Source organism: Ipomoea nil, unplaced genomic scaffold (assembly GCF_001879475.1).
Source record: "Ipomoea nil cultivar Tokyo-kokei standard unplaced genomic scaffold, Asagao_1.1 scaffold2826, whole genome shotgun sequence".
Lineage (NCBI taxonomy): Eukaryota > Viridiplantae > Streptophyta > Magnoliopsida > Solanales > Convolvulaceae > Ipomoea > Ipomoea nil.
The window spans coordinates 2,101,829-2,162,382 of record NW_017619254.1 but is presented as its reverse complement, the minus strand read 5'-3'; the positions used below and the strand labels follow the sequence as shown (position 1 = coordinate 2,162,382).

The 60,554-nt window shown below is 34.0% G+C and overlaps 5 protein-coding genes and 4 non-coding genes across 15 annotated transcripts; 5 read left to right on the top strand and 4 right to left on the bottom strand.

Moving 5' to 3' along the window:
* The first annotated feature begins 2,014 nt into the window (after positions 1-2,014).
* On the top strand, positions 2,015-3,882 carry LOC109159018 (expansin-A3). Its single transcript, XM_019306996.1, has 3 exons — positions 2,015-2,280; positions 2,359-2,674; positions 3,095-3,882. The coding sequence occupies exons 1-3, from the start codon at positions 2,133-2,135 to the stop codon at positions 3,402-3,404; spliced, it is 774 nt and encodes a 257-aa protein (XP_019162541.1). The 5' UTR covers positions 2,015-2,132; the 3' UTR covers positions 3,405-3,882.
* Positions 3,883-7,859: 3,977 nt separating this feature from the next.
* Positions 7,860-10,319, bottom strand: LOC109158858 (elicitor-responsive protein 1-like). Its single transcript, XM_019306749.1, has 5 exons — positions 10,199-10,319; positions 10,018-10,116; positions 9,727-9,883; positions 8,190-8,322; positions 7,860-8,076 (listed from the first exon to the last, which is right to left on the bottom strand). The coding sequence occupies exons 1-5, from the start codon at positions 10,269-10,271 to the stop codon at positions 8,008-8,010; spliced, it is 531 nt and encodes a 176-aa protein (XP_019162294.1). The 5' UTR covers positions 10,272-10,319; the 3' UTR covers positions 7,860-8,007.
* A 7,945-nt stretch (positions 10,320-18,264) lies between these two features.
* On the top strand, positions 18,265-21,288 carry LOC109159292 (transcription factor AS1). 4 transcript variants are annotated; one of them, XM_019307395.1, is made up of 2 exons: positions 18,265-18,553; positions 19,876-21,288. In XM_019307395.1, exon 2 carries the CDS (start codon positions 19,929-19,931, stop codon positions 21,006-21,008), a length of 1,080 nt encoding a protein of 359 aa, XP_019162940.1. In that variant the 5' UTR covers positions 18,265-18,553; positions 19,876-19,928; the 3' UTR covers positions 21,009-21,288. The 4 variants fall into 4 exon arrangements, with proteins under 4 accessions (XP_019162940.1, XP_019162943.1, XP_019162941.1 ...); XM_019307398.1 differs by having other exon boundaries at positions 18,265-18,571; XM_019307396.1 differs by having other exon boundaries at positions 18,265-18,607.
* A 12,384-nt stretch (positions 21,289-33,672) lies between these two features.
* LOC109159202 (myb-related protein B-like) lies at positions 33,673-39,002 on the bottom strand. Of its 4 annotated transcripts, none has more exons than XM_019307275.1 (9): positions 38,789-39,002; positions 38,227-38,436; positions 37,619-37,670; positions 37,224-37,281; positions 37,044-37,138; positions 36,812-36,915; positions 36,547-36,675; positions 34,540-35,548; positions 33,673-34,097 (listed from the first exon to the last, which is right to left on the bottom strand). In XM_019307275.1, exons 2-8 carry the CDS (start codon positions 38,370-38,372, stop codon positions 34,561-34,563), a joined length of 1,572 nt encoding a protein of 523 aa, XP_019162820.1. In that variant the 5' UTR covers positions 38,373-38,436; positions 38,789-39,002; the 3' UTR covers positions 33,673-34,097; positions 34,540-34,560. The 4 variants fall into 4 exon arrangements, with proteins under 4 accessions (XP_019162820.1, XP_019162822.1, XP_019162823.1 ...); XM_019307277.1 differs by having other exon boundaries at positions 33,673-34,085; XM_019307278.1 differs by having other exon boundaries at positions 38,227-38,388; positions 38,789-38,982.
* A 7,672-nt stretch (positions 39,003-46,674) lies between these two features.
* On the bottom strand, positions 46,675-46,747 carry TRNAF-GAA. Its single transcript has one exon. It is a non-coding gene; the product is annotated as a tRNA-Phe (tRNA).
* Positions 46,748-46,944: 197 nt separating this feature from the next.
* Positions 46,945-47,779, bottom strand: LOC109159203 (metallothionein-like protein type 2). The gene is made up of 3 exons (XM_019307279.1): positions 47,625-47,779; positions 47,365-47,448; positions 46,945-47,272 (listed from the first exon to the last, which is right to left on the bottom strand). Exons 1-3 carry the CDS (start codon positions 47,687-47,689, stop codon positions 47,179-47,181), a joined length of 243 nt encoding a protein of 80 aa, XP_019162824.1. The 5' UTR covers positions 47,690-47,779; the 3' UTR covers positions 46,945-47,178.
* A 4,366-nt stretch (positions 47,780-52,145) lies between these two features.
* TRNAF-GAA lies at positions 52,146-52,218 on the top strand. Its single transcript has one exon. It is a non-coding gene; the product is annotated as a tRNA-Phe (tRNA).
* Positions 52,219-53,735: 1,517 nt separating this feature from the next.
* On the top strand, positions 53,736-53,808 carry TRNAF-GAA. The gene has a single exon. It is a non-coding gene; the product is annotated as a tRNA-Phe (tRNA).
* A 73-nt stretch (positions 53,809-53,881) lies between these two features.
* Positions 53,882-53,953, top strand: TRNAE-UUC. Its single transcript has one exon. It is a non-coding gene; the product is annotated as a tRNA-Glu (tRNA).
* The last annotated feature ends 6,601 nt before the right edge of the window (positions 53,954-60,554 follow it).

Below are 60,554 nucleotides of genomic sequence, written 5' to 3'. Positions count from 1 at the left end.
TGCTGATGAGTCTTGAATTTACTAATAAGAATCCAAAGATCATTACCGTATACATACATATATATATATATATATATATATATATATATATATATATATATATATATATATATATATAAAGATTACATTAGTTTATTTATAAATTTTGCAATTCAAAAATAAAATGAGGTAGAAGGATTGATGCCTATTGCATGCATATTTGTCAACTTACGACAACGGTGAATTGAACTATGATTCTATCTCATATAGGTAAGCACCAAAGTTGTATGGAACAAATTCTCTATTTATTTATTTATTATTTTGTTGTAATAATCTGTAAGGAACAAATTCAATCCGTGATTGAATAACATCTTTAGTATATTGCGATGAATTTGACATAAAAACCAACTACTAGTGGCTTCATTTCATTATTCCATTGCCATGTGCAGGCTAGGAAGGAAGGGAGAGGCAAAATGGCGGAATATATATATATATATATCAACGCCTCCTCCCACTAGCATGTTTACACTTCAATTTATGCATATCAATCGATCCACACTTGTCCATCCATTCATATTGCATATTCATATTCATATTGATGGGTTAGTTGAGTGCTAGTGGTTGTGCATTTGGTCTCAGTTCGAATGGATGGTCAGTCTTATTTCAGATCTATTTTAGTATGAGATTGCATGATAATCGTTATATTGTGGACGGACTCTAATCCTAAACGATGTAGTTCTGAATTTTAATTTTGACAGTGACTGTTTGTTGTTCAATTCAGGTTACAGTTCTTCTTTTTCCCCTTTTTTACAGCAAAGCATGTATATGTGTATTGTGTTATGCGTTTTTGTATCTCATGTGATACAATTCTATATTTTAAGCGTATTGATTTTGCACCTGAAATAAAGTAAATATAACATGCACTTTTGCGTATTGTGCTATGCATTTTTGTGTCTTATGTTATACAATTCTGTACCAAAATCCTCACTATTGAGGATGTCTTTAAGATTTAGAGGATTACTTTCTTTAAATTCTTCGATACTTAATTTGTAATTAATGTGTGTGATTTATGAAATTTATTTTCTTAATTTAGGTTGGAAACCTAAAGTAGTTTCAGAGCTATATAAATAGTCTAAAAAGGACTTATAAAGGGTTACATTAGAGATCTTTTATACAAAAAGCAATAATATTTTACAACAATTATTATGTTGTAATTTGGCCTATTAATTAATTCAATTTATCGAGATTGTTGTACGGTAACGTGTGGATTGTACAGATGAATAAGATTGCAATATAGAATGGAAGAGTAGAGGGAAAAATAGAACACAAGATATATCAATCTCAAAAGCACCTTTCTCATTAATCTATGAAGATGTATATATATATATATATATATATATATATATATACACACACAAATACAACTCTTCATTTTCTCAACATAATGAAGGAGTTAGAGAAAGGGCAAATGAAAAGACTAAATGATAATGGCCATTCAATAATATATTTATAACATATTATACTTTTTCATAACAATTCTTTTGAATTTTGATCGGTCGTATTAACCAACCGTCCATTGCCTAAATTGAAAACTCAACATACACACATATATTATGAATTTCAACTCATATAATTACTACAATGACAAATATACTAATATCGTAATTCTAAATTAGTAAGAATAATGCTACTAAATTAATTTAGGAAATGATAGTATTCAAATTATTTTAATGTTATGGAGTAGTTTTTATGTAATAGTACAATTGTAATTTGTAAATAGTTTAATTTAGGAAAAACAAATACAGAGTATACTATACTACTATACTACTCCGTATAACGACTTTCCAATTTTAAAAATAATAAATGTATTTAATTTTCTTCGTGTATTTGTATAACTATATTCCACTTGATGTAAAAATAAAATGAAGAAAGCATTAATTAATTACCGAGCTTGCCCTTGTTAGATGTGAAGCCCACGCCACCCTTATTCACCACTCCCCAAACACTCCCTTAAACCTCTCTGCTTCCATAAGTACCCTTCCTTCCTCGCGCTTTCCATTCGCCTCCCAAACCCACATTCCTATACTTTCTTCCAAAACCCCTTTCGCTCTCTCATACGCGCAGAATTTGAATACTTTTGTGATTCTGGGAAAATGGCAGCGGTTCGAGTCCTCTGCATTGCTCTTCTCCTCTGTTCTCTCACTGCTGTTCATGCTAGAATCCCCGGCGTTTACTCCGGCGGCGCCTGGCAGACCGCCCACGCTACCTTTTACGGCGGCGCTGACGCTTCTGGCACTATGGGTACGATACTCGTACTTGGCCACAATTTTTTTTTGCTCTGTCTCAGAACGCGGCCACTTATTTTAAAATTTTTTGCAGGCGGCGCGTGTGGTTACGGGAATCTGTATAGCCAGGGCTACGGAGTTAACAATGCCGCACTGAGCACTGCGCTGTTCAACAATGGGCTGAGCTGCGGAGCCTGCTTTGAGATCAAGTGCAGCAACGACAGATCGTGCAGCCCGGGAAACCCTTCCATCTTCGTCACCGCTACAAACTTCTGCCCGCCAAATTTCGCCCTTCCCAACGACAATGGTGGGTGGTGCAACCCCCCTCGCCCCCACTTCGACCTCGCAATGCCCATGTTCCTCAAGATCGCCGCCTACCGTGCCGGGATCGTCCCGGTTAATTTCCGCCGGTAAGTCCCCCCGCCATTACTGCTTTATTTTCTTTCCCAAAAATGGCAAAAACCAATTGCAGCTTTCGCTTTAGCGTCGGAGGGGTTAATTTGTCCTTTCCACTTCTCCAGTTCTCTTCACACTAACCTTTATTAATGTTCCGAAACGGCGCTGTCGAGGGCACTATGGTAATCCAAACGGCGTAACAGTACCCGGAAAACCCGTGCTTCGGTTTCCGTTACTCTGCTCACAGTGCTCCACTCCACTGGCCAGTGGCGCCGTTTTGGTGGGCCCCTACTTACCCGAAATACCTACCTAGTCGCCGTTGTGTTTCGTAACCGTCTAAAAGTGCTCCGATTTTGTTTCTAATTTAAAGATGAATAAATAAAGAAATTAAATAAGACTGAATTTTCTAATTTACGTTTGCTTTTATTTTTCAGGATTCCATGCAGAAAGCAAGGTGGGATTAGGTTCACCGTTAACGGTTTCCGTTACTTTAATTTGGTGTTAGTGACCAACGTGGCGGGTGCGGGTGATATCCAGAAGGTCTTGGTTAAGGGATCCAGAACCCCATGGATCACTTTGTCCAGGAATTGGGGGCAAAATTGGGAAACCAGCGCCTTCCTTGTGGGCCAGTCCCTCTCCTTCAGGGTCCGAGCCAGCGACCGTCGCCAAGTCACCTCGTGGAACGTGGCGCCCGCCAATTGGCAGTTCGGACAAACCTTCCAGGGCAAGAATTTCCGAGCCTAGGCACCCCCAAACCAAAAAAAAAAAAAAACCAAAAATACTAAACTGACCCCTGAAGAATTCCTCACCTCAAAACTCCACACAATATTTTTGTTTGTCATCATGCATTTATATAAGTTTACTCTTTCCCGGGAAAAATTTGAAGTCTGGGAAATTAGATAATAGGATAGGAAAAGTAATATGCTTTGTTACTTTTTTTTTTTTTGGGTTCTTCAGTGTTTGCTTACTTTAATTAATTAGCCCATGGGATTGGGTTTGCTCTGTTTTATGGTGTCTGTAAGTGGTCGCCGGCGAAATGTTAAGAAAAGCCGGCGACGGTGAAAAAGTGTGGTGAGCCGTGGAGGCTGAGGCGGCTGCAGGGATAGCAAAATAGTAATGCAATGTAGCCCGCAGCTCTCTTTACTGTTTACACCAATTATTATATGTAATGAAACTATTACATACATATATTATTATACCAGTCCGCTTTTGGTTGTTTTTATATATTATTATTATTATACACAATACACCATATGGTTAGTTGTGTGTATTTATTGCGTTGCAGTGATTATGTAGTACACGTTATGATGGTCCAAAGGGGATTTTGTTGGGGGTTTTATTGTGGTAGGGATGATGAGTTGATGTTTTGGACATTAAGTTATTATCATGTGTTTTGGACATTAAATAGGTTCTGGTTTATTAATGAGTCACTACAGATAATTAAATCATATCTTTGATTAACGAGGAGACTAATGTCATCTCATTTATTCTTTCATAAGTAGGAAAAAAATTGTTCTTTCATACCATTTTGAGTAAAGAAATCATAGGTATTGACTTTTACGTGTATACTATTGAAAAAAGCATCATTTCAAGACCCTAAATGTGAAAATGAATTGGGGGTTAGGCAGTAACGATCCAGAATTGCTTAGCATGTCACGATGTGCGGATTGGGTAATTGCTAACTTAATGCTTTGTTTTGGTGATAGTTGAGAAATGCATGTGGCGGCCTTGCTTTAAAAAGCCTTTGTTGCCTTTTGGAAAAGCCAATAGGTTGTACCTTAGGGAGCTTCCTACTGCGCCTATATATGTTTACTCGAAGACTTGTCATGGTAGAGAAGTCAAGAGTTTTGTTTTGTTTTTTTTTTTTTTTTCAACTCTTTTGCATTTGTCTGTTTGTTTCAAAATTGGATTGCCGGGTAACTATAAGGTTCCAAGTTCAACTTACAGCGATTTTTTTCTATTTGAACAGATTTACTATGGACAAATTAGACTGATTTACCTTTTTATGATCCTTTGGCGACAAGGATCATAAGATGACCCAAAGCGCACATTCGAGTAGCAACTGTAAACTTTTCTGTAGATCAAAAAATGCACCTAATGTAGGGGTTTATTTTATCTGCTTCTCAATTTTTAAGTACAGTTGAAAAAAAAGAAAAAAAAAAAGAAAAGGAGGGAAGCTAATGGGGATGGCCCCAAATGTAGTTTGAATGCGCTGCACCTTGACTCATTTTTTTGGTTGTCTCGGATATATTCCTCTACATTTATCAAAAGAATTACCAAAGTTGGATTCTGCCAAGATATTTCGAAACTTGGAAGAACAAAATCTTAGGTCCTATTTGGAAACTTATTGACTAAAATTTTGTAATTTCACATAAATTTATATTATAATCTTATATATTTTTGTATAATATATATGTTTTTTTTTTAATTTATTAAACTAACATAGACTATTATATTTTGATGTTCAAATATATTTTCACATTGAATGGTTCTGAATTCATGTTTAGTATAATGAATTAAAGATTATAATGACATTTCTAACCATTCTCCTCTCTCCTCCTTACACATTAGTAACAAAATAAAATATAAAATAAATAAGTTACAACAAAGTGACACAATTTATTATGCCCGCAACCCATTATGGCCTGTTTGGTTGGGCGTAATTTGGTTGTAGTTGAATTGCAATTCAGTGGAAGCTACAATTACGCCGTTTGGTTGGAGGGAATTGCAATTCCACAAAATTGCAATTCCTTCCTTTTGCTGAATTGCAATTCATGGGCACCCCCCTATGAATTGTAATTCGGTGGTTGTGGGAAAAGGAAAAAGGGATGAAATGACAAAAGTATCCTTAATTATTACTATTATTATTATTATTACACAATGACATTTTAGTCTTTATATCACTTCTTTCATTCCCTACCCAATAGTTCTATTCATCCCTACCAAACAATGTAATTTGAATTCTTACTTAATTCCCACCTTATTCTTTTCCCACCGAATTGCAATTCCTTTCCACACTAATTCCTTACTCCCAACCAAACGCCCTGTTAGGGCGGTTCAATGTAGTTTAGCTGTAGTTGAATTGTAATTCAGTGGATGCCTCAATTACATTGTTTGGTTGGAGGGAATTGCAATTCTCTCATTTTGTTGAATTGCAATTCAATGAATTTGAGAAAGGAAAAACATATGAAATGACATTACTACCCTTGGTTGTTATTACTATTATTATTACACAAAGGTGTTTTAGTCTTATTTCCTTCTCAATTTCAATAATTCTATTTCTCCCTACCAAACAACGTAATTTGAATTCCTACTTTATTCTCACCTTATTCTTTTCCCACTGAATTACAATTCTCTCCTTCCAACCAAACGCCCCGTTAGGACTTAGCGTGCTTGTAGTTTCTTATGCCCATAGCCTATTAGCACTCACTTTGTCTCTCTCCACATCAGCTTTTTGTTTACATGAATGGCTTTTCTCCTTTCAAAAAGTACATTGAAGATGTCTTAAATAATTTTAGATTTTTAAAATTTATATATAAACATGATGCATAACTTATATGTTCCTAAAAGTTAAGGAAAATATGTTGTTTGGTTTATGGAATTCATTTTTCATTCCTCAAAGTTAAAGAAAATAAATTCTTTGAAAAGTGGTGAGATTTTGTTTTCCGCAAAGGCTTGAAAAAAAAAAACATGACTAGACCATTTTACCTTTATAAAAATTTCTTAATTACGTACATAGGTGCCTATTTATTCTTTAATTTTATCTTTTAGCGGCATATTGATTTTTATATTCATTATTCCTTACTTTTCTAAACCGAACCAAATAATAGAATCCATATTTCTGTAATTTCTTTTTCATCAACCAAACAATGGAATCTATTTTGTTGCAATTTCAATTTCATTTCTTTTTAAATGTTTTCCAGCGAATCAAACGGCTGTAAAAGAATTAAGAAAATATGCTTAAATTATAGAAAATATTTAAAAGTGTTGATTACCTCGGGTACAACTAAAAATGAATATTAAAAAAAAAAACTTTTGATTCAACTTTTAAAATTATAAAGATAAAGTGATTGGGTTGGTCCAACAATATCCAAGATTGCAAGGTAGTGCCACCAAGTTGAGGTAGTATGCCTCAAAATCCTCCATAGAAACAAGAAATTAAAGTTGGCGGCCATATCTGTGATGATGCCAAGAATTACGTTAAAGGTTATGAAACAAACAACATATACATATACATATATATATACTTCTCTCATTCTAGATTTGATGAAAAGCTAGCTTTGGGTTGAAAACAATGGTAGAGCGAGCGCAGCAGAGCCACTGTACTTGACATTCTGCATTATATTATCTATCACCTTTCTTTCATGCCCTAAAAATCTTCTGGTCTTTAATTTGCATGTTGGGTCAAACCCCACGGATCGGATAGATATATATTCTCATCCCACAATACCAACTTTCTGCAAATACATACTCAACAGCTTGCGCAAATTGCATTATTGAATCAATACCAAAGCCTTTTTACCATCTTCTATCTTTTCTAGACTAGACTAGTCTAGAGTTTGGAGCTTCTTGAAGAAAACGTACACTGCAACTACTCGACCTGAATCGATGCTCATAACTTTATTACCTCTTTAGAAATGTCTTCAAGTTGAAGAAATTTTCAAATATTTAGGAGGAAAGCCGATGTTTAACGTAACCTTGTACTATATATACGTGTTTGTTGGATGTTATGTTTGACATAGGATTCTTAGTCGGAGGTGTGCAAACGAAAGAAAGAAAGAAAGGATAACAAATTAAGATTCGAAAAGGAGCATCATATCATATTTTATGTGTTTCTTTTTCGGAAATGCAATACCAAAAGCAAAAGCATATTACATTGCCGCATAAGCATTCACCGCCTCTCTTTGGTGAATTCCCTCCAATCTCAACTAAACTAGTAGCCTCTTCCACCACCACAAAAACAACAAACTTATAAAAAAAAAAAAAAATTATCTTTAGTTTCTTGATTTTTTTATTATATTCTTGGGCCACATTTTATCACAACTACCCCATGAACTTGCAATAGATCATTGCCTAGTAGCAAGCAAGGCCTATCTCAAAAGATACATAATTTTTTTATCTTAGTGCTAGCCGGGGGAATTACAATCGACCTCCAGTAACTCAACAAGTGACTTATAGTTTGATGTTAGAGTTATATCGTTTAGATTAATACTGACAATTAGATACATAGAATTTTACCATTTAGTTGAGAAAAATAACAAAATACAATTTGACAATCGAACAAATAAATATATCAGTTAATTAATGTTAAGAGGATAATCTTTTAGCTAATGTTGCTAACCCAACTTCAAATCACAATCTTATTAGCTTGTATATCACTGCTTTTGCAGCTTGCAATGTCTTCTCCCTTTCCAATCTGTATTTACAATAACAGTGAAAATTTAACGCAATAATTTAAAGTGATCGATGATATAATCATTAAAAAGTACTCCATCCCCGTAGTTAAGAAAAATGAGGAGAAAACCAAACCTTAATGAATGTAATGACAGCAGAGATATCACCAGAGTATGTCTTGTCTAACTCCACCACTCTGTATTTCTGATGTCTTACTTCGTACCTTCCTTTCTCCATACCCAGTGATAGGATGTCCTTCACATGAATCCTGCATTTGCAATAGTGATACAAGATTACAACTAACATAAATACACTACATGCAATGTTCTAGCTCTACATAACGTAATAATTATAGTTAATTTGGTCTGAAACATTTTTATAAACAAATGTGACACAATTAATCAAACCAAGGTTATTTACTTTGTTTGAGTGACGAGAGAAATTCATAGTTACTATCTGATTATGCGCATTGGGTAAACCTTACATGACAAATTAAAAGACCACAATGAGCTAAACCAGCTTAGTATCGCACATGGTTTGCTTGACCGTGTTAGACCCAATGAATGAACGAGTCAACTGGCTAGCTTGTCATAAAATGGGTAGGGGTGATAATAGTGCCAAGGGTTGTTCTGTCTTGGATATATACTAGGGTTTAACCGAGTCAGACATGTCAACCCGATTAAGTTTAGGGAGCGCGTCGTTACTCTTGGACTTGACTATGAAGGGATTGAGGCAATTTGAAGGGCACAACTTGTCGGAAACTATTGTTGTTCCCCTAATGAAATCATGGTGGGACGAAACCATTTTAGCACCTATGAGGGGTAAGACTGGTCCGCGTGTTAGGTAAGAGGGTTCCAGGACGTCATACAGCGCTACGCTGGACTCTAAGCCCATGACAAGTTGTATCAGAGCGGGACATATTTATATTACTTTGCACTATAGTGTGGTTCTCAGGAGAGGACTATGTGGGCATAGATGGCGCATAAGGGGCGGGCACACGTGTTGATGACGACTTCATCCAAGTGGTCCGCAGGGGCGGATGGGTCCTAGAGAGTGAAGGGACTCGGGTGGCCACTATCTTAGCCTGACTGCTTTGCGAGATATGGCGATCATTGGGCAGAGTCCTTCCCCCTAGCACGAGGGCGTGCTAGATTTTGGGTGGGGAGAATGTCATGCACTGCTTACGTGACGACGTGTTAGACCAAATGAATGAACAATCCAACTAGCTAGCTTGCCATAAAATGGGTAGGGGCGACAATAGCGTCATGGGTTGTTATGCCTTAGACGCTAAGATCTAACCGAGTCAGACATGCCGGTCCTATTAAGTTTGGGGGGCTTGTTGCTAATATTTTACTTGACTATGAAGGGGACTGAGGCAATTCAAAGGGCATAACTGTTCGGGAGCTATTGTCGTTCTCCAGATGAGCTCATAGTAAGACGAAACCAGTTTAGCACATATAAAGGATAGGGCTTGTCCGCGGGTAAGAGGGACCCCAAAATGCCACACGGGCGTTGGGCTCTACGCAGACTCTAGGCCCGTGAGTCCGTGACAAGGTTGCCCATAGCTAACTTTGTGTATATAATTCTACTTTTGATGATACAACATCATATGATTCATAATTTCATAACCTAGTATATATGAATATATGTATGTATTTATTTATTCCCTAACCTTGCTTCTCCAAGAAATTCATCTTTGGAGAATTTATGCTTGTTCATGACACGGAAAATGAGTTTATATTGGGGTTGTTCTTCATCTCCCAGGCCCAAGTCTGGATACTCCACCTCAAATGTGAATTTCTCATTCCATATTCTTTTCCTGTCTGATCCTGCATTATATTATATTATATTATATTGCATGCATTAATATTTTAATTCCCAAAGCATACATATATTACTAACCTATATATATTTACAGTAAAATGTTTGGTTGTACGTTACTCGAATAAGGAACAACACTGACCTCTCTTAGCCACGCAGCTTAAGCGTTGTTGATTCCCATATTGAACACAAACATATGGCTTTCTTGCATTCTTACAAGGATTCAGCCAGTTTAAACAACCTAAATCACACCACCTTAATACGTTACAACTTAATTGCCTGAGATTTAAAGAAGATAAAACGAACATTCATTGAACACATACCAAGAATACATTTGTGGTTGTCTTTAATGCCTTCTTCATCCACTAGCAGTACTTCTAGTATTCCTCTTCCCATGCCGCCTCTGTGTAAAAGATCGAGATGACCCAATATGTCCAAATTTAAAGGAAAAACAGGCTAAGGCAATTACCTAATAACCAGGGAACATACGAGGAAGATGGTAATCTACGTTAAGGATTAATATTACAAGTTTCTTGCCCCTCATATTACAAGTTTCTTCATTGACCAATTAGCTGTTTAATTCCGTATCTTAAGTAAACGGAACTAATTAATGTTTATTTAATTTGCAGGGAGTAATATGCGTGATTTTCGTGTACCCAAGTTTACGTTAGTTTACGTCAATTCATTAATCTAATTAATATGATGGAAAATGTTATTTAAAAGTCAGCTTTGTCTTTCTGCAAAATGTCACAAATACCTTATTACCGACTCCGCCCAACAATCTTCTTAATTAGCTTGCTGAACTTGGCCTTTTGCCAATCTTCGCCTTACAATCCCCTAGCCACCAATTGTTAGATTTATCCTATACCGACCTTTGCCCAACAGATGAGGACTGAAAGTATGAATAACATTAACAAAGGATTATACAGAGATAATATAAGAATGCAAATTAAGATAGTCCTAACAATGTTTTAGCCACCATTTACTAGACTTGACCTTTTACCGGTCTTCACTTAATAATCACAAATACTTTATTATTATTATTATTATTATTATTATTATTATTATTATTATTATTAAAATGAAATGGTTACATGTGAATAATATAAACATTAACTATTTTAATGCATGTTGTTGCATTAAAGAACAATGTAGCTTTTAATAAGGGCAATAAGCACATTGTTAAGTGCAATATGATGCAAAGTGGTTGTGTTGTCTGAAAGATAATTATCCCAAAACTCCAAAAGTCATAGCCATACCTCAATCACAGCTAATTTTGCAATACCCTAAAACTAAATTTGCAATATATTAAAAATGAGTGGTCAATCCTGCTACATTAGCCCTGTCCAAGCAACTCCACCATGAGATTTCGTTACACTCACTCCACGTAAAAATGGATACATTTAGCCCTTTAAAGTTTAAAGGCCCATATCCATTTCCAAGTCTAATCCACTGACCCAAAGAACCCAGTTTCATCACAATCCATACATCAAGAGTTATACCATGCATCAGGGTCCACTTGTAAGGTGAATCCAGGTTCAAAATACGCAATTTATATATTGAATGTTCACAATTTTTTATATACTTAATGTTCACAATTTATATTTTACAAAATTGTGAATATTCAGTATGTAAATTGTGTATTTTTTACCCAGATCCACCTTGCAAGTAATGTACTACACTAGTATGTGTATATATAGGAAAATATTATATGTATTCTCATTCTCTACTTCTAAATTTTACTCCCACACTTAAAATATTGACGTAGACACTTTTACATGAACCCACATAAAGAAAATAACCTATCAAAGCCCGCCGTATTAAGAAATAAGATTTATAAGTACATGTAGTAGAATTCGCGCATATATATATATATATATATATATATATATATATATATATATATATATATATATATCATGTAATGAAATAAGAAAAATCATTAGGTAGTGATTACAAATTTAGTGACAATCCTTTCCAACGAATTGTTATTATTATTGTTACTTACACAAGTTAGAACTAGTTATTTTATTTTTTTTTTATTTTTATTTGAACCAATACCTTTTTATTATATATTATATACATGTTAAACATATAAAACTTTGGGCACTGAAGGTTTAAATTCTGAAAATGTACATAATAATTTCTCCATCATAAATGAGTTGTAGATAGGTGTACAAATAATTTCTGATACATTAACAATTCAGAGATGCTTGCAGATCTTGTGGACCATACCATTTGCGAAGTACGATGTTTATTGCCATAATTTTGGGTTGTTAATTTAAAAATGTATTTTGTAATTACGATAAATTGTTTACATACAACTCTTATAATTTGTTTTCAGATTATATTACACATTAATATTACTTCTTCCTCGTATCATAATTTAAATGAATTCAACTTATCACGTCTTACACTTTATCGTATTATATTTATTGTTATGTGTCAATGACTCGATTCCCACTCTTCGTATATCTAGAACAGAATTTGAGCTTACACCTTTAAAAAAAAAATAGATATGTTAATTTTCTCGTTAATTTAGGACAAATAAGTGATTAGAAAATGACAGTGAAGCATTTTGACCTGGTGATTTGAAAAACCCTTAAACTCTACTGGAAGTCTTTTTTTAATTCTTGATTATGCAAGAAAAAAATATGAATATATTTCAATTTTCATCAACTTAACTAATTAAATTTAAATAAATTTAGTTCATCGTAATTTGAAATTTTAATTATGAATTTTTTTAAAGTAAAAAAAATACTCCGTATTAATTTAAGTTCGAAAACAACACATTACAAAAATAGGGTTAAGGAATAAAAAATCATTTCGAACTATCAGACGCATAAATGGACTGCTTAGCAGTTGTATAAGTTACCCGGTTTACTTATCGTTTTGTAAAAGATAATTTGAAGTTTTAATTATGAATTTGTAACCAAAAACCTAAAAATTCATTAAAATGTAGGGATTACTAACCAAATCGCATCCCAATCAGGTGCTAAGGTATGTGGGGTGGATAGAGGGAGCAGATCTTTTCATTCATTCAATCACTCACAGATCCCTATAACATATTTGCAGGCTTTAGCTTTTCCTTGTATTGTATTTTCAACAATAATCATTCCGACTCTTTATTATTATTATTTTTTTTCCTCCCTTCCCAGTTCCCATGCCTATCATATCACTGTACTATACTTAAATATATATTATTTGTATTTTCTACAATTTTTAAAAAAATTATATATATTCTTATGCTCCGCAATATTTTTTTTTACATTAGAATAGCGTGTCTGTGTTGGTGTAGAGAATGCAGTGCAGATGCAGGCGTTACTGTGTTCTTTATCATCATCCACCGCAGTTGAAAGGCGAAGAAAGGGCTCCTTCATGATTTACTACCACAGATTTGTTTTTTTTTTTTTTTAAATAAGGTTTAAATTGACCAATAAATGCAATCTGAAAATACAATTAGGTCACTGAACAAAAAAAATGCAATTAAGTCAGTGAACACTCCAAATGCAATTAATTTCACCTGATAGCAGGTTATCATTAACGGTGTTCAGTGGTCTAATTGTATTTTTTTTTCATTCAGTGACCTAATTACATTTTCAAGTTACGTTCAGTGGTCAATTTGAATTTTTTTTTGAAAGAAATTGTTTTTTATATTAAAAATAGAAAATGGGTCGCCCCAATCTGCAGAGGGCTTTTCCTTTATTCAGAGGATTGTGGGCTCAGACTCGGAGCAAAGAGATTAGGGAGGATCTCCCTCAATTTTACAATACGTTTGACAAGTCCTTTTCATCCTTTCTCTTTTCCCCTTTTACCCCTCTCCACTCCTCTCCCTTTTTCTTTTCTCTTTTTTTAAACTCAAATAATAATATGGAATGCAGTGAATAGTTTAGAAGATGGAGGGTAAAAACCGGAAAAATGGTCTGTAAAAGGTGGTATTGTGGTACTGGGAAGCCCGACAGCAGTGATGTAGAGAGAGAAAGAAGAGAGAGAAGGAGAAGGGGGTGGTGAGGGGCGGGGGGGGGGAAACGGACGTAACGTATCACTGACAATGAAACAGAGGAGAGAGAAGGTAGCAGTAAGGTAGAGTCGCCATCAACGTCGTCTGGTTGTGCCGTGAATCCCGGACTACAGTCCCCCTTTTACCCACACCCCCCACCCCTCCCCTACCTAACTGTACCCATTTCCTCTTTCACATTTCATCCCACTCATTTTTTTTTTTTTTAATTATATTCCAAAATTTTCACCCCACCATATAAACCTACAATTGATGTTGTTATTGTTACTTTTTAAAAAAGTGAATGAATTTGGTATGGAATATACATTTTATATTGTACTTAGTTGTACATTTTGCTTGTATTAAATTTTTTATATTGTACTTAGTTGTACAATATACATTTTATATTGTACTAATCTATTACCTTTCATTATTTACTTTTTTATTTTTTATTATAAAGGAATAACTCACCACCTCATAGGGGAGCAATTTGGTACCATTAGACCACACGGTCCTTGGTACCTTTCATTATTTATTTATGAGTTAATTGTCGAAATGGTCTTTTAACTATAATGAGATTATCGATTTAGTCATTGACTATTTCTTTGATCAATTAAGTCCATTAACTTTTTAAATCTTAACTAATTTGATTTTCCGATTGTCTTGCCGTTAGCTATCAGTTAATTCGGGATCAAATTAGTAATTTTGCTAGTGAAAGGAACCATTTCAGTCATCACATGCACAATTTTTAAAAAAATTTAATTACTAAAATGATCTATAGCAAAATTATCAATTTGAGTTAATCCATGTCTAACATCAAAACAAAAGAAAGACAAAATTGGTAAAAAGAAATTAAAATTGAGAGACTTAATTCATAAAGAAATAGTCAAAGCTCAAATTAATAATTTCACAAGATGACCTTATCAACTCTTTATTTATTTATTTTTGTGTTTGCTAAGCGATTCTAAGAGCAACTTTATCAATAAAATTAAATACTCCATATTAGGTTTATAGTTAGATTTGCTTTTTTTTTTTTTTTTTTTTTAAATTTTAAAAGCTTTATAGTTAGATTTGTTGGTGGAGAGAATATAAATATTTTAAAAATAAAATTTAAAAATAATTGTTAGTTGATGATTACTTTTAGAGCATCCACACTAGTAGTTATTTAGGAGTTATTTCTATATGAATTATCTCCACTCAAAGTTAATAGCTGATGTGGGGAGGAGTTATTTCAAAAATATTTCTTATGCAAAGTATGGTATATTTGTGGTCCCAATAAGTAAGAGAAATAATTAAAATATAGTGAGTTAAATGGTGGGTGCATAAAAAACTGAGAAATAATTCAAAATTGATGTGGAGAAGGGTTTTTTTTGTAATTGAATGAGATGATAGAGGATGAGGTGGATGCTGGGACCCACAAATAACTTAGAAATAACCTCAACTGATAAGGATGCTCTTAAGAGCATCCACATTGGTTGGGGATAATGTAAGAGTGATTAGGAAAGAGAATGTGGGATGGGAGAAAAAAAAAAAAAGAAAAAACAAAACAAAACAAAATTAAAAAAAAAAAAAAGTAATCAGACGCGTCAAGCGCGCCAGTCGGGGCGCCTAACGCGCCACCGGGCGCATGCACGGCTTTTGCCCAGGCTGTGCGCGAAACGCGCACAGCCTTGCTTCTTTTTTTTTTTTTTTTTTTTTTTTTTTTTTTTTTAAATTCTAACATTATGCCTACACTTGCAGGACAACTATTTCTAAATTATCTCCCCCTCACATTAGTTATTATCTCTACATAGGAAGAAAGCAAACTGAAATAACTCCACATTATCCACTAGTGTGGATGCTCTAATGCATTCAGTGAGCGTGTATAATACATCCAATCCAATAAAAAAAATTAGTGCGCACAACATATACTAACGCCTTTTCATTTCTTTTTTAATGCCACTAACTCTATTACACTATTATAACATTAAAATTTGAATTTTTTTCTCAGTCATTTAATCTCTTTTTTACCTCACCTTATTTGACTAATTTTTTTTTAAATTAACTCCAAAAATTTGATTTTTCTCTTACTTGCTGTCCTCCTACAGCCATACCCGTTTGATTGGACCAACTTGCCACGTGGCAGACGATGCATTGGGAATCCCCCAGCTAATCATGACCAGAGGGAGATAATACAAAGATCCCGTTGTCCCATTTCCCACTGCTCCCCCTGGCCCCATCTATCTTTCAACCAAATTCAATTCAAACTCCCCTCCCAATCTTCCCATTCCATACATCCAATATATACATAGTACATATATACATCATACATACATTCATTATTTCTATATAAATGGACCCAATCTTCTTACAAAGGAAAATACTACTTGTGCAGTTGTGATCTCAAATTTTACCCCTATCTTTTATTGTATCTCACAAATTTAGGATGTAGATAATTTTTTCTGAACACACAAGATGAAAATGTCATATCTATGCTTCCCACATCAAGAAATATATTTGATGAAGTAGAATTTAGAGTCCTCATAGTAAAACTCCTCTACAAATTATTGGCAAAACAAAAAAAAAAAAAAAACCATTTTGCCCAAAAAGGAATACGCGACTAGGCAGAACATCATTATCGTATTTAAAGATCATAAATTTCATACTTAACTGTATCTTCTTAGTTTAACTTATCGCATAAAATTAAGATTTATCAAGTGCACACTATTAGATGGTGATCGTGGATTGTTGTTATCACACACACACAAAAAAAAAAAAAGTTATATTGTCTTCTTAAATTTATTAACAATCAAAATATATCATATTAGCAAATGGTGAAAAATAAAGTGAAAAGATGAATGATTAAATGGTACATAAATAGTTGTAGAAGTTAATGTAATGTTATTTGTGAGGGTTGATACTCAAGAAGTCAAAATAGCTAATTCTTCTTTACATAATCTTTTTAAAGTTTAATTCCATCCAAAGGTCACAACTTTATGAAAATAATAGAGGAAAGATGTGCCATAATTTAACTCAAAACCTCATACCCAAAGTTTCCAAAAGGGTAAAAGTAAAATTTCCCATAATCTCCAAATTTTGGGGTGAGAAAAAATGCTACAACTGAGATCTATACCCTCTTCCCCTCTAGTCTCTAGTGGCAGTACCATAGTAGTAGTGGTGGCAGCAGTATAGTCACGTCTAGTGGTTGCAGTTTTTTTGCAGAAAAATGGTTAAAAACAGCAGAGGGACATTAAAATATAAAAAAAATAAATCAAAGGGGGTGAGAAAAAGCAGTGAAACATCAAACTTCAAGAACCCTTTCTTCTAATTAAGAGGGTTTGAAGAAGATAGTTTACAAAGATCAAGGCAGATGCTTTTCCCCTTATTGCCTTTTTCTCTTGTTTCTTTCCATCTCCTTCCTCGTTTGCTCTGCTTTGACCTACTTCCACTATTTAAATTCTTCTTCTTTTGCTCATCTCATTTCACAATTCACTTGCCTTTGTGGTAGGACAAGTATTAATTGCATTCCATATTTTATGCATGCAATTTCATTTGCTTCTTTCATTTTCATTATAACAACTCTTACATTCCACTAAATAATTATGAATTATTGTCTGATAAATTGTAATGTGATACTTAAATTTGAAGTATTCTTTTTTCGTATTAAAATGAATATCTACATCACTTAAGTTGTCATTCCACAATCCATGAGAGAGAAATAATTTTGTAAAGTGTAAAATGAATACTAGCGGTAATGTAGGGTTAGAATCTTACTAGGAATCTATGAGTCATTGAAAAATCTTGACTGATCAAAGAATATGAAGATTCATTGTACACCGAGTGTATATACAATAGTGGAAACATGGAGATTGACGGGGCTCCTCCTACAGCTCTTAGGCAAGGGACTCTAAGCACTTAAAATTAGTCTAATGTTTAAAAAAGAAAATGAATACTTAGTTTAGTTTTGTCCTCCGTTCACCTTGTTCTAAATGACATTAAAAACTTAATGAGTTATTTTACTAATGTTAATTTAAGTTTTGTTAGGTGATTTGCGAACTAAGCTGTGCACTTGTTGGTTAAAAAGTCTATTTATTTATCTGATTGCTCAGAGTGGTTTACAAATTCTCCTCTATTATTTGTAATATTTTATCTTCGGATGTCTTAATATAATTCGTGTTTTCTTTAAAAAAAAGTTTAGTTTTGTACTATCATAGTTTTACTAGTAAGCTATAACAGTAAAAACAGGTTGGCCCTTTTATTGTTTTCACCTCAAAGTAAACATATGGTGTGTGTACACATTATAACCTTTCTGGAGTAGAGACACCAATCTGGGTCTGCGTCATCACATTCCCTTACACGTCAGCCTCCAAGAAGAAAAAGAGAAATATAGAAGCAAGCCCCATTCCCTCCTAGAGCCCTCATTTCATTTTCACTCCACCATTCGCGTGCTCTCTCTCTCTCTCTACAATACTTATTGCTCTAGCTGTAATACACTTCCCTGTTACAAAGAAACAAGAAATGGATTGTGGCGAAAATGGCATTTTCTGAACTTTTATAAGAAAAGCTTATATATTTCTCTTGCTACACATCTCTCTCTCTCTCTCTCTCTCTCTCTCTCTCGCTACAGTTGTTCAAGCTCTAATATATCTACCCTCGACAGAGTAACAAGAGATGGGGTGTCGCAGAAACTGCAGTTTTTGAGGTTCTTTGTAATCTGCTTGTATTTCTCTTGCTTCAGAATTACATACCCATGTTTGTAAGCAATACTTGCTAGATTTTGTCTTGTACTGTATCACTTGTTAAATGCATGTTTTGGTACTTAAGTATGGATTTATGTATGCATTGACAACTACATGACTGCATATACAAAGATTGGTCTGTCAAGAATTGGGCTTAAGCCATTTACAGGATATGGTTGTGAGAAATCTTGTTCCTCCTGGCTTGGGATTTTCCAAAAACTTCTCATATTGTATGTATACCTCTAGAATGGGCATAAAGAAACAATTTTTAGGTTCTACCTTTTTTGCTTTAGTACTGGGCTTGCTTGTTGCTTTATGGTTTGAAAATGCAGGTCATATAGGCATGAAAAGAAAAGATAAAACTTTATATAAAGATAAAAACTTTCTAAAGTCTGCTTTTAACTGAGGGCTTTTTATTAATTTCAGATTTTTTTTTTTGGGTTCTCCTATTGAGATTATCTTCTCTAGGGTAGTTGTCTATTTGCATTTGCATAGGGCTGTTGTGTTTCCTGATCTGGACTCCTAGCATACTATCTCTTGCAAACCAAGATCTGCTGAAAGAATAATCTTTGATTCAGGGTTGCCAAAGTTGATATGTTGAATGTAATTTCAGGTTTGCTACTTGTCTGATCAATTGAATCTGGTATATTTAAAATCTTAGATGTGACATTAAATACTGTTCTCCATGCATAAATTGCTTTATAGATGTTGTGCTGGAGGAACCATTGCAGCCCTGTATTGTCCTCTCCTGTAGCCACCCTCTCAATTGTGTCTAAATGATCAATTATAAGAGGTTGAGTTCTAATTTAGTAAAAATTGGACCTTTATTATGATCCCTTTCTGCTTAGTAAAGTGTGAACTTCTTGTGTATCTGCTGTGTGGAAGAATCTTCCATTTTCCTTATCCACTGAATATCTTTTATATATGGATTTGATGGATCATTCTGGGATGCTAAGGTTTATTTGATATCACTTTCTTCAGTGTCTCTGGTAAACACTGATTTGGAATTGCAGTTTGTTTCCTTTATTAGTAAAATTTTTAGAAATTCAGTTTCTATTTCACATAGGTTTTCCCCTATATCCCTCCCTAATCAATCTCAGATTTCATCCAAGATACCTTATTAGTCTTTTTTGGCACTACATAATGTAACCTTTGGTATATGGAAAGCGTACCTAATGGTTTAGATTCTGTTTTTTCATGAACTTGCATGCTTATTATTACCTAATGGTTGTTGATTATTATTTATTCATACACATGAAATTTAGGACTTTTTTGTGTGCAATAGGTACATTATGATGATTTGGGGACGATGGGCAGTGATAATGTTTGCACCTGGAAATGAAGGAGAGGCAACGGTGGCGAGCTGAAGAGGATGCGTTATTGCGTGCATATGTGAAACAGTATGGGCCGAAAGAATGGCACCTTGTGTCACAGCGCATGAACACACCCCTCAACCGAGATGCTAAGTCCTGCTTGGAAAGGTGGAAGAACTACCTAAAACCGGGAATTAAAAAGGGATCCCTTACTGAAGAGGAGCAGCGACTCGTTATCCATCTTCAGGCGAAACACGGCAACAAATGGAAAAAAATCGCAGCTGAAGTTCCGGGTAGAACTGCGAAGAGATTGGGGAAGTGGTGGGAAGTGTTCAAAGAGAAACAGCAAAGGGAACAAAAAGAGAACAATAAGATAGTAGAGCCAGTGGAGGAGGGAAAATACGACCATATTTTAGAAACGTTTGCTGAGAAGATAGTGAAAGAGCGGAGTGTCCCCGGGTTGCTTATGGCTAGTTCGAAAGGAGGATTTCTCCACGCTGATCCCCCTGCTCCAACCCCGCCAAATCTTCTTCCTCCATGGCTGTCTAATACCACCACCTCATCTGCTGTTAGACCTCCATCCCCATCAGTTACCTTAAGTCTTTCCCCGTCTACTGTCCCACCCTCACCTGTAATTCCATGGCTACAGTCTGATAGAGGGCCCGATAAAACCCCCCTTACCTTGAGTGGCTTTCCACCCCATCACGGGATTAGCCCTCCCTGTGGAGAGAACCCCATGGTTACTGAACTCGTGGATTGCTGTAAAGACTTGGAAGAAGGGCACCGTGCTTGGGCAGCCCATAAAAAAGAAGCAGCTTGGAGGTTGAGGCGGGTGGAGTTGCAACTTGAATCAGAGAAGTCATGCAAAATCAGAGAGAAAAGGGAGGAATTTGAGTCAAAGATGAAAGCTTTAATGGAAGAACAAAAGACTAGCCTGGACAGAATTGAATCAGATTACAAAGAACAGTTAGCGGGATTGAGGAGGGATGCAGAAGCTAAGGAGCAAAAACTGGCAGAACAGTGGGCATCAAAGCACTTGCGCCTCACCAAGTTTCTCGAGCAGATGGGATGCCCACCACGCCTTGCAGAGCCCAACGGCCAGTAACTCCGATCCATTGCAGCATGGAAACCAGCCAGTCTTTCACAGTAAAATTCTTATCTTGGCTTTTGGTTAAATGATGATGTTTCCAGTAATGGTGATGTTCCTGTAACAGGAATCTACTTGAACTTGAATTTATAGCTTTTCCAAGGATTGTTTTTCCACTTTTTTCCCCTGCTTATCCAACCAAAGTTGCAATGCTATTTAAAATAATTGGAGAATGAACTGTGCTGCTCATCCTGTATCATCTTTTATAATATATATCCTTGTACTTCTTCTGCTATAATTTCAAGATTGTTGTTCCTAGTTCTGAAATACATATGACAACATTAAAGTCATGGGTGCCCAAGACTTGAGTCAAAGACAAATCTTTGATGTTATCAAAACCAAAAAATTCAATCATTAAAATGATGTCCTCTGTGATACATGACAAATTAGTTGTTAATATCCACCAACCTTATTAGGTTGACCAGCTCCTAATGCAAAAAGCTAGTTCTTCTAGATAAAGCTAGGGTGTGATTGGTTCTGGAATCGGAATGGAATGGGAATAAGTACTTGGTAATGGTAATGGATTTTGGTGAAATTATTTTACATGTTTGGTTGCAGGGTGGAATTAGAATGATTACAAATATTGCTATTTGGTTAGTATGATCTTATAATGGGAATAAAGGTTTTAAAAATACAAGAACAAAAAATCAAGACAATTTATTATAATATAAAGACATCTAAGGCACTAATATGAACAAAATATATATATATAACCATTAATCCAAACTTAAAAATTAAATTATCAATTAGGAGGGAGAATAATGGAATGGAACCTTTTTTTTATTAGGGAATGAATTTTCTAATTAAGGGGGTAATCAAATCCCATAGTAGTACTCCAGAATCCTGTCAACCAAACAATAACAATGACTTTGATTTTCATTTCTGATAGCTAAACCCATGAACCAAACACACCTAGGGGTGGGCGTAATTCGGATTATCCGAACCAACACCTGAAACCCGAACCGAATTTTATATTTTGGGTGAACCCAAATAGTTATGGGTTCAGATATTTTAAATTTTGGTATATCCGAATATAAATTCGATTCGAATATGGGGTGTTAAAAATTTATCCACACCCGACTCGAAACCTGAATTAACCGAAATTTTATTATAAATATAATACTATAATTTATATATTTAGTTTTAAATGTATTTCATAATTAATAACACATTAATTTTTAAAAGTCTATTAATTAATTATTAGTATTTGTCTTATTTTTAGTTTGATAGTATATGAAAAAATATAAATAATAAAATAATAAATTCATTAAAAAAAAAAAAACTCAAAATTGATAAAACAATATTTTGGGTATATCCAAACTAACCCAAAGTAAATCCAAAATAATTTCACCCGAACCGAACATATCCGAATTAAATTTGGTTCGGATATCGGGTGTTAAAAACATCACTCGAAATTTTCAAATATCCAAAATAAAATTCGGGTATCACCTAAACCGAACCGACGCCCACCCCTAAACACACCCTTAATTCTTTCTCTAGGGCAGTTGATCTCTCCAGTATCTGTCATAGAAAGAATCTACAATGGGTATATCATCAATAATATCTTCAAAAGTTTTATTCAAAGCGGTCTCATTGTTCTGCACCGCATCAATCTCTTCTTCTGGTGCATCAGTCTCTTCTTCTTTTTCCTCTGCAAGTTAACATTTAAAGTCAAACTTTAAAATAGAATATATTTTAACTGTTAAAATAATTAAAAAGACTAAAATTTGACCTTCTAAATCACTATAGATAAAACCCATGAGCTCGGCCATTTCGGCCTCACTAGGCATGACATCATCAAACAATGACCCTGCCATGCACAAGAAAAATTGATATTAAAAAGACATTAAAAGATAAAATATATTAAAAAAAAAAAAAAGATAATGAATTAAGATACCATGGTCCATGTCCATATTGACAGGGTTCTCAGAAGTGTTCTTTTCTCCATTGTTAGCAACCACCATGTTTGCATGCTCATTAGTTTCAAAACTTTCCATGCCAGAAATTTTGCAGGGATGATGATCTATGGTGCTTTGAGGCAAGACACCATCTGGAGCTGGAACTTGGTTATCGCTGTGGAGATTAGCAATAAGATGATTGGGGTTTGGAGTTCCATTCATGCCCATATCCAGCGAATTGTTGTTCCATGAAGAACTCCCTTCCATGGACCAACCACCTTCCATTATGGAAGTATAGGGCGGTGGACCAAACATTCCATCATAAATACCAAATGCATTCCTCTCCATATCATCATTCTCTTCTATCAGTTCTATGAGAATTCCCTTCCCTTTCCCCTCCACGCTTAAATTCTCAGTTGAAACGACCTTGCTTTGAAAACCAGGTGGGTCTTCATGAATAACAATACCCTTCCCCTTTCCGCCCACCAAGCTCCATTCATTCATCAGTTCTTCATTAAGCTCTGCACAAAAACTTGCTCTATCCAGCTGGAGAAGTCCTCTTGGGCTCCCCTCAGATAAACTCTTATCATCCTGCAAATTAAATCAGATCAACACCATCATATCATGTTTAATTAATTTGTAGTAAATTAACCACTCCAAGAATTATATTATATTGCATGTTTAACCTTTTCAGTTTCTGCGGGATGGGAATCAGTGTTGGCTTCATCTTCTTCACTTTTACTCCTCTTGGGCGGTCTTCCTGGTTTCTTTGCATTCTGAAAAACAGTAATTATGATTAAATACAGTGACCCATCTTAGCTTGCAAATTAAACTAATCAATCAATTATTAAAGAATGTATGTAATGTACCTCGTTCTTTGGTTTCCCGTTCTCGATGTAATTTATTACTTCTGGCGTCGATCTAAATTTCGCGCCATTTTGTATATGGGTATAGAACTGCATCACACAAATTATATTTCAATATTTACTAATTATTTGCAAATTAAAAAAATAATATCACTTTTGATTTTTTGACTAATACTAGTATTGCCACCCCTAATTCTCAACTATCAATATGCCTTATTTTGTTCATAGCTTGACTTTTTGCAATTTATTAAATTCAGTCTGAAATGTTCAAAACACTTTTGCTTTTACCAAGCTTCACCCTTTTTTCATACGAGGGCAGACATTTCAGATCGAATTTAGTTTATTTGAATTTTATTTTTTAAATAAAATTCAGAGTGATCACATTGATAATCAAGAACCAAAATACAAATGTTAATATAGCGCAATGATAAAAAAGAAAATTAATTAGAGGTATATATATATATATATATATATATATATATATATATATATATATATATATATATATATTTATTTATTTATTTATTTATTTATTTATCGTTAGTTTGTTATGAGTTATGCATGTAAGAGCCCTCGTTTAACCATTTTATTATTATTATTATTATTATTATTATTATTATTATTATTATTATTATTATTTTGAAAGGATTATTATTATTTGAAACTGTGTCACTCAATAGTCAATTCTTTAGCAAATTTTCAATTTAGACTCTACTAATGAATTGAAGTTGCTAAACAACATTTATTTTTAGAATTTCCAGGGTTTTGTTTTCAAAATTTCTCTTTTCATCCATCAATTCCCTCTCATAAATCACTTATATTAGTTTCCCTTTCTTTCCTCTATAAACTTAAAATGGCAAGACTCCTCAATAAATTCCTTCATAAATAACACTTATTTTGTATCTTACTAATAAATATTACCCCAAGACATAGTAATTTAATTGCACGAAGAGAAATTTTTTTTTAAAAAATGAAAAATTAAAAAGTTAGACCTTTAGAAACCCTAAACACAAATGTCGTTCAACAACTCATGGACTAAATTAACAACTTAATTAGTTAAGAATTGGAAGATTATTTCAAAAATTAAAGGAGAAATCTTGAATTACATAACATATAACAAATTGGGAACAAAAAATTAAAAGTAATTTTTTAAAACTTTATTTGCAAATTTAATAGAATTAAATAATAACATGTAGGTTGAGAAAGTATATGAACAGATACTACCATGTAATAGAGCTAGTACAAAAAAATAATAATAATAATAGCATGTATAATTATAATGATAAATAAATTAATTAAATGAAATCAATTTATTACCTTGTCATGATGTCTTCCATTTGTTCGTTGTCTTACTTCCACTTTCCACCCTAATAATCTACTATCTTTCTCTTCCGGCGGTAGGATTAACAATTCTTGCTCCTCAATCTACATTCATTTGCAGCAATAATCATATTTCATAAACAATTAAAACACACATATACAACATTAATCGTTATCATATCAATAGCTTGATAGTACAAACAACTATACACACACGCGCACACACACACATATACATTTATATATATGTGTGTTGTGTGTTGATTCAAAATTAAAAGTGATAGATTATGAGTGTAAAAAGCCTATGTGATAATTTTTAAATAAATACAAACCTTATTTAAATCCAACTTATATTTTCCATTGAGGCCTGGAATCGGTACAAGTCTGCAGTTCGCATAATAAGTGTCTGCAATAATACATTTACCCTTTGTCTTTCTTTTGGGAGTCTTCTAAAGAAAATTAAGAAAAAAAAAATAATCAAAACCATCAAAACAAGATTGAATTTCAGTTAGCAATTTTTAAAAAAATGATAAAATGTATATGTGCGACATATTAAAAAAAAAAAAAAAAAAACCTAACTATTAAGACCTTTCTAGACCAGGTCTTTAGTATAAATCAATAACAGGTCAAATAATAATATAAAAATGATTCAAAATCATTTTTAATCAAATATTGAATAAGAATTTTGTTGAGAAATATAGACGTGAATGTACATATGCAATGAGATTAAAATTTTAAGGACAAAATCATACCAACTGTTGGTGGTTGGGAGGAGGTTCCATTCTTGAGGTAGAAAATAAGAATTAATCGGAAGATTATAAGTAGAGACACCAAACAAATGCCCTACAATTGCTAAAACTCGAATGAGAAATGAAGCAGTGAAAAATAGTATATATAAGATAAAATGTGAAACACTGTACTATGCAATAATAGAATAAATTTCTGTATTAGGTTAATACGCTTGATTTAGTAAAATATAATGTAAAATAGTATTTAAAAAGAAAAAATTTAGAATTAAATTAATTCAAAAAAAATAAAAGATTATCTATCTATGACGCTGTACATGACCACCTTCCAGAAGTACCTAGGTCAAAAATATTTTAAATTTTGTTAATATGTTTATTACCGAGGCATACATAGTTATTTCTTCATGCTTGTATTTGATTGAATTTGGACGGTAAAACGTTGTTGGTGAAAATGAATTTTTGAATGAATTTTGAAGTGTATTAAAATTTTGTCTATAAAGGTTTTTTTTTTTTTTTTTTTTTTTTATTAAAGAAGTGAAAATCACTTATTTTCTTAAACTTTCGATTACTAAAATCTAAGGTAATTAAATTTCTATAACATTTTTTTCAAAAAATAAAATAAAATTCAATAACATTAAATTACAAAATTATTGATTGATAATTTTAATGTATTAATTATTCATACATATGCAGTATCAATTCGGCGTATATAGTTATATTGTTAAAAATTACATCATGACTTACTTTACTGACAATTGTCACCATTTCGTTTTTTCACGCAACCTTAGTCAATAAGGTTCATTCTTAATAATTAGACTAACAGGTCATTGACAGATAATTATATATGTTATTAGTATATTAATTTTAAAAATATGGTCAATCAATAAAAACTTTATAGTAAATGACAGGTCATTGACAGCTAATAATATGTTGGATTTTCATGTTATTCTTAGGTAATGTTTTAAAAACAAAGGTCATCAAAATTAGAGTTAGGGGTAGGAAGAAATATACCTAAACTGCATGCAATGTTACCATGAAAAATATATATACGCATAAATTGTTTACCTTAAAAATAAAAATACCACATCCAACAACAGTAATACAAATTATAATATATCCAGTAAAGTGAAATAGATATACTGTGCTCTGGAAATTTTATCATTTTGTTTTTGTGTGTATGTGTAAACCACCTTCACTGTATACTTTCAATCTTTTATTTGTTTATTAAATTTTAATAGTTATATTAAATTTCAATTAATTTAGAGGGAGGTCTGATCCGTTTTCAAGAGTTTTTTGTTTTAAAATTAATTTACAAAGTTTAAACTCAAAATTTTATTTTAAAGGAATAAGTTCATTCTGCTTTTACTCTTGGCAAATATATATATATATATATATATATATATAATTTCATATCTAATGCATTGACAATGACTTTTTTTTTTCTTCTTTATTTTTTATTTTATTGTTCAAAAGTAGAGAAATAAAAAGATAATAAATTTTATAATTATAAAAGAATTTAAATTTAATCGTAGGATAACAAAAGTAAGCAAATAGAGTATCAAAAATCATAATAAAGTATAAAAGTTCCCAACAAAATACACCCTAAGTATTGTAACGAGGACTCCCGCTACCCGTGTATATTACTGGGCTGGCTACCATTGAATACAAGTGGAGAACTTTTTTGAGTGGGGACAAATGGACAATAGTTAAACAAATTAGATATTTTGTAAAAAAAAATAAAGTAACCCATTAAATGGACAGGGCCGGATTTTAGGCTGTGCAAGCTGGGCTACCGCACAGGGCCCCCAACTTTAGAGGGGCCCCAAATTTTAAAGGTCCAATATTTAATTTTTACCTAGCTAGTTTATAAATAAAAATTAAAAGTTTTTAATTAAACTTAAAAGGTTCCATGAAGAGATGGTAAGAATGTGTATTTGTTGTATTTTAACTTGGAGGTCAATGGTTCGAAACTTACATGTATTAATTTTAAAAATTGTGATTTTGGTAGGGCCACATTTATTTACTAGAACAGGGCCACCAAAATTTAAAATACGGCCCTGTAAATGGAGGAAAAGAATTTGAATAGAAATTAAACATTTTTACAACATATTTTAGTATTTGAATTCATCAAAAGATAATCAAAACTTGATCTATTGACTGATAAATCAACACACAAATAATCAAGCTTAATTTTAATTTCGGTTGTAGTTGGCTTGAGGCATAGAGTAGTGGATCAGTTATCGATATCATGCACATTGGATAAAAATGTAATCTTAGCTTCTTATTGTGTCACGAGCGATCTTCATGAGCAGTCATCAAACTTGAAAAAATTATGCTTGGATAGTTAAGTTATTTCAAATATTAAGTCCTCAACACTTTTTGAAAGGTCTAAGGCTTATCTTGAAGAATGGAGGCTACACAATGACAAGGAAGGTCTAACCAGTTCTGCCCAGCATGTTGTCACTTGGAAGAAACCTCAGTTGGGATGGTCAAAAGTCAAAACTTAATGTTGATGCGGCTATTGATGCTAATGGAGGAAGGATGGGTTTTGGTTGGATCCTAAGGGATGACCAAGGGCAGTTCATCGCGGCCAAGAGCACTCATAAGAAGGGTGTCTATTCTCCAAAAGAGGCCGAGGCCATGGCAATTTGGGAAGTTCTCTCTTGGTTCAAGTTCCATCATTTTGATCATGTCTTTTAGAGTCTGACTCCTGGCGCAAAATTTAAATACTAGCTTAGGAGTCTCTTCTTATGATTTAATTCTTTTAGATATCAAAGATAGACTTATGTGATTTTTCAATGTGTCTATCGTTTTTGTCAAGCGAAGGCTGCCCATGCCTTACTAGTCGGGCGGTAGAGTAGCGCCTAGCGCTTAGACGGCCTAGGCGGGGCCTAAGCGGGCTAGGCGGCTAACTAAAAAAAAGAGAAACAGTGCACGTGTATAGGTGCATATATGTCATATTATACATACATACATATATATATATATATATATATATATATCAATCATATAAATGAAAAAAAATTAACAAGGTCGAGTCGGTCGGATTAACTCGGCTAACTCGATAGAAATTGACGAGTTAACTCGGTGTAATCGGCCGAGTTAGGCGCTAGCGGCCGAATTAGGCGCTAGGCGGGCGCCTAGGCGGCCGGTTTCCTAGGCAGGCGCCTAGGGAGAAAATCGCCACGGCCAAGGGGTGCCTAGGCGGGATTTTTACAACCCTGGTTGCGAGGAATGATTTTCTACCTACCCTCATTTTCTTTGTAATGTGTTATTCGATGATTTAAGTAATAAAAGTTAGTTCCTTTGGTTTTCAAAAAAAAAAAAAAAGTCATCCAACACTTTTATAATAACTTCAATTTTGATAATTTAATTGCTTTATATTCAAAATAAATAGAAATAATTAAAAAAACATAAATGAACAAACAAATAATCAAATTTAAATTTCAATGACCAACAAATCAAATTAACAAGTGCCAATGACCTTGTGGTCTACTGGCACCAAGTTGCTCTCGCATATGGGAGGTTGTGGTTCGAATCTTAGTGGATGTGGTATTAACTCTTTGAGCTTCAGTAGATTGAGAAAGTAGTTATTGACATATACTGCATTGTAACAAAGTGGATGGTACGAAAAAAAATTAAATTAATAAGTAAATAATTTGATTTGAATAAACACAGGATACATCACAAAGTAGTTATATTCAAAGTAATTATATATATATATAAGTAGGCTAATGTGACAACATCTTTCCATGAGACTGAGACACAATATGAATGCACATAAAGGCACAAAAGATGAAAGAAAAAGAGTTCACTGGGGTGGGCCAGGTGAAGGCAGTAGGGCACCACACCATGGCTTGGCCAAGAAAGGTACAAAAAAAATGAGAGACAAGGAGTTTGTCGGGGTGGGCCAGGTAAAGACAGTAGGGCACCACACCATGGCCTGGAGTAAAATAATAAAGGATGTTGCTAGCAACGATCAAACCCAAAACCTCCAACATAGCACACACGTCCCAACCCAGCAGGCCACTCATCTCTTGCTTATCGAGGCGTTACTGCTTATATTTGTTTTGACTTTCGCGGGCTGGTAGATTTACAAACTTGCCACGATCGGCATGCGACGTTGCTCGTCGGCCACCTCCGGCTATGGCACCCTCAGCGGGCCTAGTGCACCCCATGGTGTGGCGATGGTGCCCCACCGGAAGGGGCCGGGGCACAATATTGATGGTGTACATGTGCCTGGCTAAGGTGATGAAGACGTGTTGATGCAGATGTAAGGTTGACATGGACACGTGGGTGGTGGTCATGAAGGGTGAAGCATCTCCGTCCACTTGTCAAGACATGGGGAGCTCTTGAGCACTATAAAAGGGGGTGTCGTGCCTCCTTTAAGACATCACAGTCTAATCAATATAAACACCATGGTCCAGTGGTTTCTTGTCCATTGTTTCAACCCACCCACCAAGTGTCAAATCCCATAAGCTACACTATTGTCCTTAGTATTTCCTAGCTTGTTCTTTGGGCTATAGTATTTATTATTTATTTATTATTTGGGCCGTGGGGTGTGGACTAGTACGTATCTCGTGCTTTGTACGTACTATTTTGAGTCTAGCACCTTGAGCAATAATACTTTCTTACCCTTCGTTCTGTACTTTCATACCCGAATTATGGTTGACTCGAGCTTGACAAAATCATTAGTATATATATGTGTGTGTGTGATTCAAACTTACAACTTAATTAGAGCCAGTAACTTTCAAAAAAAAAAAAAAAAAACTTACAACTTAATTGTATATGTGTATGCTTGTAGTATTTTCTATCCGTGTCTGAGATATATTTAAGTTCAAAATTCGCATAAAATAGTGCTGCTCTACTCTCATAGATTTGCTCCTTCCCCTCTTTTGGGGAATATCCTACAAAAATTTAAAACCACAAAACAAGGTTAAATTTCAGTTATTAGCAATATTGCTTTTAAAATGACATGTATATGTGTGACATACAAAAATAATAAAATTAAAGAACAAATGATTAATTAGCACCCAAACTCTTAACTTTGATGGCCAGCCCTCTCTAGATCAGACTAGTTTTTTTAGTATAAGTCAATAAGAGGTGAAATAATAATAACAAAAATGATTCAAAATTAATAATTTTAAATCAAATATCGAAAAAGAATTTTGTTGAGAAATAGAGACGTGAATGTATATATGCAATGGAATAAGTTTTTGTATTTGGTTAATTCGCTTGATAGATATAGTAAAAAAAAAATTATATTTTTAAAATTAAAAAATTACAATCAAATTAATTGAAAATAATTAAAAATAAAGAGTATCATTTCTATCATGATACGTTATACATAATGACCATATAACTCTTCCTGAAGTACCAATGGTTAAAAATATTTAAAATTTTGCTAATATGTTATTTACCAAGGCTCTATTACAATTGTACCACACATACATATTATTTCTTCATGCTTGTATTTGATTGAATTTGGATGGTAAAACGTTCTTGGTGAAAATGAATTTTTGAATGAATTATTCAAGGATTTTTAAGTGCATTGAATTTTGTCTATAAAGATAAAAATAGTAAAAATCACTTATTTTCTTAAAATGTTAAGTATTATAATCTAAAGTAATTAAATTTCTATAACATTAAATTATCGATTGATAGTTTTAACGTATTGCATTATTCATACATACACATAATCTATTAGGGTTAAATATTTATGTGTACATTTATATTGTTGCAAATTACGTCATCAGTTACTTCACTAATTCTAGTCAATTCGTTTTTTATGCCGTCTTAGTCAATAAGGCTCCTTAATAATGATTAACATGTTATTGACAGGTAATTATATATAATTACTTTTAAGAATATAATCCATCAATAAAGACATTATAGGAAATGAGTAAATGGTTAACCTTTTTGGGAAGAAACTAATATAATGGATCGATTTTCATAATATTCTTAAGTAATGTTTTAAAGACAAAGGCCGTCAGAATTAGAGTTAGGGTACCAGGCCAAGAAATATACTTAAACTGCATGCAATTTTACCATGAAAAATATTTTTTGACATTACATGCTCGCCCATTCAATTTCATATTTGGTATAAAATAATAAAATCTCTATATATAACGCATAAATATTTTACCTTAAAAATAAAACCCCACATCCAACAACAGTATATACACATCATTAACCACTAAAGTGAAAAAGATATGCAATTTAAGGAAATTAAACTTTTTTTTTCCATTCTTAGTATGCAAAAAGTGTGCTACTCGTCTTCTATCATCTGTATCATATTTTTGTACTTTTTTAGCTATAAATTTAAGATTATAATTTCTAGTTCTGCATATGTGAATCTTAAAAACATACGACCATGGTAATCGTCACCAAATTCAAAATAGATAAATAAAACTTTCTCAAAGAATTATGTTAAAATCATTAGCAAAATAATAATAATAATAATCCAAGAACTGTGTCAAAGACAAATATGTGACATTATTAAAACCAAATATGGTGTGCAATTTAAAGTTAATACTAAAAATAGATTAAATTAAAATTGTTAATCACAAGTACTGAAAACTCTACAATCAACCAAAAAAGGGATCCAGTATAATCATGATCTCGGCCTATTTTGGTAATTTTTATTGAAAATATGCGGTGCAAGTGTGTACATTTTTTTTTTTTTTAAATAAAAGACTAATTCATTAATCAAATGTTTACAATACAAATCTTTAGAATGACAATGCATTATTTATCGTCAGACATAGAAACAATTTTCCTAACAATGTTATAGAGAACTTGAATAACATTCTAAATAACATATATATATATATATATATATATATATATATATATATATATATATATATATATATATATATATATATGGTATTCTACATTCTAAATAACATTTAAATATTTTCCAAATATAGACTCGCCAGACAGATCTTTGCAAATTAAAGTATGAGGTTGTTGGATACTTGGATAGTTGGATGTATAAGGGTGATAATTATTTGATTAATTCATATAAAAGTTTATTTAATTAAATTATTAGTGAATATATCTAAAAGATTGCAATACTTATCAAATCAAATTAATTCATTTACACCAGGACTATGTGGTCTAATGGTACCCGGGTTGGACTTCCATTTGGAAGATTATGAGTTCAAGCCTCAGTGGAGGCGTCGTTATTGATTCTTTGTGTTTCAGTAGGTTGAGAAAGTATATGAACAGATACTACAATGTAATAGAGTCAATAACTTTCAAAAAAAAAAAATTAATTTATTTACAATAAGATTCGATGTAGAAAAATTATTATATAGGAATAAATATTTTTTTCAATATATACAATGAGTCAATGATATTGGTGAAAGAACATCCATTATAAGGGGTTCCGATCGAACATTATATTGAAATTGGTCCAAATTGAGAAGGTAGGGAATTTTTAGTTACTATAAATTTTTCAATATTTTGAAGAACTGAAAAGTAAAAAAAGAAAAGAAAAACACACTATTTTTTCAATTTACAAATTATTTTTTTAAGAAACTTATTAAAATGAGGATTTCTATTTTCTTCCTTTTAATTTGAAAACATATATAAGTCTTCACCTATGATCATTGTTATCATATACAAGACTATAAATTGCTATACTCTCCTACATTTACCACTTACAAAAATTCACTTCCTAATGTGATAATTTATGATAAGTTAAGATTTGAAATGACATTAAAAAAAAAAAAAAAAAAAAAAAAAAAAAAAAAAAAAAGAAGCTAAATAGGGTGCAAAAGTATACTGTAAGACCATCAAAATCAAATTTAAGATAATTTTCCCTTTTTTATGAAAATTTAAGAACGAAACTAACTAATCCTCTATTACACAAGTTATGTTATTTCCCACCTAAAAACTGCTGTAGTTCTGAGAACCACTTTATGACTATGTTTCTGTACAAATCCAATGCAACTTACTATTCTTCCCCAAAAAAACTCAAGTCATTGGTACAAAATTTACATATAAACCAGTGGCCAAATGCCTACACTCCCCAAAGTAGTTCTTGTGGTAAAATGAAGAAAGTATCTTCATGCACTTGATACACATCTGCAAATCGCTATTTCTGGCACACGATATGATGGATGGAGAGCGTTGATCTCTTTCAGCATGACTTGCAAGGTCTGAAACCTCAATGGGCCTTGGCTAGTTAGCATGCCACTGATAAGAGAACTGTTAAAAATGTCAATTTAATAATCCCAGTCTTACATCATTTTAGAAGAAAAAGGTTTTTGACAGAATAGAGACATAGAAACAAAGTGCGGCCTGTAACAGAAAAATAGAAGTAAATGAGAGAGGAAGAAGATGAAAACTGTATGTATTATTCTGACAAAGCTGTACTAATGCATCTCATGGTCAGAGCTTTTGCTAGAAACAGATTTGGCAAATCCTTTCCAGTTGTAATATGCAGCAGCATTACATGTTTAAATAGTAAACAGTATATGAAACACAACTTCAGATAATGATTCTGGTAATTCCCAGTTGCCATGGTAAAAGCAAAAAGAATAAATCCGAGTTAAGATAAGACTTTGCTACCAGGATAGGATGCTAGGATGCTAAGACTGTATCAACAAGAGAGAATAAATAAAGCTGAAATCCATAGAAAGGAACTTACAATGGTCTAGATAACGCTCATCTATTCATCTGACATAGCTTTGGTTGCTTGAGAGATCTGCTTTACAGTTGAACCACCAGATGTGGTGGGGCAGTTGTCGTCCTGCTCTTTGTTGAATGTAAAATCAAGCTGCTTCTCCACAGACTTGAGAACAGAAGTACGTTTAGATCTTAACCGGTATGGAGGAGATGCATTAAAAGGTTTTGTATTGCTAAGTTGAATGTCATCTAATCCATCATCATCTGTCTTTCCAAATTTATTGGATGGCGTGGATGACTGAGATTCAGTCTTCCGCTTCCGTAATATAGAAGGTGTGTTTCGGAAGCTTTGAGCAGCAATTTTCAATATAGATTCTGGGGTCTGTACACATAAATTGCCATGCTTCACACTGGGTGGAGTTGGAAAAGTGGGAGAAAAACCTAGGTTTAGTTCACGTTCAGGATTGTCCCAGCAAAGATTCAGAAAATCTGAATCCAGTGTAACAAAACTTCCTAATTTTGGGGGTTCGTAGTATAAGCTACCATATATAGGGATTTCACAAGATGTTTGAATCTCCCTAAACTGCTCTCTTTCACCAATACTCCTGGATCTATCCAAAATTTCTGTACTAGAACTAGCGTGATTTGTAATTAGTTGTGGAGTTGTCTTTGATTGCGACTTACAAACTGATGACTTCACCTCACTTGGTGCATCTTCAGAATCAGCAGACTCAATGTGAGGACTACTGGTTGAAGCACCCATGTCCACAATTGCACTTCTGCCTTCCGGATGAATCTTATCATCTACTATTTTACAGACATCTGTTGTTCCTGATGAAGCTAACTCTGCTGAATCAGATCGCTTACTTAAACATTCAAGCCCCTTTTCAGTTGGAGATGTTCTGCTGATGTCTTTGCAAGTATTTTGGGAGACATTCTTCGCAAGAGGAGGTAAGTTTCCTGTAGCCAAATAAAAATCTAACTTCTTCTTCAAAGAGCTATTCCAGTGATTCTTGATAGCATTGTCAGTCCTGCAAAGGCAGCAGTTGGTCAGAAGGAGAGACAAATCAAGCTATAGCCAAGTACAAATCTTTGGTGCAGTTTCCTGATACTTCAAAATAATAACTAAATTGATTGGGAACAGGCCTACTAATCATAATTAGGTTATCAGCACCAAAATGAGTTACTTATTTACCATTTATCTCATCCAAAGAATATGGAATGGGTGTCATGCATCAAAGCAAGAAAGTGTTATGGAGAAAACATTAGTTGATAATCTTTTTTTTTTTGAAAACCATTAGTTGATAATCTAATTGATTGGAAACTGTGATATGGAGAACACATTAGCCGATAATCAAATAGTCAAACTCCCAAAAATCAACACTACCAGCAAATAAGTACATAAGAAGCACAGTAATAAGAATCCAAAATAAGTTATTTATTTTCTGTTTATCTCATCAAAAGAATATGAAATTGATGTCATGCATCAAAGCATAAAGGGAACTCAAAATGTGCCTTATGTGCGATTAACAAATTAATAAATAAAAATGTGATATGCAATGCTTGTAGAAATTGAAACCCATCAACTTGGCAATGCCTTTAACCCAAAAAGAGAAAGAAGAAAGCAGAAGTATTGTCAGCAAACAAGAGGAACAAATTCACACACAATGGAAACCCCAAATGATCATTGAAAAGGGTATTTCCAATAACAATCAATCAGTATGTACGATTATTGTACGAAGATATCTGAAAGAAAGTAGATATTGCTTGAGCACTTCATTCAGTATTCATCAACTAGTTTAGTCAAAAACTGATTCATAGATGATCTCTTCTACATATATTATATAATAGCTATCAGCTACTACTTGGATCAAGAATTACAAATGGATTCTGAAAGTTTGGTATCAGGATTGCCAGCATCAAACTCATAGATAAGTTTACATGATAGGAAAAGTCAGTCTATTGTGCCTCATATTAGAAAACTATAACTTCATCGTAGAAAAATTTATACTTGTTTGAAATGGATTACCTTCCAGGTAAGACTTTTGCTATTTCAGCCCATTTATTCCCATGAACTCGATGAGCATTTATAAGTGCTAGCTCCTCCTCTAATATCCAAGCATCTTTTTTAATATTTGGATTCAAATGGTTATGCCACCTGAAAAAGTTTATAGCAGAATCACCAAGCTAATTTACATATTTAAGAAATTGAGATTATATACAATGCTTTAAAATTGGCAGACCTAAATGCTAGGTAATTGATAAAACCATAAATTCAAGAATTGAAAAAATACCTTTCACGGCATTGTTTTCCTATTCGGCCAGGTAATGACTTAGCAATGACAGACCATTTTGTAGCGCCATACTTCCCTACAAGTTCAATGATTTTATCATCCTCCTGTAAGAAAAAGGAAAATAAATAAATAACTTTTCTTTACAGATCTGAGAAATCATCAAAAGAGATCTAAACTCGTTTATAGGAACATATATACTTAATGCAGGAATGAAGAAAAACTAGGAACCAACCTCCTGAGTCCAGGGTCCTTTAACAAGTTCAGGATTTAGAACCTTCTGCCATCGATGCAGGCATTGTACTTCTGATCTATCAGGAAAAAACTCAGCTGCAAAGCACATATGGTTGCCAAATCACATTTTTATTTCACCATAGACAAAAATTTCCAGCATATATAAAGGAGAAATCCGTACCAATTTTCTTCCAGCACTTCCCTTTAAAAGCTGCAACAGCCTGTTTTAATGTATTGTCCTGTACAAAATCAACAATAGGATCATAAGAAAACCAGCAGGCTAACACTAACAGTCTCTAGATGCATAATTCATAATAACCAAAGGTTCAAGGAGCAGTGAAGGAGCCAAAAGTATAAGGATGTGGGGTTGGTTGCTTGTTTTTGGGTTTCAGGAATGGACAAAAACATTTTCTTCACACATCTATTAAGAAATTGAAGGTATCCCTCCTAGTCTTACTGTAGCTTCATCCTAGTCAAGGAGGAAAAATTTTCCAAACATCCTTCTTAAATGATTAATTTCCATAAAGTATTCAGTCCTTGAAATCATTATACGCTAATCTCAGGACCACCACTCACCTCCTCAGGAGTCCAGCCACCCTTTGCTCGTCTTATAGGACCACTTGTTCTCCTGCAAAAATGGATCTTACATAGTGATACTTATATGATTAATTAATTTAGTGCAATGCCACTGTAAGAGTTGTGACTGAAAGAAATAAAACAATGGCATTGGTTTCCATTCACATGTTACTATCTATACAAGAAACATGCTATAAGCTGATCATTGAACTGCTCATATTACATCAATATAACATATGGGAGCATGCAAATGATATTAAGCCTCCTCTGCACGTAGAGGGACATCAAGTGTCTATAGTGGGGATAGTTTTCCCATGACAACTAGCACAAATTATCATCCATTTTTAGTGAATTCTCAATTAAAAAAGTTCCTTTTAGTCATTGTAAGCTTTATATATTGATAATCATATATTATTGCTGGATTGCATTTTTATGTCAAGTCTCTCAGAAACTTTTCACAAATATAGATCTTCATGCAAGAATCATTTACATTAGGCAATGAACAAATTTCAAAGTCATGAATCGTAGGGTGTGAATATTCCATTCTTATGAAGTCAATGACATTTGAATGACTTCAATTAGAGTAGTGGAAAGTTAGAGATCATTACCGATGCACAGGTGAAGAAGGGGCAGGGCTAGATACCCCTGGTGACTTGAGATTAACACTGCCACTATTCTCAGAAACTGAAGAGCTCGAAGCAGCTATTGATTGCTTATTCTCAGGGCAACAATCCTCTATTCTCTCCTCATCCATCTTTTGCTCACCTTGGCTTCCAATCAATACAATCACCAAAGTTCAATACAAACTCAGCAACCTCCTAACCAATTACAGCATAACAATAAACACCCAGATCCATCAAAGCTCTAAAACCCTAATAACAAGCAAGTTGCACAAAATCCAAGATGTTACCAACAAATTAAGCGAAATTCAGATCTCAAAAACTGATTTTCAGATCAAAATCGAATTCAACCAAACCAAAATCATCAAAAAAAAAAACAATCACGAACCTTACACCGTCAATAAAACACCCCAAAGGACATTCAAATTAATCAAATCAAGCTAGTTAAACAAAATTAAAGCACAGTAACTGACCAAAATCAGCTTAAAATATATCCTTGGAATCGAACTGAATTTTAAACGCAATTTAAAGAATTCGATGATAAACTAACCCCCAGACCAGCAAAAAAATGGCGGGAATCGAGCTCGAACTCGTCGAACCGAAACCCTTGAACCCCAGGAAACCTCTGAGCTTTCTAGAGCGAGAAAAATCGACGGAGAAATTGAGCTTTGATTGCGAAGAAAAACCTTGCCCGTTGAAAGAGAGAAAGAGAGAGAGAGAGAAGAGAGAGTAAATCCTTATATATATTTTTATATATATCCGTCTATTAAAAAAATCAAAAGAATTTGTATATAACGAATATATTAAGGTCACCGACGGTGCCGTTTGGTGTGCCGTTAAAGTTTTGTGCATTGGAGTAAGCAAGTAATCCGAGGTTCTGTTAACGGCAGCTAACGGTTTCACGTGTACGTTAGAAGACAAAAGTTTGAACCTCAAACGGCACACAACAAATGGCTAAATGCCTCACACGTCTATGGAGGATAAATGTTCCAAATTGCATCCTAGCCGTCGGATGGAAACTAATGGCCAAGATTTAGGCCAGTCAAGCACTCTGGAAACGTTTTAATCCATCAGAAAATGAAGCAAAGACGAACGGCTGAGATGGAACGAATGATTGAGAGGTGTTTAGATCTGGAAGTGTAGGAACAGGGGATGCCGTAGAGGCGAGGTACATAATAAAAATTGCTTGAAATATGTTACAAAATGGAGAGGCATAAAATTTGGGACAATTAAGATAAATCAGGATTTGTGAATAGAATTAAGGAATAAGGTTCAAATTTGCCACAGAATGTACCCTGAAAATGCAATTAGGTTATTGAATGAAAAAAAAAAAGTATAATTAAAATACTAAATATTTCAAAAATATATAATTTTACCTGATAACAAGTTACCTACTTAGGTGACAGCTGAGTTGACATTATTAATAATTTTTAAATAAATTTTAATAATAAATTTAAAAATAATAATAATAATAATAATAATCGTCGGCCACCCCCTTCCCCTCCTTCGTCTCCGTCGATCACCCCGTCATTTTTTTTTTCTTTTTAATTTTTTAAAAATTATTAAAAATGTCAACTCAACTACCATGTAAGCAGATAACCTGCTAAAATTGATGGTAACCAGCTATCAGGTGAAATTACACTTTTTAAAGTGTATTGTGGCCTAATTACACTTTTTTTTTTCATTCAGTAGCCTAATTGCATTTTCAGATTACGTTCAGCCTTCCGTGGCCAAGTTGAACCTTATTCCTATAATTAATTCTCTCAACCTTAGATATATGCTTGAATATTAAGTTTGATCATCACCGGTCTTACCTAAAGGCTAAACACTGGTTTTGGTTGTACTCGTATTCAAACTTTACATTATGCTTGAAAGATGTTACAAAGTGGAAAGACATGAAATTTGGGATAATTAAGGTGAATTAGTCGATGATATAAGTTTGAATATTAAGTTTGAACCTCACTGTTCCTACTTGAAGATTGGTTTTGGTTAGACTCGAATTTAAATTCTACCTATGTAGTTGTTAATTAAGTAAGACTTCTTAACTTATTTTGAGTTAATTGAGCTATACCACACTACCTCAAAAGTAGATATATCATATATGCTTGAATATTGATCTTCGATTTCTATGGGATATGTATATCATTGGAAAATAATTTTTTTTTTTTAAAAAAACAAAATATAATTATACGGAGTACTTATCAAAAATAAAATATTTTTAGCATATTTTTTTGGGTGACGAATAAACATGTATCCACTATTGAAGGGTGTCCACAGGATAAATTATGTTCTTGTGGCTCTGTTTGTCAGAGCTTATAGCTTATTTAAGCTATTAATAAGCTATAAGCTCTGTTTGGTAATGTTCCCAAAATAAGCTCCTAGCTTAAAATAAGAACTTATTTTGGAACGCTACCTTAGTAGCGTTTCAAAATAAGCTCATAGCTTCCTAACTTTTTTCTCATCTTTATCCTTATTATTTTAAAGAAATAACATAATTTACCCTTGCCAATTAAAATCATTTCCTCTTCTCCTTTATCCGCAACTTTCACCGCAAATAATAATAATAATAATAATAATAATAATAATAATAATAATATTATTATTATTATTATTATTATTATTATTATTATTTGATTTGCAACAATATTGCTACTTCATTATGAGATGCTAGATCAGGATTATGCTAATAGTTTTATTTCAAAATATTAATTTTTTTAAAGACAAAATGTTAAATTTTAATATGTAAACAAACTAATTTAAATTTTATGAAGATGTCCTTTTTAGTCTTTTTATATTTATCAATTTATCAAAAAGTTAATTTTACCAAACATTTTCAATCGTAACAGCTAGCTTAAGAGCTCTTTAGTTTTCAGCTCCGAGTTTATAGTTTTTCAGCTTTCAGCTCCTAGCTTATAGTTTTTCAGCTAGGTTTCCCAAACAGAGCCTGTATATAGCTCAAAATCATAATGAGAAGTAAATTACATTTTTTTTTTGGATCAAAATGAGGGTCAAGCCTAATATCTTACATCAGACACCCTTCGAATATAGTTCTCACACATGGTAAAGCACTCAAGTCAAGTAACAACACTTCTTTAACGTTCGAGGGGGGTTCCTGCCAATCCACCCACATGGTGTTGGAGGTTCGAGAAGTGAATTGCATTAGACCTATGTTTCAAACCTAATCAAGAAGGTGTTTGCATGGTTTGATTTTATTTGGTGGGGGGTGGGGGTGGGGGTGGGGTGGGGAGGAGAAGAAGAAGAGGAAAAAAAAAAAAAATGAAGAAGCTATACCGGTATACTACATTTTAAAATAAATTTGAATGTGCCACCTCAATTGGAATAAATAATGACGCAAGTTAGATTTATTTTATATCACTGATCACTTATATTATATAATACTAACAAGTTTCATTCTTAAACTTTAATACTAATCAAATCAGTCAAAAAAAAAAAAAAATTGATACAGAAGTTTTTTTTTTTTTTTTTTTTTTTAAACCTACATGAATTGTGATAAGTTAAGATCAATGTGTTATGAACTGAGCTGGGAGGAATGGTAGATTGAGCTTATAGCCTTACACAATAGTACTTTGGATAATAAGCTTCCTCACCAAACAATACCATTTGAAAGACAATGCAATTAGCTATCAACTACTTTTTTTTTTTGTGTATCTAAAATTTTCACTATCGAAATAGTGATTAATCTCTTCATTGAATTGTAGACACTTATATTGAGTGCGACAGCTAGCCTGAAAATTTAAAATTTCTCCATACTATTTGAAACACAATGCTATCAACTTACTAAATCATAGATATGCCTTACATCCAATAGCTCCCTATACATCTGAATTCTTTTTTTTTTTTACTATATCATTTTTTATTAAATTTTAAAGCTTACTCTTTTAGCTTCAAACTCCTCTTTATTATGAAAACTCATAATTATTAATCAATTATTCAAAGTCCTTTTCGTAACTAACACTTCGTAATTATTTGAGAAAGATACTATATTATTAGTACACACACTGATGTAGCAAAAATAAGATGTGAGCTCAGGTGTGTAATATCGTTCTCCGGAGATTGAGGGATATGACACGCAATATGCAATCACAATAAACTAGGCACTAGCATAAGGAAACCAACAAGAAGCTAAGCAAATCATAATGAAGTTAAGACTACGATAACTAAATAAAATAACACGAACACATATGAACAAGATGTAAACACGAAATAAAGAAATAGGACTCAAGCTAGGGAGCATTATCATATAGATGCTTTAACAACCTAAAAGATTAGGGAGAACAAGTAACCAAGGAATCAAGCGGGAATGCACGTAGGTATCCTAGTCTACGAACCATTATCGTGATTAATAAACAAGGATTAGAACAAGGAATTGCCCCACTTTCGTGGTGAATCAATTCCAAGTCCATCAAGCACACAAAACATCTAAAGCCCCCAATTTCCCCTATTTTTGTAGGAAGAAATCGGGTCTATGCAAGGGGTGGCTTGGATTCATCACCCAACTCTCATTGAGGCAAGGAATCCTACAAAAACAAGCTAATGAATGTGTACATCAAACATTAACAAAATATAAATACAAAACCTTCACAAACACATGAACCCTAGGTTGGAGTTCTTCCCTTTTTTGCAATAATCACAAATCAAGCATCAAGATAGATAATACAACCCTAACTCAAGTCCACAAACTAACTACTCATGATTCAATAGCATAAAGAACACAAAAACACAAGTGTAAAGCATAAACATTGTAAGATAAAGAGATAAAAGGAAGGAAAACTTCTCTAAAGAAATTAGATGGTAGAATCTTGAAATGTTGGAATCCAAGTGCTGAATCCTTGATTACAAGCTTGAAATATGTTAAGAAACCTAAATCTAAACCTAATCTAACACTACAATATGAAAGAAAGTGAAAGAGATAAGCTAGGGTTCAAGCATAGCTCAAAACCGAGCTAAAATGAGTGAAAAACGGGATTTATAAAGTTGCAGAGGGCTGGCCACGGGTGTGGCTTCACCCGTGGCCAGAAATGCAGTTTACACTGCCCAGTGGCCACGGGCGTGGCCAGACCCGTGGCCACAAGGCAGTGTGCACTGTCTGTACACTGAGTCTGTCTTCTAGATCATTTTTCACCCTCGAAACGTTTGAATTAGCATTTGGTGCTTGAATCAAAGTTGTATCCCTTCAAGTTAGCTTTCCAATGACATAAGAATCACTTCAATTGGACATTTGTATCTCGATATATGATCCAAATACTATGACGTCGACGTGCAGGTCGGGAATTACAATGCATTGATCTTTTGCTTCTCTTTTGCTTTGGTTTGCTCAAATGATCAAGACCATTCAAAGCACCACTCTTAGCCTTCCTTGGAAGTGTTTTGCCCATATCCATAGCTTCTCCTTGGTTCCCATGGACTTCTAATGCATCCAAAATGCTCCATTTGACTCCAACGTCCACCAAAATGCCTGAAAATACTCATCTTTGTTTCCAAACAAAACTCCTTGCAAAATAACACAATTTAATCATAATCTCATAAAATTTGGAATGATCTATAAGTAAAATGGCTTAGTGAAAGGGGGAAAATATAGACAAATAAGCACTTCTCACTCACACTCACACACACACACACACACACACATATAGATCATTCCAAATTTTATGAGATTATGATTTATAATCAATTGATAAATATAATTTTTCAATATATATATATATATATATATATATATATATATATATATATATATATGACTAGATTTATAATTAATTGATAAATATAATTTTTCATTAATAATTCTTCAACTATACCGATCTATAATTTTATATAACAAAATATAAGATTTTTCTAGAAGTATTATGATAGACTATTAAAGAAGAATTGTTATTAGTTAGTAAAAAAGACATAAAAGCTAAGGATAAATTGAAATATTATGATTTTGATTAATGAATTTGAAGGATAGATGGTGTTATTTTTAAAAATTAATTAAAAATAAAAAAAAAAGTTGAAATTGAATAACTTATTTCGAACACTACTTTGAGATAATAATGTTTCAAAATTAGCTATTATTTTAAACTCATATGTTTTACCAAACAAAACTTATACAAAAGTAACTTATTTATAAAATTATAGCTTATAAGGTCATCTCCAATGGATGCTGCAAAACAACAAATTGTCAAAAGAATCGCCAAATTCAGTCTCCAATGGAGACAACAAAACAACAATTTTTGCCGATTGTAAATAGTGTTGCGCCACAGGATAATTTGCGAGGGGTAGAGGTACGTGTTTGCGTGGGGGACTTGGCCGCCCACCCCCAATTTTTTTTTAAAAAAATATTATACATAATACCATTTTTTTTTTTTTTGTATTCGAAATATTGTGCACTCCTCCCACCCAAATTAATCTTGTAGGCTCACATATACAATTTTCATATTCTCAACTTCTCCAATTCTTTTTTGCAAATTTCTAATTCTATTTTCGCTATATAATTAACTCACATTCAAATACTCATACTTTAAGTTACTTGCTAGTTTTAGTGGCGGACCTAGTGTGGGGTAGCTGCCCCCACTCACCCCACTTCACCCCATATATAGCCCTTGTATGTATATATGTATATATAGATTATAGTACATGTTTTACATATAAATATAAGAAAACTAATAGAAGTAAACAATAGGTGAGTTGGTTGAGTTGGTAGAGTCATGTTTTAGGTTAGGAAATGTCACTGGTTTGAACCCCTTGTCTCTCTTCTGTTTGGCTTTCAACTAAGCTTCTTTATAACACACACACACACACACACACACACACACACACACACATATATATATATATATATATATATATATATATATATATATATATATAATAAGATGTGTTTTTTATTTGAATTATTTTATCAAATTAATTATGTTTCATATTTTGTTATGAATATTTTTATAAAATTTTAATTTAATATGTTTTTTTTTTTGTTTATATCCAACAATATTTATGACTATATTTCTTTGAGTGTTTCATTATTTTTCACACTATAATATTTTGCCTCCACTCAAAAAAAATTCTGGGTCTGCCATTGACTAGTTTCTCCCTCTAGATCCATAGGTATATATGTCATATACACAATAATAAAGGGATATTTTGACATGATTATCATTTATCGATTAAAATTTATGCATGCTTTGTTAAGTTAAGTTATGCTTTCGTTGTTTTTTCTTAATTATATTTCGTGTTTGGTTAATTTTTGTTATTTGCGTTTGAGAAAAAAGAAAAAAAAAAAAAGTTAGAAACAATTACTATTAAATTTTGTTGCAAGAAAGGTAATTTTCAAGAAATCGCCAATACCCTTTTAAACACATGGGAAGGCCTTTATTATTTCAACAATACATAGTGATATTTTATTTTTTTTGCCATTAATATAATCAAGGTTACACTTTGTAACATGATGGAATATGAATTTCTTATTGGTTGCTTGTTAATGTACACTGAAAAGTAAATTGCAAAATAATTTAGTATAAATTTAATTATAAACAATTTTTTTTAGACATTCTAACTTTTAATAAATTTGTAATTTAACGAATTTTCTGGAACATACTAAATTAATATTAATGTATTTAATTGCACACTTCAATTATGATTGACCACCCCGCACCATTTAATCTTGACTCTGCCTGGTGTGTATGATGTCTCCGTATACCAATTATTATTGTGCTAAATCTGAGCAACTTAGTTTGTTATTATTATATAACAAAGGCTAAATCCCCATGATTCAATCTTTCAACTTACTCTCTCCAGTCCCACCTATATTAAGTAATATGCCATTATCAACATAACCAATCAAATCATGAAGTAGATGCCATCTTTATGACTACCAAATTTATGTTTGGGCTTCATAAAACTACTTTTCGGCGGCATTCAACAAATTATGGTCCACACAGATGTGTAAACCACGGTCCAAAGCGATATCATTAGATTTTATGAGTTAAGAATAATGTATTTTATGTGTTAAAATAATGTATATTAAGCTTTAAAATAATGTATATATATTATGAAATATAAAAATTTATGTTGTAGCGGGTCGCGCGTGAAAAAAAAACGCAAAACAACGTCATTTTTATTGGATTGTGTGGATCACGGTTCACCCAATAACCATTCGCCATGGACCATTTTCCTAATGATTATTTTTTAAAACAAATAAATATTGGACCATTTTCTAAAGATTATTTTTATTGCATTTTTCTAACAATTATTTTAAAATATATAGTAATAATTTCCATTGCCGGGAATCAAACCCAGGTCCCCTGGGTGGCTGGGTGAAAGCCAAATATCCTAACCGCTGGACGACAACGGAAACGTGCTTCATTGCATCAGTTTATATTTATTACCCTAGGAAATCATGGTTTTTTACATTTTAAAAATAGAAAAGAAAAATATTGCGGTGAACGTGGATCGAACACGTGACCTTTAGATCTTCAGTTTGATGCTCTCCCAACTGAGCTATCCCCGCAACTTGCAAGTAACCTTCACTTTACCATACATATTAGCTTTGTACTCGTGACTAGTGGGTCAAATTTTACAAACCGATTTAATGCGTAGTCATTATTGGATTCATTGCATCTTCAAACTAGTGTAAAACACGTCTCTTCACTCTAAATCATTTGAAGAATATGCAAACCATTTACACTGAAGCGAATATGAACTCTATAAAATAAGATAACTAACGAATTTTTCATTAAGTTATTATAAAACAGAGACGATACACCGCAATATTAATAACCACTACATACATATTACCATCCACTTGTCATATCACAAAGTAGATTACAGAAATCAAACCACTTAACCTTTCACATCACAAACTAAGTACACAACCACTTATTTTTCAAAACAAATTAAACCTAAACCCGTCTCTGCTCTATTGCAATTGAGTTTCAAATCTCACTTGCAATTGCAAGGATCGCATGTGCAGTTGTCCCCACACTTGCACCCATTCTCAGTTGTGACCTCCCCCATCATAGATCCCTCAAACTCGCTGCAAAACACAAACAAATCAATAAAATCATAATCATTGGAAAAAAGAGCTAGAAAACTCCATAAAAGAGAAATGCAAAGAAAGAATCATACGTTTTCATGGGAGCAACACCAAGAACAAGGGTCTCAGTGGTAGCGGTGGTCTCAGAATAGCTCAAGTCTGGATACATCTTGCACCTATAAAATGATCAATACATTAATTTTGCATCTAAAAAATCCTTTCTTTTTAAATTTAACATGAAATCCATGAAAATTATGATAAAAACACAGATCGAGACAACCGCACGACATAGATAAAACCACCTGGTACGAAAATCCGAGATATCGGAGAAACGGAGATGAGAGTAGCTTACCCGCCACAACCGTTGCCGCATTGGCAAGCAGAGCCGCAGCCACAGTTTCCTCCACAGCAAGACATTTTTCACACAGAAAAAGAGAAAGACAAGAAAGACGAATGATTGATGCAAAAGAAATATCGATGTCGGGTCGAGGTTCGGAGCTCCAGCCTGACCGATACTTATAGCGTAACGGCTGGGGAGAGGGATCGCCCATCACCATCCACGTGGCGATAAACAAAAGCAGTGGACCCACTGTTATCGGCTGAGATTGTGTCCGGTTCCGGTTCCGGTTCCACGCGTCTGTCGTTTTGTGCGGTTCTGCAGTGTTATCGTGCTCGTTTCGAAGCCAGAAACCCATTCTTAATATGATGATTAATTTATTACAGTACAATTTAATTACCCTAAAAAATTTCTATAATCATCAAATGCCGTTAGGGAAAAGATTATTCCAGAAACTTATTAATAAGATAATATGCACTGTACCCAGATCAGACAAATTATATTAAACCATATCTGGTTGGACTATAATTTTTGCATTAAGGTCTCCGGTACTCTCTAGAACAAACTAGTTTCCAATGAGTTGTTATACCATGGACCAGGGTCAGCCTAGGTGGACCCGAAGTATACATTGTGTATTTTTTGAATTTTTAGTTTTGAAATTGTAAACTTTTAGAATATAAATTGTATTTTTAAGTCAAAATTTTAATATGTTAATATTATGTGACTGTAGTATTTGAAAAGAACTTGTAAATGCAAAACAAAATAATCAATTACATATATGTTAAAATTGTGTTTTCGTACTTCGTACTTCGTAGTATATATAAGTTGTACATTTTTAAAAGGTAGATTGTGAACATTCAAGTCGACCTTGCGAGTTTCCATATTTCAATATTTTTCTCTGAGTTTTAGCTTTTATTAGTATATAAGAAATAAGAAATAAGAAATAAGAGTATGTTATTTATATAATGAGATGAAATGTGTCGATTATTTTATTGATTCTAACAATATTTCTTCTTTTCTTTTTTTTTTTTTAATGTAAATTTTATGTTATAATAATAAAAATTATTGGTTCAAAATGAAAGAGATGAACATCATAGAGAATTAAGTGGAATTAAAAAGTATAGTCGTGACCAGGACTATGTGGTCCAATGGTATCCGGGTTGGACTTCTATTTGGAAGGTTGTGAGTTCGAGCCTCAATGGAGGCGTTATTAGCTCTTTGTGTTTCAGTAGGTTGAGAAAGTATATGAACAGATACTACAATGTAATAGAGCTAGTAGCATCCAAAAAAAAAAAAAAGTATAGTCGTGCTTTTCTTTTTTAGTCCAGTAGCACCATATTTTTTTTTCTTTTTTGAAAATTGTAGCACCATATTATTCTGCGGCAAATATTATAAAAATCAAGATGAAATATGAATAAAATAAAATGGTTGCCATTTGTTTTCACATGTACGTACTGAAGGGGCCTACATTTTGTATTGTTTATTTTTAAATCTAAATATCTCCTCAAGATATGAGGATTTATTAAAATTGTGATATATGAATAATAGATTAATAGATGTCTAATCTAAAGATTTAATTAAATATTTTATTCACTTGTTTGGTTTTTTGAAAAGCTCAACAACGAGATAATAATCAGCTCTAAAATAATATTCTTATCCTATTTCATTATGGCCTTCTAAAATTATATTTTATTTTATTGGTCATTTTTTTCTGGATATACATATTATTTATACTGTCGAATACAATGACTAATTCCTTGCTTAACTATATATAAGTACCTCTATTATGTGTGGTCAAATTGCCTAAAGTCAATGATTGAACCTTGACTATATAAGGTTACTTCATACCCAAAGCTAATGATCAAACCTTTGACATTTGGTTAAGGATGTTAATTTTACATTTACAAATAGTTTAAGGTTATATTTGACCCTTATCCTTACAAAGCATAATTAAATAATACTTTATTCTGTGTGATAAGGACAGTGTTTAAATGTTTAGATAATAAAAATAAAAGGCGTAATAATAAAGGAATACAAGAGGCGATAGCCGATAGCTCATTCGTGGCGGCAAATTAAAGACTGAGCACACTATGAAAATTTTATATCAGAAAATGACATTTAAAGGGGAAGCACATGCATAAAAGATTTGGTTTTAGCTATCAATAGACAATTGCCGCAAAAAAAAAAAAAAAAAAAAAAAAAAAAAGACAATAGCCGCATTACGCATTAAAAAAATGATACAAATAAATTTTTAATATTGGTCCTTAAATTATAAGATGGATATAAATTTAGTTAATATTTTTTTTTGAATTGTAAATTTGGTCACTAATTAGTCACAGTATTGACTATTTTCGTCCTTCTTACTTATATTATAAAGATTAAAGTGTATCTTTCATAAATGACTATTCCAGTATCCCGAATGACAAAGAAAAAAAAAATCCGCTATTATAACTAATGAAAAGTCAATTTTATAACTCTAAACAATTAATACTAAAATTTCACTAGTTTTGTACTTTTGTTACATGAAGAGTTGAAGACTAAAAGTGTTATATATATATATATATATATATATATATATATATATATATATCCAAAAATAATATTCCATAATATAGTATAATAATTAGAGCATGCTCCAGCGTTTATGAGGTGTTTGGTTAGATGTAGATGGAATTCTTTTCTTTACTTTATTCCATAGCAATGCAAATTACAATATTTAGTTTAAGAGAATTACAATTTCACGGAATTGCAATTCACTCCTTTTGTTGAATTGCAATTAATGGGTACACCCCATGAATGTGAATTCAATTGTTGTACGTGGACATTTCAATCTGTATATCACTTCTTTTCTTTTTGTTCACAATAAATTTTATTTAACATTACCCAACAATGTAATTTGAATTTGTACTTTATTCAGAGCTTATCATTTTCATCCAAATTACAATTTCTTTATTCCCTTTATTCCTTCCTCCCAACAAACATCCTGTGAAGTTTTTTTCACAATTTTTAAGGTGTCATGTAGGATATATGGTATAAAAAAAATTGAGAGAAAAAAAGGAAAAACATAAAGCAAACAAATTAAAATAAAAATCTTGTTGCTTTTTTTTTTTTCCCCTCTCATAGCAAGACCCACAAGCATATTTGTAGTAATAAATTTTTTTTTGTAGCTTATCTCTTCTTTCTCCCCCACCTAAGCTCAAAAACTTAAAAAGTTTTTCTAAAATGCATTTACTGGGATGTTTTTAGGAGTTGAATAGAAAGAAACAATCGAAAAGGAGATGAGATAAGGTGATAGAATTGAAGGTGTTGCACTTCTTTTTGTGAGTAGATTCATGATTTAACAAGTACACATGTGAAGGGGTCACAAGATAAGAGGAGAATTTAGTTGTTTTTGTATGATAAATAGTGAAATATATAATACATTCATACAATCTTATATCGACTCCACAAAACATTATAATTAAAGTAATATGTAAGTTAGTATTAAACCTTACTTTTAAAATAATTTTTACAATAGAATTAAAATTATAACTTGTATATAGTTGTATTATACCTTTAGCTAGCTAATTAAGTTAGCGTTCATTATATGTGATCCTCCACTGGTGGGTGACGACGACAATGAATTATTGGTTACAATTAATGTGGACTGTGATATTTTGCAGAAGTATTTTTCATTGAATGTGATGCACGAAGCTCAATGAATAGTGGGGATAGGCAAAATTATGGAGTTGAAGTGATGGATCATTCATGGTGGGATAGGGAGGGACATATATAAGGGTCACCACTCTTACAAAGGTGCAGGATCATATCTTGAAAATAATTTATACTGAAAATTTACTTTTAAAATCGAAAGAACATGTAAATTTGTCACATTCGATCATATTTGTCTTGATGTTTTAAAGTAATACATACAAGTTTAAGATGGAAAGTAAAATAAATCGAAAAAAAATAGAGATAGAACTATAGAAGTGAGAAAAGTGAAACCAAAATTTGAAAAATATATTGATGAAATATTGTCCCCAAATAAGTGATTTAGTAACTGAACTATTATTCTTACTCCAAATACTGCAACTGAACTATTATTCTTAAATATATTGCTAACGACTTTTTAGTTTAGTTGAATGCACATGATTTTTTTAGTATAATTTATCTGTTCTATATAATTTATGAATATTACACAGAAACAAAGTATACCCAACAAAGATTCATGCAAATATATATATATATATATATATATATATATATATATATATATATATATGCCATTGCAATAATACATGTCCTTAGATTCCAACCAAATGGGTAACAAACAATACAAATGTGACAAAAAGGTGAGGGACAAAGATGCAATTATGTGCTCTTCAATCTCAACTTTTTCTTCCTTTTCTTTTCAACAGAATCATCTAAGTAGTCTACTCGTCAACTCAGTGATAATCAGGTGATAGATTGTGGACAAGCATTATCTAAATAAGCAAATGAGTACTTTTTGTTAAATTCCTTTTACAATAATATTTTATGAAGAGATGTGTTCACCGTGCGGGGATAGCTCAGTTGGGAGAGCGTCAGACTGAAGATCTGAAGGTCACGTGTTCGATCCATGTTCATCGCATTTCCTTCTTATTTTATCTATGAGAAAAAATGCAATAACGATTATATATATTCTCAATCGACAGCAAGTGCACAATTTCTGTTGTTGTCCAGCGGTTAGGATATTTGGCTTTCATCCAGGCAACGTGGGTTCGATTTTTGGCAATGGAAATTTTCTCGTTTTGTTTTCCAATTTTTGGGCCAAACATTTTTGCCGTTCACACCCTCGGAATTTACGAAACGCAAATTCGGCAAATTATGCTGTGCATTGCATGGTACATACGGATGAAAAAACGACGTCGTTTTAATAAAACGCGCGTTTCCCCTTTAAAAAAAAATCAGGTTCGAATCTCAGCAACAACATATGAACTAAAATTCCATAATCGATGAACTATAATTCCATAATCTAATCTATGAACTAAAAATTCCAGAATGAATGAACTAAAATTCCATAATCTATAAACTAAAATTTCAGAATCAATGAACTATAATTCCATAATCAATGAACTATAATTCCATAATCTATGAACTAAAATTTCAGAATGAATGAACAATATAATGTTATTGCTGGGAATCGAACCTGAATTTTTTTAAAGGGGAAACGCACGTTTTTTAATAAAACAACGTCGTTTTGGCATCTGTATGCACCATGCATGATGCATACAGATGCACAGCATAACGATTGCGCAAATTCGCATTTTACTCCTTTGGGTAAAATAAGGATATGGGCGTGATCCAGTGAGGGACTTCAATTCCCAGAAGGCCCAAAAACAGTTGAAAAAATGAGTTCTACCTAACGGCCCATTGGCATCATTCTTGATGATTTGATTGATTGGACTGGAGAGGAGAGTGAATTGAAAGATTGAGCCGTGGAGATTTTGGTCAATTATTCTGATTTAGCAGATTAACAATTGATGTGAGGACGCATGCATGCTGAAATCACACGATTTGATTTGAATGGCAAAATTTTTGTTTGATTTATGAAATGAAATCTCACAAGTATTTTGTGTAGTATAATTCTCTTAATAAGACTATAAAGGAAAAGATAGTTATGCAAATGACACTTGATGCTAGTTTGTGTTGGACAAAAAAGAAAACATAATGTGCTATAATTATAACAAAAGTGGGAATTTTAAAGTGATAAATCAAATCGTTATGATAGTACAAAATATAGTTCGTATTTAGAAAGTGGGTTTATATTAAAATTAGTAATATTAATAGTTAACAATTTTTTAAAGCAAGCAATAGTGTTGTTAAACTAAAGAGATTAAACTAAGTAAATTATCGGGCATGCTTCTTATCCAAACATACAACAAATAATGGGGACCCAATAGTCAATGCGTGAACAATACAATTTGTCGATCTTCTCACATAGCAGAGCTTAACATTTGTGATTGTTTGAACTAAACTAACACACTCTTGGATTGTAAACAATTTAAAATAGTTTGCTTGTGCTGCAAATGAATTCCATTTTTGGGCTGTATTATACAAAGAGTTTATGGGGTATTAATAAGGACACAAAGGAAACATTTCTCAATTGCGGGGATAGCTCAGTTGGGAGAGCGTCAGACTGAAGATCTGAAGGTCACGTGTTCGATCCACGTTCACCGCATTTACTTCCTATTTATTTATGAGAAAAATATGCAATACTTTATAAAATTTCAATCGACACCTTGTAAACCAGCTCCGTTGTCGTCCAGCGGTTAGGATATCTGGCTTTCACCCAGGGGACCCGGGTTCGATTCCCGGCAACGGAAATTTCCTCTTTTTGTTTTCCAGTTTTGGGCCAAAGCACCGGCCCATCATCCATTAATGGACTTGCAAAGTTGGAAATTCCAACTGGCCCAAAAGTGGTTACGAATGATATATTATATGCGAATATTTCCATATTTAACTATCTACGTAGATATTTGAAGTTTGAACCAATAAATGCAAGATTCTGGAAACCACATATGCCAAAACGCACACTGCAAATACAAAGAAAAGAATCCAAATTCAATTTGAAACAATATTCTCATGTTTGACTTTAGGATGGGAGAATATATTACTTATATATATAGAGAGAGAGAGAGAGAAAGAGGGGCGCACTGAAGAAGCGAAAATTAAAGTATAAGAAAATGGGAGTGTCTGTGTCTCCCCACCAATACATCATCATGCATATCTTAGTGACTTGCAGCAAGCAAAGCCGGGATAAACAAAACAAACAACTTGTTTGGTATATGTTTTATAATATAGTATTTTTCTTTAAAACAAAATCACCAATAAGAATCGTCGTCACTTTGAGAAGAATATATGACCAACTTTATTAGATATGATTTAACTTTGTCTGGACAAATAGTTGGTTTAGGAAATGCATGGTTTGTGCAGCCTCATATGCTGAATGTTAGACTATATAATTGTTATGTATTTAATAAATCTTTAGTCTGTTAGAGATCTAGTCAATAGCCTAATAGATAGCTCTCTCTCTTCTTGTATTAAGGTTCTCTCTTTCTTGTAACAGAATAATCTATCGACCCCTTTCTCATCTGGTATCAGTTAGCCAGTAGACATTTATCTTTTTTTTTTCTCTTTCCTCTCCTCCGATCAACCAACGATGTCTCAAAGTTCCTCACGAACGCTAACCGCCACCACCATCTCCTCTCCAAACACCACCCCAAATTCCCTTCCTAGTGCACACCACTTTGTGTCACTAAAGCTTACCCATCGAAACTATCTATACTGGAGGACCCAGATTATTCCATTCCTGCGCGGCCAACGGTTGCTCGGCTTCATCGATGGTTCACGGCCTTGCCCAGCGGCGTTTCTCGAACTGCCCGTCACCGACCAGTCTGAGGAAGCCGCTTCCTCTACACCGAACCCCGCGTATGAGGCGTGGATCGAGCAGGACGCATCCATCCTGTCCTTGCTCATCTCGTCCATATCGGAGGAAGTCATGTACCTCACCCTTGGCCAGACAACCTCTCGGGCAGTATGGCTTGCGGCGGAAACGGCGCTAGGATCGTCTTCTCAGGTCCGATGCCTCAACCTTATGGGGCAATTCCAATCTCTCAGACAGGGAGATAGCTCGACCCCGGAGTACCTCGGACGTGCGCAACATCTGGTGGAGGACCTAGCGCTCGCCGGCCGGCCGATGACGTTGTCGGAGCAGAATTTGTACGTCTTTCGGGGGCTGCGTCCGGAGTTTCGATCGATGGCGGCTTCCCTGGCGGTCACCGGCACGTCGGTGACGATCCCACAGCTAGCGGATTATCTACAAGCGCAGCAATTCATCCATGCGGATGATTTTCCGGCGTACCAGCCGGCAACGACGGGCGGCGCGGCCTCGGCGATGTACGCCGGTCAGTCCCGAGGTGGACGGCAGTCTGGTAATGGCGGCCGTGGTCAGTCCCGAGGTGGTGCAGGTCGTGGCGGAAATCAGAGAGGAGGACGCGGCGGTCGTGGTCGTGGTGGCCTGCGCTGCCAGATTTGCAGCAAGCAAGGCCACTCGGCGGCCTTCTGCTACCGGAGGTATTCCGAGCCTCCCCCCTCCCAGGCGCACGTTGCAGTAGCCGGTGATGGAGCGGCGTCGTCGGCGGTCACATCTTGGCTGCCGGACACAGGCGCCTCAACCCACGCAACTCCTGACTCCGGCTTGGTCTCGCAGACTGAGGAATATCATGGGGATGATGTTCTCAGAGTAGGTAATGGCACAGGTTTGGCGATCTCGCGTGTGGGACATGCAGTAATTCCTTCCCGCACTAAACCTCTAAAATTAACCAATGTGTTACACGTGCCTGAGTTGTCAGTTTCTTTATTATCTGTAAATCGTTTTACAAAAGATAATAATTGTTTTTTTGAATTTCACCCGAGTTTTTTTGTTGTGAAGGACTCCACTACACAGGCAGTTCTTCTTAAAGGTCCAAGCTCGGGGGGATTATACTCGTTGTCAGTTTCCGACTCCCATAATGCGTTCGTGGCGGCTCGTGCCTCTTCATCGGTCTGGCATCAGCGTCTTGGTCATCCACACGACCAATCACTCAAACGTGTCTTACGGGAATGCCCGGTTGAAAATAAAAATAAAAATGTAATCCCCAATCTTTGTTCGTCATGTCAACTCGGGAAATCCTCTCGATTCCCGCTAGATAGGGTAGCCAAATCTAGCAATAATATTTTAGATCTTGTTTATACGGATATTTGGGGCCCCGCACCGGTTCTTTCTGCGGATGGCTCGCGATATTTTGTACTCTTCGTGGACGATAACACCCGCTATTGTTGGTATTATCATCTACGACTCAAAACTGATATATACAAAGTGTTCGATGTTTTTCGGGCGACGGTAGAACGTACATTTTCACGTTCTATCAAGTCCATTCAGTCTGATTTGGGCGGGGAGTATAAAAAATTACACAAAGTGTTTACGTCCTTAGGAATCGTCGACAGGCAGTCGTGTGCCTATACACACGAACAAAATGGGCGTGTTGAACGCCGGAATCGGCATATTGTCGAGACCGGTCTTGCCCTAATGGCCCAAGCGTCTGTCCCACTCCGTTATTGGGATCACGCGTTCGAAACAGCCACATATCTCATAAACCGATTGCCGTCAGCCTCACTAAGTTTCGATACACCTTATTACCGATTACATCAGTCATCACCCACTTACACATACTTACGTGTATTCGGGTGTCTTTGTTTCCCGTATCTCCGTCCCTACAACCGTCACAAAATCGAGTATCGGTCAAGCCCGTGTGTCTTCTTAGGTTACCCACCATCTTTTAGGGGCTACCGCTGCATGGACCTAAACACCGGGAAAACTTACATCTGTCGTCATGTCCGCTTTGACGAAACTAACTTCCCTTTTGCAGCTAAAAGTATAGTACAACCAACAGAACTGGAGCCCGTACCCAGCTTGCCGTGGGGGTCCAGTCCGGTTCGGCATAACGTGGATTCATCTCCGGCTTTGGTCACTACTACTCCGGGCCCAGCTCCGGCCCCGGCCCCGGTACCGGTGGTCAAGCGGCGTAGACGCAAGGCCCAGCCGCAAGAGCGGGCCCATGTAATGCGCCTGCGGCGTATGACACGGGGCACTGACGAGCAGCTTCATGCTCTCACAGCCTCCACTGATGATCCCACTTGTTATTCACAGGCTGTGGGGCACCCGCAGTGGCGAGACGCAATGGACCAAGAGTTCAACGCGTTACTACACAACAACACGTGGACGCTTATACCTGCTACTCCGGATATGAACATAGTAGGGTGCAAATGGGTTTTCCGCACCAAGCGGAATGCTGATGGCACCGTGGAACGCTTCAAAGCCCGGCTAGTCGCCAAAGGCTACAATCAGGTAGCCGGCGAAGATTTCTTCGAGACGTTCAGCCCGGTTGTAAAGCCGACTACGGTACGGCTACTGCTCGCCTTAGCCATTTCCCGTGGGTGGACACTCCGACAGTTGGATGTCCACAATGCCTTTCTGAATGGGCACCTGGCTGAAACTGTCTACATGCGACAGCCGCCTGGGTATGAAGACCCCGATCGCCCTGATCATGTTTGCCACTTACAGCGGTCTCTCTATGGGTTGAAACAGGCACCCCGGGCCTGGTTCAAACGATTGCATGATTTTTTAATTCACACAGGTTTTATGGCATCTAAAACAGATGTCTCTCTGTTCCACTACACAGCGTCCGATTCTAGAGTGTTTTTACTCGTGTATGTGGATGATATAATTATGCTTGGGAATGATCCAATCTTGGTTGACTCATTGCTGCGACAGTTAGCGACAGCATTCAAGATTCGAGACCTTGGGAAACCCACGTTTTTTCTTGGCATTGAAACCATCACTGTTCCGGATGGTATGATACTGTCTCAACGGCGTTATATGCGGAATATTCTACAGCGAGCCGGCATGACTGACTGTAAAGCCTTAGCCACTCCTGCGTCTGTGACTCCGCCGGTGTGTCAAACTGCTGACTCCTTTGACAACCCGACTCAATATCGCCGTCTAGCTGGTGCTCTCCAGTATCTTACCATCACTCGTCCGGATTTGTCTTACTCTGTCAACCGGCTCTGCCAGTTTATGCATTCACCGACCAATGAACACTAGGGCCTCCTTAAGCGCGTCCTTCGTTATGTTAAAGGCACTTTGGAGTACGGTCTACACGTTACCACGTCTATGTCTTCTGATATACACGCCTACTCGTACTCTGACTGGGCTGGCTGTCCGGTAGATCGCAAATCCACCAGTGGCTACGCTGTGTTCTTTGGGAAGAATCTGGTCTCTTGGGTTTCTCGGAAGCAGCGGACAGTGGCTCGTTCTTCGACTGAAGCTGAGTATAAGGGTCTTGCTGATGTTTGCGCTGAGGTCACCTGGGTGGTCTCTCTATTACGGGATCTTGGCCTAAAGCCCACTACGCCACCTACGCTGTGGTGTGATAATCTTGGAGCTACCTACCTATGTGCGAATCCGGTCTTCCACGCTCGCACCAAGCATGTGGAAGTTGACTATCACTTTGTTCGTGACAAGGTTTCCGCAGGGGAGTTCCAGGTTCATTTTGTGTCTACCAAGGACCAGCTTGCCGATATTTTCACCAAGCCGTTACCAGCAGCCCGGTTCGCCGTTCTTCGTGACAAGCTCAATGTGGTTGCTTACACACCTTGTGCTTGAGGGGGAGTGTTAGACTATATAATTGTTATGTATTTAATAAATCTTTAGTCTGTTAGAGATCTAGTCAATAGCCTAATAGATAGCTCTCTCTCTCTTCTTGTATTAAGGTTCTCTCTTTCTTGTAACAGAATAATCTATCGATCCCTTTCTCATCCTGAAAACTCGATAATTGATACAATAAACTAGTTTATGTTGTTTATAATTAGCTCAATAAAACAAAAAGAGGTCAACTTTGAATTTTGTGTTATTAAATTAATTGTCCGACCAACTTAGATGAATTTTGCTCCACTATTCATATACCCTCTAATATACTTATTTTACATTCTTTTGCTCCAACAAATCGGCCATGCACTGTCTTTTATTTAATAATAATATTTTTTTTCTTGAATGATACAAATTTTGCTCTTCTTTTGGTGGGATAATACCTCCCCAAGTTCCCATCATTTTAATAATAATATATATACCTTTGTCCAATATCATATGCTTGTTTAATTTTCTAAATACGATGACAATAATTAAGTTTGAGATATGTAGTTTAACACCATTATTTTAAGTCATAGTTATATTTTGGGTGTGTTTGATGAATAAATAAGAATTTAACATTTTTTTTAAAAATTAATAGTGTTTATATATCTAGTAGTTTTTATATAAAGTATGAATAACAATAATAACAACAACAATAATAATAATAATATAGATTAATTAAAACTTATAAACAAATTAAAGTTAGAGAGTAATAGGGTGAAGAATGACGTAGCGCGAATCACCACTTAAACTTAAATGTATCCATTATTTGTTGAAAAACTTAGTATAAATTAACATTTGAAGGTTTGTTTTGAGGAATAATTTTGAGTGGAGTCCACTTTTGATTTGAGTGGGATCAAATTGGATTCGAATTCTCCTAGTTGAGATGTTAAATTTGATATGTTATACGGTTAAAACGGATAACGAGTGAATAAAAAATTGAATTTCAAAGTTACCAATAGAGTTGAGAAAATGAAGTTGAAAAGTGATATAAGTTTGCACTAGTATACATATAATGTTACCTTTGTTGTTTGTGTCTCCTTTACTGTATCTTAATGCTACAACATATTGAAATTTGGTGGGTTAATTTAGATTAGTTTATGAATTAAGTATGATTAATTTCAATTTATCAAAAAAAAAATCATTTTATCAAACGTGGATATAGCTAGGAACCCAATTTCATTTTATCCCTAATTATTTTAATGTTCACTTTGGGATATAGCTAGGAATTGAAGCTGACAAACGTGGAAGATTCAAGGCAAAATCGAAAAAAGTACAACTACTAAAACGCCAAGCATATGTTTGATTCGTAACGAAAGTACAATGAAAATGAAAGTGAAGCAAGCAAGAAACTTCATACAATTGAATTACAACCATATATAGTACCATAGTACTTCCTTCAATTAATTAAGCAGATCGAACCGACAATGAATCATGGAAGCAAATCATTTTACACATTTAATAATACAATCCACTCCAATCAAATTTTAGTTGTGTTTTGTAATGCGTTCACCGAATACAAAGGTCGCGTATGATGGGATTAAGCTTTTCACAACCTTTGTAGTAAGGTCACAAAAAGTTAAGAATCTGTAACTCTTTTTCTCTAAAAGGGGCCGTGAATTTTTTAAAAACATTTTTTAAGAAAAAAGGTCGTGGATAATAGATTTTTTAAATAAATTAATTATTTTTTAAAATTT

Coding starts and splice junctions, on each gene's coding strand:
- LOC109159018 (XM_019306996.1), top strand. CDS start 2,133: ATGGCAGCGGTTCGAGTCCTCTGCATTGCTCTTCTCCTCTGTTCTCTC. Junction 2,281..2,358: donor TGACGCTTCTGGCACTATGG/GTACGATACTCG, acceptor AATTTTTTGCAG/GCGGCGCGTGTGGTTACGGG. Junction 2,675..3,094: donor GTCCCGGTTAATTTCCGCCG/GTAAGTCCCCCC, acceptor TTTATTTTTCAG/GATTCCATGCAGAAAGCAAG.
- LOC109158858 (XM_019306749.1), bottom strand. CDS start 10,271: ATGGGAAGAGGAATACTAGAAGTACTGCTAGTGGATGAAGAAGGCATT. Junction 8,323..9,726: donor GAATTTCTTGGAGAAGCAAG/GTTAGGGAATAA, acceptor TTGCAAATGCAG/GATTCATGTGAAGGACATCC. Junction 8,077..8,189: donor CTGTCATTACATTCATTAAG/GTTTGGTTTTCT, acceptor TTGTAAATACAG/ATTGGAAAGGGAGAAGACAT.
- LOC109159292 (XM_019307395.1), top strand. CDS start 19,929: ATGAAGGAGAGGCAACGGTGGCGAGCTGAAGAGGATGCGTTATTGCGT.
- LOC109159202 (XM_019307275.1), bottom strand. CDS start 38,372: ATGGATGAGGAGAGAATAGAGGATTGTTGCCCTGAGAATAAGCAATCA. Junction 37,139..37,223: donor GAAGTGCTGGAAGAAAATTG/GTACGGATTTCT, acceptor TGTGCTTTGCAG/CTGAGTTTTTTCCTGATAGA. Junction 36,916..37,043: donor AAGGACCCTGGACTCAGGAG/GTTGGTTCCTAG, acceptor TTTTTCTTACAG/GAGGATGATAAAATCATTGA.
- LOC109159203 (XM_019307279.1), bottom strand. CDS start 47,689: ATGTCTTGCTGTGGAGGAAACTGTGGCTGCGGCTCTGCTTGCCAATGC. Junction 47,449..47,624: donor TGCGGCAACGGTTGTGGCGG/GTAAGCTACTCT, acceptor ATCATTTTATAG/GTGCAAGATGTATCCAGACT. Junction 47,273..47,364: donor GGTGTTGCTCCCATGAAAAC/GTATGATTCTTT, acceptor TGTGTTTTGCAG/CGAGTTTGAGGGATCTATGA.